The sequence below is a fragment of the Gobio gobio genome, assembly GCF_949357685.1.
Source record: "Gobio gobio genome assembly, chromosome: 1".
NCBI lineage: Eukaryota > Metazoa > Chordata > Actinopteri > Cypriniformes > Gobionidae > Gobio > Gobio gobio.
The window spans coordinates 74,788,220-74,860,308 of NC_137097.1; the positions used below are offsets into that span (position 1 = coordinate 74,788,220).

The following is a 72,089-nucleotide window of genomic DNA, read 5'->3' on the forward strand; positions in this document are numbered from 1 at the left end:
TCAAACAAAACTATCATTTTCAACAAAACATCAACAGAGCTTGACATTAACGCTTGTCCGCTTGTCCGGGACAGGTGGATTTTTTGAAGGGACAAGTGAAAGAGAATCTTACTTAAAACGCCAATAACAAAAAATAACTAGCGAATCACCAAAATGCAAGAATGATTCTGGATTCATTTAGTGTAAGTGGCGATCGATAGTGGATAATAATACATAATCTATAATGAACTGACGGTAACAAGGTTGCGCTGTTGAGGCTCGCGCAGCCTCTCGAGGAGAAATCATAACAAATGAGTGCCGCTCACACAGAGAAACATACTGTGGTCAAAAAATACAAATTGTGGAGTTTTTATATTTATAACATAAAATAAAGTAAAGCAACATCACTCAACCAAGAGTGCTGTTTTCCTGAATACCATCACGACTGAAAATGACACTGATTTCTTATGACAGCTCAATAAACAATTAATTAACTATGTCGCTTACATTTTAGATGCAATATCGACTGTTTTTGTTCTATTTCAGTAGCGAAAATAGTTCCAAACAAAGATCACAGCAGAACCATAACGCATCTCAGAGCAACAGAGCATTAGTGAATGATTCAGCGTTTTAATGAATTGGTCGAATCAAAGATTCAATGACCTGTTCGTGAACGACTGCCTCATTCTTGAATGACTGAACGTTTGAACGAATCGTTTGAATCAATGACTCAATGACTCACCGATTAAGACGGTCCCCTACCGCCACCTACTGGCGGTTTAGTTTCATGTTTAAACAGTCTTTCCAACATTTCTTATTTGTATATTCAAAAATATTTAAAACAATCTCAACATTATTTAATGTAGTTGTAGTTTTTCAGTGTAAATTATTTAATTTGATTGGTAACAGCCTTATAATGTCTTATTCTAATTGAATTTATACATCCAATTTAAGAATATAAAAGAAAGCTGAAACATGGTCTATATTTAATAAGATTATTGAAAAAACGCCTTTTATAAAAGGTAAAAATATCACAAATATGCAGATTTGAATATGTCAAAGCTGACTGAACACTGATGAGAATATTGCTTCAGAATAAGTTATATTTACAAAAAAAAAAAAAAATTCCAACAAGTGAATTACAGATTTACTTTAAGCACGTGAACAGGCTTAATGTTGAGCCCTGCATCAACATCTAAACCTCTGTTGATTCTCAATAAGAGCTTCTGTAGACGTCTGACAGAAATAAAGTCAGTCTGGTTAGTAATGTGTGAAGCTGGTAATGCTGTTTGTGGAGTTGTTTAATCCCCTGCTGAGATCTTTAGAGATTAAATATCTTTTTTCTTTCTTCAGTTGATTTGATCTAAGGCTCGAGTGGTCACAGTTAAGGGGTTAAAGGAAATGTATGAGAGGGAAAAGGCAAAAAAGAAAATATCCTGCTCTACCACTGGTTGGCATGAGAATGTGTTACTTAATCACTGTGTATAAATATGACCAAATGACTGACATCTGTTCAACAGTGAATCCTCATCTACAGCAGAAGTATCTCAGACACTTGAGATTTTTCCCACTATTGACCATGCACCTACACCGGCTAATATTCCTTCTTGTCTCATTGGGTAAGTAAATATTGTTTAATAATAACACTTAATTGTAAGGTTCAATTTGTTAACATTATTTAATGAATTAGGCTTTACAGTTTTACAACACTTGTTAATGTTAATTTATAGGTATTGTTAATTCATGTGTGTTAATAATATAACCAATTTTGTTTTTGTCAATTTAAAACGCAAAAAAAATATAATTAGTATATGTATAAATGAACAGTAGCCAAGTTAAATGCTGCAGAAGCACTGCCTAGATAGCAAGCAACCATTAAAACATTGTTAATGCATCAACGTTAACTGCATTGAACCAGAATCACTGTTGCACCCGCAATTAATGCTGAAATAATGTTGAATTTTCATAAAAAAAATCAATGGTAATGGTAAATGTGATGGTGGTTCAAGATCATGTTTGTACTTTAAGAAAATGAGACAACTACAACTGACTTAAAACCTCACCGCCTGAAATCAAAGACATGAAATATCTGAAGATCTAAGCATTACCAGCTTCACTTATTACAAAACAACTTGATTTTATTTCTGTCAAACATCTACAGAAGCTTAATTGAGAATGTACAGAGGTTTAACTCTTACAGGTCTGCACCTTTTTGGGGCCCTTTAGAAGTTTTGACATTTGTGCGTATTTCAGTTACATATAACATACTATTGACCAACATGTAATTTTGTTGTATTCAGCACAATAATAGTATTTAAGATGATTGCAGAACATAGTTAAAAGGAATTACTCAAGTAATCTTACTATTAAATCTTAAGTAAGATTAGTAAATATCTAGAGTATGTTAACTAGAATTGGCATTTAACCAACTTGATATTTATTACTTAATTTACTTCATTTTTTCCCTTTAAGTTTGCTTTGGAAAAATAAGGCAATCGGTTTCCAACCTTTTTTTAAGTAAACTGAATTTCAGTGTGTCAGTGTGAATAATTTTCTGAGAGTGAAAAGAGAAAGTAAAAGAGAACATCATGTCGCAAAGCATATACGTCACATGTCTTTGTGCCCTCAATGTCGATTGTGGGTGCAAGGGCACCTTGTTGTACGATGATACCTCAGGTTAAGGATCTCTCTCCTGGGAAGCTCATCTTTAAAAAAGTGTTTCAATCAGCAGGTCAGACTGGTGCTGTGCTGCACACCATGACGGTTATTACAGGCGTACCTGGCTGACCTGCTAAAAGATCTGAGTCCGTACGGTACACTCTAAAAAATGCTGAGTTAAAAATAACCCAAGTTGGGTTGAAAATGGACTAACCCAGCAATTGGGTTGTTTTAACCCAGCAAACATTTAACTCAACCGCTGGGTTAAAACAACCCAATCGCTGGGTTAGTCCATTTTCAACCCAACTTGGGTTATTTTTAACCCAGCATTTTTTAGAGTGTACAATTAATGAGCCTACTCAGAACTCTGTCGGGCCACAGATCTGCCTGTACAGATGATTAAGCCAACAGCCCGTGCAATCGGCCGTTCTATGTCAGCTTTGGTTGCCACAGAGAGGCATCTGTGACTGAACCACACGGACATCAAAGACAGGGAAAGAGTGTTCCTACTTGACGCTCCCCTCTCGCCTTCCAGACTGCTTGGCGATTTGATAAATACAGTCGCGAGTAGGTTCCAGGAGGCGAAGAGACATGAGGAGGCCTGAAATTTCTTCCCCGCCGTACTCAAGGGGAGGGGCTACAAGCGTGAAGCTGGTAATGCTGTTTGTGGAGTTGTTTAATCCTGCTCGTCTGGGATCTTCAGAGATGTAATGTCTTCTTTTTATCTTCGGTTGATTTCATCTAAGACTGTGGCTGAAGTTTCTCTGTCCTGCAGTTTGATGAAGAAGTTTGATTTGATTTATTCATTTATTTACAAAACAACATTTTAAAATATATATAAAATAACAAAGTTATATGTACTTTTGAGTTGAAAATATTATTAATTAAAAACAAATATTTAGTCAAATCGTTCAGTCGCACAAGCTACACACATGGTTAATGGGTGAGTCGAGGAGAATCATGGCATCGGGTTTCTCCCAATCTCAAATCTGGGAGTTTCAGAAGAGTAGAAAATAATAATTTATATATTTAACTGGTGAGTTGAAACTTGAAGTATGTTTTTTGTTGTAGAGTAACCTCTTAAATGTGTAAATATGTACAAAAAGAACATTTTGATGACCCCTTAAGGACCCACTTTACATTAGGTGGCCTTAACTACTATGTACTAACATTTTAATTAATAATTTGATACAATGCACTTATTGTGTACATGCATGTTTTTACATTGTACTTACATTTAAAAAAATACCTGCATGTAATTACGTCTGTAATTAATTTCTGTAGTTACATTTGTAATTACACAGTTGACACTTTCCTTACACCTAACCCTACCCTTAAACTTACCCATATCACCTGTCCCTAACCCTACCCTTAAACTTACCCACACCACCACACCTGTCCCTAACCCTACCCTTAAACTTACCCATATCACCACACCTGTCCCTAACCCTACCCTTAAACTTACCCATACCACCACACCTGTCCCTAACCCTACCCTTAAACTTACCCATATCACCACACCTGTCCCTAACCCTACCCTTAAACTTACCCATATAACCACACCTGTCCCTAACCCTACCCTTAAACTTACCCATATCACCACACCTGTCCCTAACCCTACCCTTAAACTTACCCATATCACCACACTTGTCCCTAACCCTACCCTTAAACTTACCCATATCACCACACCTGTCCCTAACCCTACCCTTAAACTTACCCATATCACCACACCTGTCCCTAACCCTACCCTTAAACTTACCCATATCACCACACCTGTCCCTAACCCTACCCTTAAACTTACCCATATCACCACACCTGTCCCTAACCCTACCCTTAAACTTACCCATATAACCACACCTGTCCCTAACCCTACCCTTAAACTTACCCATATCACCACACCTGTCCCTAACCCTACCCTTAAACTTACCCATATCACCACACTTGTCCCTAACCCTACCCTTAAACTTACCCATATCACCACACCTGTCCCTAACCCTACCCTTAAACTTACCCATACCACCACACCTGTCCCTAACCCTACCCTTAAACTTACCCATATCACCACACCTGTCCCTAACCCTACCCTTAAACTTACCCATATCACCACACCTGTCCCTAACCCTACCCTTAAACTTACCCACACCACCACACCTGTCCCTAACCCTACCCTTAAACTTACCCATATCACCACACCTGTCCCTAACCCTACCCTTATACTTACCCATATCACCACACCTGTCCCTAACCCTACCCTTAAACTTACCCATATCACCACACCTGTCCCTAACCCTACCCTTAAACTTACCCACACCACCACACCTGTCCCTAACCCTACCCTTAAACTTACCCATATCACCACACCTGTCCCTAACCCTACCCTTAAACTTACCCATACCACCACACCTGTCCCTAACCCTACCCTTAAACTTACCCATACCACCACACCTGTCCCTAAGCCTACCCTTAAACTTACCCACACCACCACACCTGTCCCTAACCCAACCCTTAAACTTACCCATACCACCACACCTGTCCCTAACCCTACCCTTAAACTTACCCATACCACCACACCTGTCCCTAACCCTACCCTTAAACTTACCCATACCACCACACCTGTCCCTAACCCTACCCTTAAACTTACCCATACCACCACACCTGTCCCTAACCCTACCCTTAAACTTACCCATACCACCACACCTGTCCCTAACCCTACCCTTAAACTTACCCATACCACCACACCTGTCCCTAACCCTACCCTTAAACTTACCCATATAACCACACCTGTCCCTAACCCTACCCTTAAACTTACCCATATCACCACACCTGTCCCTAACCCTACCCTTAAACTTACCCATATCACCACACTTGTCCCTAACCCTACCCTTAAACTTACCCATATCACCACACCTGTCCCTAACCCTACCCTTAAACTTACCCATACCACCACACCTGTCCCTAACCCTACCCTTAAACTTACCCATATCACCACACCTGTCCCTAACCCTACCCTTAAACTTACCCATATCACCACACCTGTCCCTAACCCTACCCTTAAACTTACCCATATCACCACACCTGTCCCTAACCCTACCCTTAAACTTACCCATATCACCACACCTGTCCCTAACCCTACCCTTAAACTTACCCATATCACCACACCTGTCCCTAACCCTACCCTTAAACTTACCCATATCACCACACCTGTCCCTAACCCTACCCTTAAACTTACCCACACCACCACACCTGTCCCTACCCTTAAACTTACCCATATCACCACACCTGTCCCTAACCCTACCCTTAAACTTACCCATACCACCACACCTGTCCCTAACCCTACCCTTAAACTTACCCATACCACCACACCTGTCCCTAACCCTACCCTTAAACTTACCCACACCACCACACCTGTCCCTAACCCAACCCTTAAACTTACCCATACCACCACACCTGTCCCTAACCCTACCCTTAAACTTACCCATACCACCACACCTGTCCCTAACCCTACCCTTAAACTTACCCATACCACCACACCTGTCCCTAACCCTACCCTTAAACTTACCCATACCACCACACCTGTCCCTAACCCTACCCTTAAACTTACCCATACCACCACACCTGTCCCTAACCCTACCCTTAAACTTACCCATATCACCACACCTGTCCCTAACTCTACCCTTAAACTTACCCATACCACCACACCTGTCCCTAACCCTACCCTTAAACTTACCCATACCACCACACCTGTCCCTAACCCTACCCTTAAACTTACCCACACCACCACACCTGTCCCTAACCCTACTCTTAAACTTACCCACACCACCACACCTGTCCCTAACCCTACTCTTAAACTTACCCACACCACCACACCTGTCCCTAACCCTACCCTTAAACTTACCCATATCACCACACCTGTCCCTAACCCTACCCGTATCCCACCTCAATATCAGTAAAGGTGTTTTGCAATACAATTTGAACACAGTATGTACTTTGTACTTATTTTTTGATGTAAGTACATAGTAGTTAAGGCCACCTAATATAAAGTGGGACCCCCGTTAAGAGCAATAGTCTACATCAGTGTTTCCCAACCACGATCCTGGAGGCACACCAACACTGCACATTTTGCATGTGTCCCTAATCAAACACACCTGATTCAAATGATCATCTTATTAGTGGAGACTCAAAGACCTGAAATGGGTGTGGCAGATAAAGGAGACATGCAAAATTTGCAGTGTTGGTGTGCCTCCAGGATCGTCGTTGGGAAACACTGGTCTACATTTATTTGTGTGTGTGTGTGACAAGAGTATGAAATGTAGAAGGGTGACTGTTTAAAAAAAAATGAAAATCTATTTCACTGTGTGCATGGAGAATATATTCTGCTGTGTTACCGAATGTCTTCTATGCACAGGGTGGGTGTCTGATGCTCAAAACTGCAGTGCTACAGAAAGAGCTAAAGCTAAAAAGAGAATTTTTGAACATCTCGGCTTGGGCAAGAATGACTCTCAGGATACCAGAATGTGGCCCTTGATATTCAACTATAATGACTCCTTGGCTGTCCAACCTGTCGAAGTTCAATTGAACCTGTATGTGACCTCCATCATAAATGTGGTATGAGTTCAGCATGATTTATCTTATTATTCTGGGGGCATATTACAGAAACATTTTAACTTTAAAATCCTATCTTAGATGTTTGGTAACCATGGCAATTCCAGTTAGAACCGCATTTAGGACAAAAGCTATTACAGAATGACATTTCTTAAGTGCATCATTTTATCTTAATTTATGGATAGAAAACGGGTATTACAGAAGCATCCTAACTCAACAAAAAATCTTAAAAGCTGTCTTAACTTTAGGACAACCCCACTGATGTCCTAACTTCAAACTTTTTTGAAATCCAGCAGTAAAAATCACAACACAAAAATCCTTTTTCGAGAATGCAGACACACACACATATGACAAACACGCGCACACACACACAATACATTCGTGGCATTATCCCTCCCTGGATAACATACTCAGTTACTTAACGTAACCTTGGTTCCCTTTCGTTCAGTCACTATGACGTAACGTTAGTGACTGACGAATGGGGGTTTCGATTAGAAGCCAATCATCAAGAATTTAACAACGCCCAACGGCAGTGCCAATGCCATGGGCATGCGGAATATGCATGCGTAACTCCGCCCCACAGTGTGGGTATATAAGGAATTCCATCCACTTGGCAGTACTCGCCAACTAATACATGGCCATCCTCAAAAAAAACTTCCAGACACTTCTTTGAATCCTAAATTAGCTAGTTAAAGATAATCAAGTTTCCACTACTAAACATTTGAGATTACATTTGAGATTTTTAAGTTAAATGTATGAATTAGTTTAATAAAATAGTTCAAGTTTAGAGCAATTAAAAAGTATGATTACAAAATAAAAATCTGCAAGATCTGCCTACTTAAACTTAACATTTCTTAAGTTAAAAAAAATGTGAGGCAACTGATTGTTTGAGTTTTGCCAACTTATTTGGGTTTACAGTGCATTTGTAGTGTCATCTCTCAACACTTTTTTATCAACAGAATGAAAAAGCCCAGAGTCTCACTATACAGGTCAAAATGCTAACTGTAAGTTTGTTTTGTTTCTTATTTCACAAATTTTTACTCAGTTTACAGAATTTTGTAACATGTTCAGATGTTTTATTTGATTTTCAAGAATACAGTATGCAGTATGTCTTATAATCACTTTCTATGTCAATTTTCCAGGCCTGGCAAAATTGGAATACGGGGTGGTATGAAAGGAATTTTTGTGGAATTAAAACATTTTCAGCCCCTAAAAATATGTTTTGGACTCCAGACATTGGTATAATGGAAAGGTATAAAAATTACTTTTGTCAGAACCTTTTATTTTTACTGTTTTTGCTTTTAGTGATACATCAGTATGGTTGTAAAATGATGTGTAGAATAAGGGTAATGGTATCAATCTAACTGGGGCCCAGTCAGTTTTGTTCTCAGTTTCCATGTAGGCCCTACATGGGTTAGCCCAGATGAAATGAACACTGCTCAGTGTGCACACTACAGGCTGTTAAATGTAACACTGAATCAGTGTTGGAGTTAATGAGATAATTAAGTGATTAATTGAGTGATGATTGAGCATTACTGAAGACAGCTGAAGATCATAAAGGCAAGGCAAGGCAAGGCAAGGCAAGGCAAGGCAAGGCAAGGCAAGGCAAGGCAAGTTTATTTGTATAGCACATTGCATACACAGTGGCAATTCAAAGTGCTTTACACAGAAATGAAGTTAAAATAGTCATAAGTGAAAAAAAATAAAAATATATATAGTATAACAGTTATAATAGGAATTAAAAGGAAATAAAAATAAAGATGAAATCAAAATAAAAAATAATAAAAAATAAAAAGTATAATTAAAAACTAGAAATAAAACAGGGTTAAATTGAAACACATAATTAAAGTGCAAGCAGTTCGGACAAAGCACAGAGCTCATTCAGTAAATGTATAAGATAAGGTGCAATCAGTCAGACGTACAGTGGCATTGCTCATTCAGTAAATGCACAGCTAAACAGATGTGTTTTGAGTCTGGATTTGAAAGTGGCTACTGTTGGAGCACATCTGATCTGTTCAGGAAGCTGGTTCCAGCTATGGCTGGCATAATAGCTAAAAGCAGACTCTCCTTGCTTTGAGTGAACCCTTGGTATTTCTAATTGACTTGATCCTGATGATCTGAGTGATCTGTTGGGTTTGTACTTAATCAGCATATCTGCAATGTATTGAGGTCCTAGGTCATTGAGTGATTTATATACAAGTAATAGTACTTTAAAATCGATCCTAAATGTAACTGGAAGCCAGTGTAAAGATCTGAGGACTGGTGTGATATGGTCATATTTTCTGGTTCTGGTCAGGATCCTGGCAGCAGCGTTCTGTATGAGCCGCAGCTGTCTAATGGTCTTTTTGGGAAGGCCAGTGAGAAGACCATTACAATAATCCACCCTGCTGGTGATAAAAGCATGAACAAGTTTCTCTAACGCCGCATTCACACGGGGCTTCGGCGTCAACGCTTGACGGAGGGCGTGGCTGAAGCTTGGTGCTGACGCGACCGTCATAGTGACAATAGCTAATCACATACTTGCCGCTTGGACCACAACACAACACAAAAAAAGCGCCTTTTTTGACAGCTAGTCTGTGAGACTATTTTGTGTATGAAAACTGATCACTTTAATATTTGATTCCTCATTTGGCTGGGGGATAGCGCCTATTTGAACCACACATGATATGATATGCTGCCTGTCATTCAATGATAAACAGAGTACACGGACGGAATACAAGCATGATACATTCCAGATTCTCCAACCGTCTCTGCCACCTCCTTCCAGGCCTGGTCTCTCCAGTTTGTGTCCCGGTATGTAAATAATGATTGGTAGTTAAGGACCGGGTGATTACCCTCCGCAATTATTAGCTTTTCCTCCATTTTAGATCGTTCTTCACTCTTCATTCACTCTTCATTCACCGGTGTTTTAAACGAACGCGATTGGCTAGCGTCTGCTCTAGGATATTTGCATAGGGTGATCTGATTGGATGACGCCTGCGTTGGCGCTTGAAAAGTTGAGAAATCTTCAACTTTTGCCTCTTGCAACGCGAGTGAAGCGCCGTGACGGAACCCACAATTCAGTTCGGCAACGCATGACGTCACCCATTCAAAGTAAATGAGAAGCGTTGATGCCGACGCCCCGTGTGAATGCGGCGTAAGTCTTGCCTGGAAATAAAGCCTGTTTTGTTGCAATATTTTTCAGATGATAGTAAGCTGATTTAGTTATTGCTTTGACATGGCTACTGAAACTCAGGTCTGACTCCAAAATCACACCAAGATTCCTGACTTGATTTTTTGGTTTTAGACCTTTAGCCTCAAGATATGCGTTCACCTTGAGAATTTCATCTTTATTTCCTAATGTAGTGATTTCAGTTTTGTCTTTGTTTAACTGAAGAAAGTTTTGGCACATCCAACTGTTAACTTCATCAATGCATGCTGTTTCACTAAACGAGGTTCGGGAGGAACATGTCAGATAATTGACACAGGTGGAGAGTACTCAGCTAATCAACAAAGAGGTATATATACGCAGCCGTCCTACCTCCATTTTGTTGACAGTTTTTCAGCATGGAGGGCATTTCCGGCAGGTCGCCCTGCCCGCCCACGCTGTCTGCACGGCTCGAAGCAACTCTACAATACTAAAATCTTTTCCTTACAAGTTTATAAGCTATCTAAAAACCCCTTTCGGCCGCTTCCATCAGCATTCACGAGCCAACCGCGAGAGCAGTGCTCGGACAGTGTAAAGGAGTGCACACAGCACAGACTTGCAACAGGGAGAACTACAACAGTTCCTGTCTTAAGATAATGTATTACAGCTCTTTTACTTTTCTTTTCTTGCGATCTTTCCGCCTCTATGTACTACAGTACAGGCAGATACTTTTCACACAGGAGAAATGCGTTCATCATGTACGCGCATGCAGTCGCCGTGGTGATGAACGATCAATTTACTCGCTGCTGGTAAAGCGAGCGAACGTATTGTGAGGCTAAATCACTAAAATGCTGTCAATGCAACAGTGCATATTACGCCAAACAATCAGCTACTAGTTGGAATCAGCTGATAATCACCGCCTTGATTCAATACTTCTCAACTTGACGCTCACATAAGCTCGGTCACACAGGGCTCAACACAGTGCGACCATACTCGCTTTGTGACTATAAATAGACGTGTGCGAACTGAACAATGTATTTGGGAGCACAAGCTTTCTTAAATGTAACATCAATACCTTATAGTAGGGCAGGCTATTGTATAACAAGCGTATCAATGATTGTTATACCATCTTATATATATATATATATATATATATATATATATATATATATATGTATTTTTTTTTATGAAACAGAAAAAATTCAAAAGCTATGATTTCATTGAATTAATGTGAGCGATCACGTTTCTGAATGTGGCACTGTTGTGCGTTCTACTGGCTTGAACAATGCTTCAGAATGCTTCAGTTCAGAGCATTTCACAATCAATGAATAGCATACATTTATGCAAAGCGAATTCGTATCAACAATGACAACATATTACGATATAAATCACAGTAAAGAAAACGGTGTATACAGTTGTAAGACTGTATTTTCTCTGTGGCTGCGCCACGCCTCCGGAATAGCCTCCCTCGGCATATCAGATCTTGTGAATCCTTAGGATGTTTTAAATCTGTGTCGAAAACACATCTCTTCTCTCTTGCTTACAACTGCCCATAAGGACTGGGAGTTTGAGATGTGTGTTTGTGTTTTGTGTGTTTATATCGGGGTGTTTTGTCAACGTTTTATTAGTACTGTTGAGAGAGTAAAGCACTTTGGTCAACTTATGTTGTTTTTTAACGTGCTATAGAAATAAAGGTTGTTGTTGTTGTTTTATCTTTCATATGAATTTGAATGAGCATCTGCAATAATAAGACATAAACATTTCAAAATAAGAGTCCATTCGGTTACACAATGTGTTTCTCCATTTGTCCGTCTAACTTTTTCTCCTTTTTCTCCCACAGGAGCTCAGTTTTCTCTGGCTAATTTTCTCCACTGCCACAGCAGTGCTGTTCCCTCTGCTCCCACATGAGCTTCGTTTCTCTGGCTAATTTTCTCCACTGCCAAAGCAGTGCTGTTCCCTTGGCTCCCACAGGAGCTTCGTTTAATCGGGCTAATTTCTCCTACTACAGCAATGCTGTTCCCTCTGCTCCCACAGGAGCTGAGTTTATCTGGCTAATTTTCTCCTACTACAGCAGTGCTGTTCCCTCGGCTCCCACATGAGCTTTGTTTCTCCGGCTAATTTTCTCCTACTACAGCAGTGCTGTTCCCTCGGCTCCCACAGGAGCTTCGTTTCTCCGGCTAATTTTCTCCTACTACAGCAGTGCTGTTCCCTCGGCTCCCACAGGAGCTTCGTTTCTCCGGCTAATTTTCTCCTACTACAGCAGTGCTGTTCCCTCGGCTCCCACAGGAGCTTCGTTTCTCCGTCTAATTTTCTCCTACTACAGCAGTGCTGTTCCCTCGGCTCCCACAGGAGCTTTGTTTCTCTGGCTAATTTCTCCTACTACAGCAGTGCTGTTCCCTCGGCTCCCACAGGAGCTTCGTTTCTCTAGCTAATTTTCTCCTACTACAGCAGTGCTGTTCCCTCTGCTCCCACATGAGCTTCGTTTCTCTGGCTAATTTTCTCCACTGCCAAAGCAGTGCTGTTCCCTCGGCTCCCACAGGAGCTTCGTTTAATCGGGCTAATTTCTCCTACTACAGCAGTGCTGTTCCCTCTGCTCCCACAGGAGCTCAGTTTCTCCGGCTAATTTTCTCCACTGCCAAAGCAGTGCTGTTCCCTCTGCTCCCACAGGAGCTCAGTTTCTCCGGCTAATTTTCTCCACTGCATCAGCAGTGCCATTTTCTCTGCTCCCTCAGGTTCTTCGGCTAATTTTCTCCACTGCTACAGCAGTGCTGACCCCTCTGCTCTCACAAGAGCTCAGTTTCTCCGGCTAATTTTCTCCACTGCTACAGCAGTGCTGTCCCCTCTGCTCTCACAAGAGCTCAGTTTCTCTGGCTAATTTTCTCCACTGCCAAAGCAGTGATGTTCTTTCCCAGAAACCTCAATCCTACATGACGGCCTGGAGATGTTTAAAGCATTTTACTTCTCTTATAAACATACCGTTCCCTGATTTTTCTCTCCTTTCAATCACCTCATTTATTTTCTACCTTAATACATCAAAGGTTACTTGAGCTGCATCCAGTTTTTTCCACAATTGATGTACGGCAATTCCTCCCCCGAGATAAACAATTCACCAACCTCTCTCTGATCAAAGGGATTCAAAGATCCCAGCCCACCCGTCCCGACACTAGACAACCTATAACGCTGGTATCCTCAAAGGTATTGACACCCTCCGCACAGACTACCAGCCCCTCAATACCGCCCGAACACTCAATGCCATGTCCTCCTAGCTTTTCTGGTTTCCTTAGATGCTTGGATTTCATCTACATTTTCAACCTTTCATCCCCGATCTAATCATATCTGTCAGAATCAAATTCTGCATTATTTTCTGTTTAACACTGTGAAGCTGCTTTGAACCAATCGGCATCGTAAAAAGCGTTTTAACTAAAGGCGAGATGACTGACCAGTCAGTTCTGGCTTAATTTTGAATGGAGAAGTTCTCCCCTGGAACCCCAGTTTCAGATGAATCTAACAAAACTGTGACACTCTTTTGGTTCCAGAAACACCTCAAATCCGTTCTCCAACCATCAGGGGTCCCAGCAAAGAACTTTTCAAGCCACTCCTTCCGTATTGGGGCAGCAACCTCAGCAGCTCAAAAAGTCCTCTTCCAACAGCAGATCCAAGCTCTCAGGAGATGGTCCTCCGACGCTTTCCAAAGCTATATCAGGACCAATCGGTTCCACATCAAAAAAGCCCACCAAACCCTTATTGACTAGTACACAGTAAGAATCTCCCGACCAAACACTCTTATCTTTCTCCTTTATGTTCTCAGGTTCCAGTAAGAAATGGAAAGTTTCCATGGACGCAGCTCAAGGGGAAGTTCCTTACAGCTTGAAAGAGTGGAACGTTTCCGTGCAGTATGAAAGAGTGGAAGTTCCACGCAGTACGAAAGAGTAGAAAGTTTCCACGCAGCACGAAAGGGCAGAAGTTCCACGTAGCGCGAAAAAGTGGAAAGTTTCCACGCAGCGCGAAAGAGTGGAAGTTCCATGCAGCGCGAAAGAGTGGAAGTTCCATGCAGCGCGAAAGAGTGGAAAGTACGAAAGAGTGTAAAGTTTCCACGCAGCGCGAAAGAGTGGAAAGAGTGTAAAGTTTCCAGGCAGCGCGAAAGAGTGTAAAGTTTCTACGCAGTACGAAAGAGTGTAAAGTTTCCACGCAGCGCGAAAGAGTGGAAGTTCCATGCAGCGTGAAAGAGTGGAAAGTACGAAAGAGTGTAAAGTTTCCACGCAGCACGAAAGAGTGTAACGTTTCCACACAGCACGAAAGAGTGTAAAGTTTCCACGCAGCGCGAAAGAGTGTAAAGTTTCCACGCAGCACGAAAGAGTGTAAAGTTTCCACGCAGCACGAAAGAGTGGAAAGTTTCCACGCAGCGCGAAAGAGTGGAAGTTCCACGCAGCGTGAAAGAGTGGAAAGTACGAAAGAGTGTAAAGTTTCCACGCAGCACGAAAGAGTGTAAAGTTTCCACGCAGCGCGAAAGAGTTTAAAGTTTCCACGCAGCGAGTCAGCGGAAAAGTCTCCACGCAGCGAGTCAGTGGAAAAGTCTCCACGCAGCGAGTCAGTGGAAAAGTCTCCATGCAGCGAGTCAGAGGAAAAGTCTCCACGCAGCGAGTCAGTGGAAAAGTCTCCACGCAGCGAGTCAGTGGAAAAGTCTCCACGCAGCGAGTCAGTGGAAAAAGTCTCCACGCAGCGAGTCAGTGGAAAAAGTCTCCACGCAGCGAGTCAGTGGAAAAGTCTCCACGCAGCGAGTCAGTGGAAAGTCTCCACGCAGCGAGTCAGTGGAAAAAGTCTCCACGCAGCGAGTCAGTGGAAAGTCTCCACGCAGCGAGTCAGTGGAAAAAGTCTCCACGCAGCGAGTCAGTGGAAAGTTTCCACGCGGCCAGAAAGTGGAAAGTTTCCACGCGGCCAGAAAGTGGAAAGTTTCCACGCTGCCAGAAAGTGGAAAGTTTCCACGCTGCCAGAAAGTGGAAAGTTTCCACTCAGCCAGAAAGTGGAAAGTTTCCACTCAGCCAGAAAGTGGAAAGTTTCCACGCAGCCAGAAAGTGGAAAGTTTCCACGCAGCCAGAAAGTGGAAAGTTTCCACGCTGCCAGAAAGTGGAAAGTTTCCACGAAGCCAGAAAGTGGAAAGCAGCCAGAAAGTGGAAAGTCTTCCACGCAGCCAGAAAGTGGAAAGGCCTCCACGCAGCCAGAAAGTGGAACGCCTTCCACGCAGCCAAAAAAGTGGCACGTTTCCAGGCAATAAATCAGCGCACGCAGGAAATCAGCAAAAAGTTCCCATGCAGTAAAAAGGGGCACATTTCCACGCAGTAAACCAACAGAACGTTTCCACAAAGCAGGAAAGTGGAAAGTTCCACGCAAGAAGTCAGTGGAAGTTTCCACAGAGCAAAGCAGCACGTTCCTCGCAGTGAATCAGTGAACGTTCCCACGCAGTAAGGCAGCGGAAATTTCCACACAGTGAAAAGTGGATCAGTTTCAACACAACAAGGAAGGATAAAATTCACACAGCGAGAAGTGGGCAGTTTTCTACACAGCAAAGAAAGGTCGGTCTCCCACGTACAAGACCACACCCTGCTCTCACCAAGAACCGTGCGATTCCTGAACCAACAGGGCCGCCCATCCGTGACACAAGCCGCTCACGGGTCCTCCCGGTCAAACAACCAGGCCCCTCTCTCATGCCAGCCGCCAAGCTCGGCACTTCTTGGGGGGTAATTAGCAGGCGGCTGTCCTATGCTTACTAGCTTTTTGGGGGGTACTCTGGGTTCGGGCCGAAGTCCGAGCTCGAAGCCCTCCCCCCCGGACAGCACGCCAAATACGCAATTCAATTAACTCTCTACAAATTATATGTAAGTGTGAACTCGTGAAATGCTGTTTCACTAAACGAGGTTCGGGAGGAACATGTCAGATAATTGACACAGGTGGAGAGTACTCAGCTAATCAACAAAGAGGTATATATACGCAGCCGTCCTACCTCCATTTTGTTGACAGTTTTTCAGCATCCCTCCACCACCCCTTCTCCACATCTTGCCCTATCTTTTAGTTCTAAACCACTTACATGCGGGGGGTACTCTGGGTTCGGGCCGAAGTCCGAGCTCGAAGCCCTCCCCCCCGGACAGCACTCCAAATACGCAATTCAATTAACTCTCTACAAATTATATGTAAGTGTGAACTCGTGAAATTTACATAGAGAGTCAATGGGGCTGTAGTCATTAGGTGATAGGGCTAAGTAGATCTGGGTGTCGTCAGCATAGCTGTGGTAAGCCATTTTGTTATTTTTCATTATTTGGCTCAGTGGCAGCATGTACAGGTTGAATAGGAGTGGTGCAAGAATTGACCCTTGTGGGACTCCGCATGTCATGGATGTCCACTCAGACTTATGGTCACCTATACTCACATAATAACCTCTCCCTTCTAAGTATGACCTGAACCATTTGAGGACCATTCCAGAAAACCCAACCCAATTTTCTAGCCTGTCAAGAAGTATGTTGTGGTCAACAGTGTCGAATGCGGCACTGAGGTCCAGTAGTACCAGAATTGATGTTTTGCCTGTATCTGTATTGAGGCGAATATCATTTATAATCTTTATGAGCGCTGTCTCTGTGCTGTGATGCGGTCGGAAACCAGATTGAAAATTGTCAAAGTATCCGTTTGAGTTCAAGAATTTGTTCAGCTGACTGAAAACAACTTTTTCAATGATCTTGCCTATGAAGGGGAGATTTGAGATTGGTCTGTAGTTGCTCAATATGGAGTTATCCAGATTTCTCTTTTTCAGGAGAGGCTTTACTACTGCAGTTTTAAGGGAGTTTGGAAAAGTCCCAGAAAGAAGTGAGGCGTTTACCACTTCTAGGAGATCTGCTTCTAAACAGTTAAACACACTTTTGAAAAAAGAAGTGGGGAGTGTGTCAAGAGCGCAGGTTGATGTTTTAAGGTGCTGTACCGTTTCTTCTAAAATTTTACCATCAATTGCTTCGAAATCAGTCATAATAACTTTATGAGGTTGTGGTCTGATCTGACTCACCTCAGAGCAACTCAAGGATGTGCTGATCGCATTTCTGATATTAATGATTTTCTCTGAGAAGAAGGAAGCAAACTCACTGCATTTGCTGTCTGAGAGCATTTCACTGGGAATGTGACTCGGGGGGTTTGTTAGTCTCTCAACAGTAGCAAAAAGAGTGCGTGTGTTGTTTATGTTTCTGTTTATAATATTTGAAAAGAAGGTCTGTCTAGCTTTGCCTAGTTCCACATTGAAAGCACGAAGACTGTTTTTATAGATGTTATAATGGACTACAAGTTTTGTCTTTCGCCACATGCGTTCAGATTTCCTGCATTGTCTTTTCATTAATTGCACTTCTGTTGAGTTTCTCCAGGGTGCTTTTTGTTTGCCACTCTTTTTTCTGACTTTCACAGGAGCAATATCATCAATTACACTCTTAACTTTTGAGTTAAAAGAGTCAAGGAGAAAATCAACAGAGTCTGCAGATATGCTTGGTGTTAGAGATATAGCCTTCATAAACAGCACACTAGTGTTCTCATTTAAGCATCTCTTTTTGACAGAGACAGATCTAGTTTCAATGGCAGGAGAGATTGATATATCAAAGAAAATACAGAAATGATCAGACAGTGCCACATCCTTAATAACTATTGATGAAATATTTAGACCCTTACTGATAAGTAAATCTAGAGTGTGTCCACGATCATGTGTGGGTCCGTGTACATGTTGTGTCAAATCAAAAGTGTTAAGAACAGTAATGAGATCTTTTGTTGTACTGGATTCATTATTGTCAATGTGAATGTTAAAATCCCCAGCAATAGCAAAACAGTCATACTCAGATGAGATTGCTGATAACAGCTCTGTAAAGTCATCAATAAAGGCCGGAGAATATTTCGGAGGCCTATAAATAATGATAAGCAGGATGCGTGGTGCACCTTTTAGCACAATGCCCAGATATTCTAGAGACAAATAATCACCAAATGATACTTGCTTACATTGATAAACATCTTTAAATAGAGCTGCGACCCCCCCACCCCTTCTGACTGGTATGCAGACACTCATAAAAGTAAGGTTAGGAGGGGCTGTTTCATTGAGGACTGTTGCACTGCAGCTGTCTTCTAGCCACGTTTCATTTAGAAGCAAAAAATCTAGGTTGTTTGTGGATATTAAGTCGTTGACTAGAAATGATTTGTTTTTAAGTGAACGGATGTTTAAAAGTGCTAACTTAACAGTATTAATTTAAATTTTTTACCCCATAGTAATCTTAGTTTGACAAGTAACAGGCAGCAGATTAGATGGGTTTGCCATACGGCCTGAGAAAGCCTTGGACTTTCTATCACGTAACAGAACAGAAATAGAGAAAGAAGCAGGCACACTGGATTCACGCATGTTTTGTAAACATTTGATAAGGTTGCTGTTGACGTTGCGAGGACCCAGAACACGTCACTGAGAGCTGGTATCAGTTGTTTTTGGTGCAGATGGAGGAGGGTGTGTGCCATGGCGTTGTGACCGAAGAAATCTCACAGGAGGAGGGGCAGAGCGAGCTGGGCCCACAGTCTTTGGTGGTTGTGGGGCTCGATGCTCTTTGGTTGATATCTGGGGGCTCGCAGCGATCGAGTGTGATTGTCTGTTTCCAGTATAAACAAAATCCATTTTCTCTGTGAAGCTCAGAGGCGGGGATGCTGTAGAGCGGAATAACATGTCTGGTGAGGGGGGCTGTTTCTCTGGTGTTACCGGAAGCTGCAATATGTTATTGTCCGGTTGAAGGAGTGACATTTCTTCCAGCTTATTGCTTATATCACATATAAGTTGTAAAAGTTCACCAGTCTCACCCCTGATGGTCCCCATTTTTACCAGTGCCTCCACAGACTCCACAGTATGGGCTGAGATGTTACTGTTTAGTGCCTCGATCTGTGTCATTTGGAGCAGTTCTAATTCGTCACAGTCTATCTGTGGTGAGCTCTGAGGGTGGGGCTCTGCTGGGAGTGTGTCCATGAGAAGTGGTTGTTGTGGCTGCGTGGTGTTATCATTGTCCTTGTGGGGTGTATCAACCGCATGTCCATTCAGATGCTGAAATGAAGTCCTGTGATCGTCCATACTCTGTACTGGTGTGTGTGTGCCATCCAGGTTGAGTGGGTTAGCATACACAGCTGAAGGATGATGAAGGGAAAAATAAATATTGTCCTTTAGCACTCTTGCACCGAGTTTGTTTGGGTGGAGGCCATTTGATGTAAACAGTTGACTCTGACTCCAGAAGAGATTAAAGTTGTCGATAAAGTTCACTCCCTTCATGTTGCAGGTTTTTTGCAGCCATGTATTAAGCCCAAGTAGCCGTGAAAACCTATTTGTTCCTCTTGCTGGAAGTGGTCCACTGATGAACGGCTGAACTTTCAGTTTTCTAAGTGTTTCAAAAAGTTCATTGAAATCCCTCTTTAGGAGTTCTGACTCCTCTCTCTGAATATCGTTCTTTCCCACATGAATGATGAGTCGATTTGCAGTCTTATGTTTCATCAGAATGTTCTTAAGTTCCCTGTTTACATCAGAGACTGTTGCTTGTGGAAGGCAGCATGTAGTTGTATCCCTGCTGCTAATGTTTCTGATTGTTGAGTCCCCCACTATGAGAGTCCTGGGCTCGGCTGCGCTCTGAGCTGAGGGCCGCTGTCTGCTTGACCTTGAGCGCCTGTTAGCATTAGTGTTAGCTGCGGGCTGATTCAATCTGTGTTCGGTCACATTTATCACGTTTGGGGTTTCCTCACCCACATTCATTAGCACTTCAAATTTGTTTTCAAGATGTATATTTGGTGGTAGAAAACTAGTGTTTGCAATCCTTGTGTCTGGGGTAGAGCATGCTACTGTGGCAATATGTGATGCTCGTGACAATCTGATGTCTCAAGTGCCTTTGGGTCTTGCTCCCTGTTTGTTCCATCGATTAGTGTGTTGATCAGTTACTTGTTTCCCTTCTCCGGAATGTAAGCTGGAGGCAGTGGGAGGCTGGTCGGTTGAAATATTCCGCTTTTTGTTTAGGAATTCAGTCACCAGAGTTTCTAATTTTATCATTAGAGTCAAGCTTTGTCGTTTGAGCACTGTGCTGATTTGCTGAAGTTGTAAAATATAGAAGCGATAGAGCAAAGCGCGGAGCAGTAAGCAAGAGCGTCCGAACAGTAGCTAAGCAGGAAGCAGAATCTTCCCGAATAAAGAGAATCACGAAGGAGAAACAACAAGACCAGAAACATCCTTACATAAAATCAACTGAAGATAAATAAATTTATAAAACCTCAAGACATTAAACAACTCCACAAACAGCATTACCATCTTCACTTATTACTAACCAGATTTACTTTATTTCTGTCAGACGTCTTCAGCAGTTCTTACTGAGATTAGCAGAGGTTTAGATGGTAATTTTTGTAATCAGCGTTTGCTTTAGTTGGGCTCTTGACCTTTGACAAGACCGCAAGTGTGTCTTAATTAAAACAAAAATAGTTTTAAACAATACACAAATCACTTCAGTTTTACAAATAATGTTTATCAAATCGGTTGACTTTATTACTTCATTCTCAGAAAATGCTTAAATTCCAAAATTAAGCAAAACAACTGAAGTGGTTTAAAGCAGTTGTTTAAACCACTTTAATGCAGTCATTTGACCAATAAAACAGCCATGTTGATCTACTTTATCAATGCAAAAATATTTAACCTCTGTTGATTCTCAATAAGAGCTTCTGTAGACGTCTGACAGAAATAAAGTCAGTCTGGTTAATAATGTGTGAAGCTAGTAATGCTGTTTGTGGAGTTGTTTAATCCTCCTCTGCTGAGTTATCTCCAGTTGATTTTATCTCAGGCTGTGGCTGAAGTCTATTGTAGTTTGTGTTCTTATTGATACCTGGTGTTTGAATGATACCTGGAACATCATACCTTTCATTCTGTTAACATTAAGGAAACTGGACATTTTTATGTTCTTGGAAATATACAAATCAACGTTCCTAGAGTGTTGAATTGTTAATCAAAATTAAGTTGAAGGACGTTATAGGAACAAGCCTTTTAAAAAACGTTCCTCTATCGTCAAGAAAACAGGACCTTTTTTACATTTCCAGATCCAACACTGAATATTTGGAGAACGTTCCTATAATTAAAATCGGTAACGCTTCAGATTACAGCCCGGAAAGTACTGCGTACATAAAGCGAATCTACAACGTAACTTTCGGTAATTAGTGTAACTATAAAGTAAGTACATTTAGGTATTAGGGAATGGTATGTAATATTTTGGGGAATAATGGGGTAACTATCAGGACAACTAACAAATTATTTATACTGTAAGTATCTTTTAATTAAGGGGTAATTATCCATGTAGTTACAGGGTAAGTATGACTTTGTGTGCTGTAAATTAAAGTGGTGTTTGTTACCCTCTTGTTTCATGTAGTTACAGGGTATTAATCTATAGCATTACCCAAAAATCTGTTAGCTGGGTAATCATTGTTAATTTATATTTTATCCATTTAGCATCAAGACAGATTTTGGAACAAAGGAGTCTCCATATGTGGTGTTGCTCCATACCGGCTATATGGCCTCAGCTGACTTTTTTGCTCTGACCACGGCCTGTAAGATGGATCTCCACAGGTTTCCCTTCGACACCCAAAACTGCTATATAACATTTCTGTCTACAACATATACAAGTAAATCTGAAACACATGAATCAGTTTTGACAAACACAAGATAGCATGTTTCTATCTTCTAAACTATTTGATTTTAATTTGAAATAATATAATTTTAATGTCTGTTCCCACAGAATGGGAGATGAAAATTAACCCAATGACTAATCAAAGTATCATCACTGAAATGTCAAAGGAGATCCAGGTCCAGGGAGAGTGGGAGCTCCTCAGTATAAATTACACTAAAGCTAATTTGACAATGTGGATTACAATGGATCAACTGATATATCAGGTACAGAGCACAAAGTCATGGAGTCAGATGTTGTTTCTGTTCTTGTTGGGCCCAGTTAGACAGCCCAGTGTCAGGACTGCTGAATGAGAGAGGACCCAGGCGCAGAATGAACAATAAAGACTTTATTAACAGGACTCTACACTCTTAGAAAAAAAGGTACAGTAGAGGTACAATTTTGTTACTTTGGGAACAAAACGTGTAACAATACCTTTAAAGGTACACAATTGGTCCTTAGGGGACAGTTATACCCTTGTTTTCCTCTACTTAGAGCAGGGCAAGTTCGGTCCTAGTGAGTCGCTGTCCTGCAGAGATTGGATTCAACCCTGAAAGACATCTATAGAAGCTCTTATTGAGAATTAACAGAGGTTTAGATGTTGATGTTTTATTGAAGATTATGGTGATCAGTGTTTCTTTAGTTAGGCAGTTAGACTCTTGACTTTTTATGTGAGTTTGTGGTTTTTGTTACAGTGTTAACAAAACACAATCTGCTCAAATCAAAAGAAGAAAAAAACAAAAATTATCATGACGAAAAATGTTTGATGAAACTGACTAAAATGTTAATAAATAATATTCACCAACAATACTTTCTTGCCACAAATCAGACATTCTGAATTTTGATTTTTAAATACATACTACAGATCTCAAGAATCAGCATATGAATCTCAATGGTGACATACTTAATGCTGCAATGCATGCTGGGAGTCATGCGTTTTATACTGTGGTGGCTTAGTAGGGTTGGAGCTAAACTCTGCAGGACATCAGCTCTCTAGGACTGAACTTGCCTACCCCTGACTTAGGGGGTACAGCCCCAGTGACAAGCCATTGTACCCCTAAAGGTACAATCATGTACTTTATTTTCTGAGAGTGTAGACAGGGCACGACAAGGAAGGGACAAGGAGTGACCACTGAGACCAGTCCAGGGGGACAGTGAACTTGAGGACAGCTTGGGAGGCAACACATGGTGGGATAGTGGGAAAATCCAGGCAGGGACACCAAGAACCTGAGACTTGATGTTCTCTCAGAATCAGCTCCAGTCTTGGCTGCCAGGCAGTTAGAGACAGTGGCCAGGGAAAACTCAGGGCACACAAGACAAGACTCTAGACAAGACAAAAGATTAACAGACAAGAGCAAAAAACAAAACTCTGAATAGGGAAAAAGCCAACTAAGTATCTGGATTCTGGAATATAAAAAAGGAAACAGAAGAAAAATGAAATTCTAAATAAACAAACAAATAACAGAAAATTAACAAAACTAAGCTCTATAAATGAATGAAACTAAAAAACAAAAAGGGAAAAAAACAAGACTGCACTCTTACAGGAAACTGGAGAAAAACGAAATAAAAGGTAAGCTATCAAAAACCAGACAGAGCTAAATAGGGCTAGTGCGAACTAGATAAAAAATAAAGAGGGAAAAATTCAGGTCCAAAGAAAAATTAGAATTTATCAAAAAGGATATAATCAGACAAGAAAAACTGGTAACACTTTATAATAAGGTTCATTAGTTAACTACATTAGTTAACATGAACTAATAATGACCTGTACTTATAAAGTATTTATTCATCTTTGTTAATGTTAATTTCAACATTTACTAATGCTGTGATCTAACATGAACAAATCGTGAACAGCTGTATTTTTATGAACTAACGTTAACAAAGATGAACTAATGCTGAACAGAGGTGTTGTTCATGGTTAGTTCATGTTAACTAATGTTAACTAATACAACCTTATTGTAAAGTGTTACCAAAACCAAATCTAGCACTGACTGACAAGTAGCTAGGGAACTGCACACAACGAACCAGCAAGGACATGAGGGAAAGTGGCACTATAAAGGGACTAGAGCACATGAGGATCAGGTGAGCATAATCAGTGAAACGAGGACTAGACCAGACAAAACAATGGGGCATGGTAACAGCAAACAAGGAGGCAAGACAAGAGGAACACATGGCAAACACAAAGAAAGACAGAGCCATGTGCTTAGACACAACACAAACATAGAAACATTAAACAAAGTCATCACAGACAAGGCTGCCAGGGCAGAACCGTGGCACCCATGTGAAACCCATGTGGGCCCCACATGCTGTGCTGGCTGGGACAGTGGTTGCATCCGAAATCACACTGTTAAAAATAGCTGAAAAAACAGTAATATACCATAGAAAACAATGAATTCTGGGTTATATTTGTAATTTTTGAGAAAATAGCCAACAGGAATATACTGTGAATTAATAGCGCTCAAAGTCAACACTCAGAGGCTGTGCTCTAAATCACACCCTATACCCTCATTCACTATTCCCTACATAGTTTACTGATATAGACCACTAGACAAAGTAAGCAAAAAGAAGTGAGTGAATTCAGACACTGATGAACACCTGCTGTTATCACTGAAGGAAAGAGAAACATGAACAGAAAAAAAGTTGATTTCGTCAACTGAAGATAAAAGAAGACATTAAATCTCTGAAGATCTTCAGCAGAGGAGGATTAAACAACTCCACAAACAGCATTACCAGCTGATCACTGATCACCATAATGGTAACATCAAACTAAACAATAAAATATCTCAATTCTCAATAAGAGCTTCTGTAGACGTCTGACAGAAACAAAGTCAGTCTGGTTAGTAATGTGTGAAGCTGGTAATGCTGTTTGTGGAGTTGTTTAATCCTCTGTTGAGATCTTCAGAGGTTTAATGTCTTCTTTTATCTTCAGTTGATTTCATCTAAGGCTGTGGCTGAAGTCAGTTGTAGTTTTTGTGTTTCTCTTTCCTTCGGTGATTCTGCTTGTTAACAGCAGGTGCTCATAACTAATTCTCAATTATCACTTAATCTCTTAATTATCTAATTAACTTGCTTCAATTAATCTAACACTCTGTAGTGTGGACACATATAAGTGTTCATTTAAAATTGAAGATTTTGCTGTGGGGTAAAAAATGGATTAGAAAAAAGAAAGAAAAAAACAGTAAGCAACTGTACAAGAATAAAGTTCAACATAAGCTTAAACTATCAATTAAGTGGGGTCTACGTTTATTTATCAGTTTTAATGAATAAACATGACAATATAACATTGTGACTACATGAAAAGAGGTTTTACCGTCATTAAAAAAACTGATTTGTGAGCATTAGTGGAACTAAAGGTTTTAGAATAAACATAAAACACGGATGGTTTTAGAATCAAGTTGAACAAGCCTAAAGACTTTATACATAGGAAGACGGTGCACTCTGATTACGTATGAATGAGAGAAATTGCAACGCCCAATATGGACTGCAGCTGCCGTCAGAAGCTCTGGTTGGCATAGAAACAGTCAGTGTTTTGAGATGAGCGTTTAGGACTACACATGCGCATTAGCTTTGTCAAGGCTGAAACATTTTCCCCTCATGATCCAAGCGTTTAGAAATGAAATTTGAGACAGTTGTTGTCAGATTTCATTGGTGATTTTAAATATGAAAATTCTCTCTCTCTCTACATGGCAGATAGCCATAAAAAGGAGACCTCTACTGTATGTCATCAACATTATAGTACCGGTATTTCTCTTCCTTGTGCTGGATGTGACCTCCTTCTTCATTGACACAAGTGGATCAGACAAGCTGAGCTTTAAAGTGACTTTGCTCCTGTCTATTTCTGTGCTGCTGCTGCTTGTTAATGACACACTGCCCTCTACAGCTGATAACATCCCTCTGATTGGTGAGTCTAACATTGATATTATTATTTCATATTACTTAATATTAAAGTATTACTTAATTATTATTATCATCTATATATAATCATAATAAAAAAATATGTATTAAACCTAGAGTATTCTCTGAAAATGATTTATAGTTGAAAATGTAAGGATTTAAGGCAGATCAGTTGCCAGTCCTTTTCAAATCAAATCAAAGTTGATACTTTTATAGAGGATTAAACAACTCCACAAACAGCATTACTAGCTTCACACATTACTAACCAGACTGACTTTATTTCTGTCAGACGTCTACAGAAGCTCTTATTGAGAATCAACAGAGGTTTAACTCTAATGTGTTTCATTTGAAGTCACCATAATGGTGATCAGTGTTTCCATTAGTTAGGCTCTTAACTTCCATTAGTTAGGCTCTTAACTTCCATTAGTTAGGCTCTTATTATACATTTGTCTGTTTTTGGCTGCTGTGAAAGTGTGTTTGTAAAACATGTTTGCCGTAGCAAAGGAAGCTTAAACTACCTGACATGAAATTGCCTGATGTCCTTTGATTCTAAAGGCTGTGTTGTGCAATTAATGCCTTTTCATTACAACCCCTGAGTTTCTGCAACATTAGATCCTGCAGTATTATATCAATCAGTTGGAAGTTTTTAAAATTAAAATTGTGTCTAAAATTAAACATTTATATATTTGAAATGCAGTAACAGCAGACAGAGAAAAGCTCATGTTAAAAAGTCAAGGGTCAAGAGCCCAACTTAAGCAAACACTGATTTGAGTTGTAGTTGAACCCATGTACAGCTTTATTTACATCCAGGGTGAACAAAATAAACAAAAGATCAGGGGTCCGTTCTTCATACCTCGCTTAAGTCATCTGAGATGATTGGACAGATCCCAGATCTTCTAATCGTGATAACTGATCTCTGGATAATTTGGTTCTTCAAACGAATTTGCGGATTGGATTAAAATATCTGGATTAAGTTATCTAAGATAACTGCGCGTTCTTGTGTTCCCTGAAAAGGGCAGATGCATCGATACTCAAAACCACGATCAGCAATGCAGCGATTGGCTGGCGGCAAGACAGCAACATAATGACATCATAAAATTAAAAATTTGACGAAAAAAAGACACATTTCTGTACCTTATAAAGGACACAATCAAACCAGCTATAATAGATAAATGAAATGTGCAGTGTTTTGTAAAAACATGATTCCCAAATATTTATATTAAATTATTTTATAGTATTTGTACTTTACGTTTTTATTTCAACGTTGTAATTAGCGATTAATTTTTCAGCAGATTTGTTACATGACAGCATTAATTAAAGTTTCTTAAGGGTCAAGGTCAAGTTCTCTGCATCTCCTGCGCTGCATCAAGCCATCCCATAATATCCGTCACCACTGAAATGAATGCACGGCTCAGAGTAACTGTACAGCATGTGTGTAAGACTCCAATAACATCAAAGTAATTATTCCATCACAAATACATCTCTCAATCAAGTGTCTGTGTGTCTATAGTATTATACACAACATTATAATATTATTTTCAAATACATTTTTAATATTATTATTTAAAATTATTATTGCCCTGGTTCAGTAATGAATTCTTGTAATAAAGTAACAGTGGCTGGGGCAGATCTTAAGTATCAAAAAGATGCAATCTAATCCTGTTTACATTAAATAAACCTGCCACCAACAATCGGCCGTCACGTTGTTTGCCGTGATCCATGCCGTGCCATCATTGCCACACATGACAGGAGGCCAGCAGTGCCAGCTTGAGGCCACATTTGGGCCAAGAACGAAACAAACAAAAAACACAGGAAACCATACACTATTTAGATTTCACAGAGGTGTTATTTTAAAGGCATTATTGCACAGGAAAGCTGTTATAGTCATAGTTTTCTGTATTAACAGGGATTTACTGCGGTGCGGTTTTCTGTCTAATGAGCATCAGCATTGTGGAGACCATCTTTGTGAATTATCTGATGGCTAAAGGAGCTGAGAAGAGATCAGCAGAGGAAACAACAGCTACTGTTAGTGGCCAAGATGGTAAGAGTTGACACAGCATCTGATCATGAGGAACATTTTCCTGTGTATTAAGGTTTATTAGATTATTAGTAAGATTTGTTTGCTTTGTCACTTTGGTACATATGCAAAGAAAAGTAACTTTGAGTAAATTACACTTCATGAAAATTAATTGAAAAATGTGAACATGTTCCAGCATCCTTGTGCCCCTAAAATAGCATTTGAAGTCTGACATTAGCACATGTGAAACCATGTAACTGCGTTTGAAACAAACCACTCTAAAGCCATAATCTGAAATTCATTTATTTTTATACAATGGAGTATCAACAAAAATTCCCCATCAGAAAAATATACATATATATGAGATTATGCAGACAAAACAGTGTTTATCCAGAGCCGTGCTTTGCTTTCTTCCCCTCCAGACTCAGTTAGAGATCAGAAAGAAGAGCAGTCTTTTACCGTTTACCGTCTGAAGCAGATCCTCACCGAGTGTCGGGCTACAACTCAACGAAACCAACGAGAGAAGACATCTCTGAGCTGGACCACAGTGGCAAGAATCATAGATAACACCTTCTTGGTTCTTTACATAATCACTATTATTGTGTTTCTGTCTGTGCTTGGGAAGCTTTGGATTCCATAGTGATGTCTTATATACAAGAGATAGCACACAATGCTAACTTTTATTCAGAGTTTATGTTTAGTTTATAGAGTTTAACACACAAGAATACATGGGCAAAACACAAAGTTGGAGACAGAGGTTAAAAAACTACACTATAAAAACACAGGTTCCACAAGTATTTTTCCAATAATTATTTCCTTTAAAGGGGTGGTTGATTATGATTTCACTTTTTTAACTTTAGTTAGTGTTTAATGTTGCTGTATGATCTTAAACAACACCTGCAAAGTTACGACGCTCAAAGTTCAAAGCAAAGGGAGCATTTTAAGGACTACAACAAACGTCTGGTCAACAAGATTATCGTGACAGAAAATGCTAATCAATGACTTGAAGTTAGTTAACTCATAAATTCATCAGAAAATCCTGTCTCATTCTACATGTTGTCACTTCTCCTTGAGTTTCTCCATCATTATCCGACTCCGGTTTGAACATAAAAGGCTGGACAGTTTCTGACCTTTTCAGTGCGTCTGCGTGAGGTAATCCTGTTTATAAAAAATTAATCCTAAACCTACCAATACTTGGGGGGTAATAATTTGGCGGTGGTCGGAATTCGACAACACCAGAGCTGAACAACACACAAGCTCTTGAAGGTCCGCCCTCTTCTAGAAATGGGACAGAGAGCAGCAGCTCATTTGCATTTAAAGGGACACACAAAAAAACTGTGCGTTTTTGCTCACTCTCAAATAGTGACAATTTTAACATGCTATAAAAAATGATCTTTGGGGTTTTTTGAGCTAAAACTTCACATACACACCCTGGGGAAATCAGAGACTTATTTTAACATCTTGTAAAAAAGGGGTATTATAGGACCCCTTTAAGGATTAAAAAAAAGAAAACAATTGTTAAGCCAAGAACCAAAACTATCCAGCTACGAGGTGAATCACAACACATTACAAACTTTGATTTGAAGACAAAAAGACAAAGTTTACTTGAAGGGTTAGTTCACCCAAAAATGTAAATTCTGTCATTAATGACGTCCCCTCATGTCGTTGGACACCTGTAAGACCTCCGTTCATCTTCGGAACACAAATGAAGATATTTTAGTTAAAATCCGATGGCTCAGAAAGGCCTCGATTGGCACAATGTACTTTACACTCTCAAGACCCATAAAAGGTAATAAAGACGTCGTTACAAAGTCCATCTCACTACAGTGGTTCTACAATAACTTTATGAAGCGACGAGAATAGTTCTTGTGCGCAAAAAAAATAACAAAATAACGATTTTTATAGTGATGACCGATTTCAAAACACTGCATCGTGAAGCTTCGAAGCGTTATGAATCAGTGAGTTGATTCAGCGGTTTGGATCGACAAAGTCTCGTGATTTCAGCAGTTTGGTGGTTTGACACGCGATCCGAATCATGATTCGACTCACTGATTCATAACGCTTCGAAGCTTCATGATGCAGTGTTTTGAAATCGGTCATCACTATATAAGTCGTTATTTAGGTTTTTTTACGCACAAAAACTATTCTCATCGATTCATAAAGTTGTTGTAGAACCACTGTAGTGAGATGATAACTGCAGTTAGTATGATTTTTACATCAAAAAATGTCATTATTTAGAACTAAAAGGCATTTTTTCTATACTGATGTTTGCCCTCTGGCTCAATGCCCTGCTTCAAGGGGCGTGTCTGCTGTGAGATAGTAAAAACGCCCACTGTTGTGATTGGCTGACATCTTTGCATTTGAAATGAGTATCAGATCTTGTAGCGGAGGGGGCGTGGTTTAGCGAGGTCTACGAGGTACGAGCATAGGGCACGAGACTGCCAGAGAGATGGACGGACCTGAGTTCACTTCTCATCAGTTCTCTCAGCACGTCTCAGTTCAGTGAACTGTCGTAGTTACTAGCATATACTTCAGGATATTAGTTTATTTCTAGTCGGAGGGACTGTCACTCATGTCAGAAAGTTAGGAACTTTAGTAAATTATGGATCAGCGCTGACTTGAGATGCAAACCGCTTAGAACGAAACAGTCCGATTTGGTGAACTGGTTCGACCGGTTCAAAAGAACGATTAGTTTGCGAACCGAACATCACGGACAGGAGACAGAGCGATTGCTAACAAAGTGATATTTTACTGAGTTGTAAGAGCGCTGTCAGCGCTGTGAGTTTGTGTTTGTATCTGAGAGTTCTGAATAAACACGATTCCCAGTAACGCAGAGCCCGTATTCCTCCTCATTACCAACTTTGTAACACATGTAATGTACCATTACAGCTGTCGAGATGAATGAGTTACCAGTAAGTGTTGATTATAGCATTATTTTTAGATATTTTCCTATCATATGAAAAGCATCAGTGACGCGCATTGAGTACACAGCGCAAACAAAGACACAACAGCGCAGTAATGTTGTGTAAAAAATGTAATCCAGTTTATTGTGGGGATAGCTGGCTAGCCTAGCCCAGATACCCTCATGCTTACCCCCCTTCTGCTTCATCTCACGCCGCGTTTGGTGCCTCCGCTGTGGGCTCAGATGCAGAACTGGGGGTTGGTGATGTTGAAGGCCGACCGGCCAGTGCAGCCTGAGCTTCGGCGTGCGTGAAGTTTATCTCTAAAGATGTGGCTCTGCCGATGTTGAGCAGAAACTCACGACTGTATGCACATTTTAGAACAAATAGACGCGACGAGGACGTACATAAACACTGATTCACAAGATAGAAAACACCGTTCTGTCGAGAGAGAGAGAAGCCGCAGTGTGTGCACGAATAATAAAGTTCTGTGTGAATTTGAATAATTAGCTGATCCCAGATCAGAAGGAACTGAAAAAAGACTTCTGTTTTCATTTGTTCATCCAAACACTGAGAAACTGCCAGCGTTCACTCGTTCACAAGCCATGATCTCTCGAGGTCAAACAAATATGGCGCTCGCATGGGCGTGCCAAATTCTCTGGGTGGAGGAAAGGGAGGTAACCGTTCCTGTTATGACATCATAACAGGAAAATTCAAGATCAGCTCGTCTGAGCTCTCATTTTCTGAAAGGCAGAGAAAGACAGCCAGAACTCGTTTTACACCGATCAAAATTTCTAGCCACTTGGGGACAATATTCAGGCTAGGGGAACTCATATTAATGTTGAAAAACCTCATAAAATGAAAGTTTCATGCCATGGGACCTTTAAACGAAATCCATCTTACCATTTATCAAAATCCCTTTACAATTATTATTGCTTAAATAATGTAATGAGAATAAATAAATATAATATTTTGTATATAAAAATTATGAAATTTTGTCAAAAATGAATCCGCCAGAATGTGGCTGCAAATAAGTGAATCATAGATTCATTCATTCAATCGATTCATTCAAACCGACTGATTCATTCATGAAAGAAGCAAGTACCCACTGACTTTATGAATGGGTCATTGAATCATTGACTCATCTGATTCTTTCAAAAACAGTGAATCATTCAAGAACGTCTTTTCTGCTTAGTTTGGAGCTATTTTCATTGGCAAAATAGAGCATAAACTGTCTAAAAATGGTCAATTCATATAATCTACTTATTTTTTTTAACACATTTTTAAATTGTGCTGATATTCGAGAAAATAATATTGCTTATCTGTTATCTTATAAACACAAAATACAAGAAAATACAAAAAAAAAATATATTTTTCCCAACTTTTCTGAAGAAAATGTGAAATTCTTGAAAAAAATTCTGAAATTAGAAAATTTGAAATTCTGTAAATAAATGTACTGTTTCCTTATGCTTGTTTCTATTGAGTTTAAGTTTCTCTTAAATACCTGTCTGTTGTCTGTTAGTGGTCAGATATTGTTTGTTCAGTTTTCCTTAGTTTTGGTTGAAGTTAATTTTGTTGACTTCAGTTATTGAAGTCTAACTAGTATTTGTTGGATTAAGTTGATTCAGTTTTGTTTTGTTTACTAGTGACTATTTTTTGATTGGTTAGTCACAATAAAACCCATTTTTTGTGGAAATCATGTGTCCTCATGCCTTAATACCTGGCTTTATCACACACACACACACACACACACACACACACACACACACACACACACACACACACACACACACACACACACACACACACACACACACACACACACACACACACACACACACACACACACACACACACACACACACACACACACACAAAGAAATTAAATGAGCCAATAACTGGGCAATTAAAAAAAAAAAAAAAAAAAAAAAAAATTGGTAAAACATTGCTTTACAGAGTTCAGCCCATGCAGCCATTAAGTGATATTGCCCTCTAGTGGTTATTGATATTTTAGCTTTAAAAAGAAATGAATACCATCATAAGTCACCACATTTTTAGGTTTTGGGTCTCTGGACTTGTTGAAGTTACAGAAAAACTAAATATAACATAAAAATAAGCATATTGTACATAAAAAATATGGTTCTTTTAGAGGCAAATAAATTCATTAATATCCCAAAAATCACAAAAAAGGCATCAATTGATGGAATAAATTTTATCAAAGATGGTGATATACGATTTCTATAAAAATAATGTTGGAATCACACCTGAGCCCAAATGTGTCCACGAAGGCGGGATTAAGGGCTGTAAATGCGAGGCTGGCTTGAGGATTAAAGTGATTGACAACAGTAAATATTCTTATCAGGTAAAAAGCTCGTTTTTGAGCTGTGCAGAGCTGTAGTTGAACAGTTAGCTCTACCACGCTACTGTATTTCAATGTTGCTCATTATAGTGGCACTTGGAGAGCCAAATATTTTCTGAGGTGGTACTTGGTATAAAACGTTTGAGAACCAGTGGCCTAAAACAATCGGCACAAAAAACACTGTTGTGTAATGTCATTGATTCTTATAATCGTTCTTCTCACATGTATTTTCTACAATCTATACAGGAATAGGAACCAAATTTTTGCTCTATATTAAAAACGAGAACAGACACCACCTCCTCAGACACCTGCCTCCAACGCTCCTTCGTATCATACCATCCACAGAAATCCAAGAAATCTCAGGGGTCGTAGGATAACAGACTTGTACATGTTGATTGGGACAATGATGACAATGCAAGTTACAGAGACAAAGTAACAACACTGCTGAAAGCTCTGGAAGCAAAAAGACGGGCAGGACGTGGATGAGCATTACTGCGAGCTGAAAGAATCTTTTGATCGTTGCAGTGAGTTAAGACCACGTGCACCACAGCAAGGAAATGACCCCCCAGGAATGGTTACTGACTGACTTGGCAAAAATGACAATGTGCGTGGGAATGGCAACTGCGCCACTCTCAGAAGTCAGACGACATGCAGTGCACAGCCAACGCATAATGAGAGGAGTTGGAGCGCGAGGACCAGGAAGAGGAAGAGGCCGAGGGTTTAACAGCAAAGAAACTGGAGGGGGACTGAGGAGAGGGGTCGTCCGACGGGATCACGGCTTCTGATGGGGTGAGTGTATAATTTTTCTTTCCTCTGATTATGCTACTTGCAATGAAGATCTGCTCGCTGACATAGACATAGATCATTTCTATAAAGCTCATACTCTATGATAGAAGTGACTGGAGAAGGGAAAATGATTAGAATGTTAGTAGACTCAGGGGCCACAAACTAGATTAGATGATTAGATGTAAAGATTTACCACAGGATGTCTCTCTGTCAGGAAAATGGACATAAATTTAAGTGCAACAGGTCACATAGTTCGTGAACCAAATTTGTACATAATTTCTTGAAAACTGAAACATGTCCGGTTTAACCTTTTAGGAAGGGATTTAATGTGTAAGCTGAAAATGAATTTGTATTGTGATGAAGGAGGGGTCATGGCTGACATGCGCATGTGGATGGAGGATTGTGCCAAACCACAAAGGACTTGCAGATATTTCATTCTAAGAGAAATACCCTTTTCAGTGAAAGCACAGGATGTTACAGACAGCCTTGTGTGAAAACTCTGACAGCCACACGCTTTGTTGACATTGTGGACGCTAGAAACTGTGACAGGATGTTGGTGACAGATGTGACAAAACTGGAGGAGGTACCAGAGTGCTTATGGGCAAAAGATAAATATGATGTGGGACTTATGAAAGGTTGTGAGCCAGTTCACATCACCCCTAAAAGTGACTACAGGCCTAAAAGAATGTAATATGCACTCAAACCAGAGGCAGTCGAGGGCATTACGCCTGTTTTTGCATCTCTATTGTCCAGAGGTGTAATTGTAGAATGCCCTGACTCACCTGTGCGCACTCCAATTTTTCCAATGAAAAAGAGCCAGGGAAAAAGGCAAGCCTACTGAATGGTGTTTTGTGCAGGACCTGCAAGCAGTGAATAGTGCGGTGCAGGCCAGAGCTCCAAACGTACCAAATCCGTATACAATATTATCACAAAAACCAGCCAATATGACACATTATACGTTGGTGGACATCTCAAACGTGTTTTTAGTGTACCTGTGCACAAAGATTCACAGTTCTGGTTTGCCTTAAATTTCAATGGTAATGGTACACTTTCACGAGACTGTGGAAAGGGTACTGTGAGTGTCCAACGATATATAATGAGGCGTTGAAAAATAGCTTTGATTATTTGGTGCTGCCAGAGGGAGTGGCTCTCTTGCAGTACGTAGATGACCTCCTGCTGTGTGCACCGAACAAGAACCTATGTGACAGGGCCAGAACTTCATCACTATGTCACTTAGCAGAAAAGGTCACGTTTTTAGGGCATGTTCTTGAAGGTTCAGGGAAATCGATTTCCAAAGCTAGGGTAGAAGCCATACAGAACATCCCAAAACCCATTACAAAAAAGCTAATGATGTCTTTTTTGGGTATGACGTCCTCCTGCAGAACCTTCATACTGGCTTACTCTGAAAAGGAGGGACCCCTAGCTGAACTTATATATGGCTCCAATATGGCAGCTAATGGTAAAATAGTATGAACAGAACGTGCCAAAGAGGTGCCATGAAGGGGGCACTGCAATCCTCCCCAACCTTAGGGATACCAGATCCTAACAAAGACTTACTCAAAGCTTTATTGCTCTCCAAAAGCTATTGCTGTCTGCAAATGTCAAGCTCACACAACAGGACGAGATGCGGTTTCAACAGGACATATAGCAGCAGAGAACACCTCTTTGCTGCCAGTGAATAGAGGAGACAATATTTCCTGCTCTGGTGACATCGAACTAATGCAGAAACATGCTTCTTTTTCAGACAAGCAGAGATGGAGACAAGCTGACTGACAAAAGATTTTTCCTCCACAGCGGCAGATTTTAGCAGCAGATGTCTCATATGCAGCACTCACAATATAGGGAGGGGACAGGCAGTGAAACGGGGGGCATCCCAGTCCAGATAGACCCTTTGCTTTCAAAATGGGTAGAAGCACTACCAACATCCAAACCAGATTTACAAGGGGTGGCAAAGCTTTGTGCCAATTGTGCCAAGATGGGGCATACCAGAGACAATTTCAAGTGACAATAGCTCACACTTTGTCAATATAGATGGAGTTGAGAAATACCTGGGTACAACCTGGATGTATCACTGCACATACCGGCCAGAATCAGGGGCTGCTATTGAGAGAGAAAACGGCACCCTAAAAAAACAAATTGGTAAAAATATGCGAAGAAACAGGGTTGCCATGACCAAAAACGCTGCCAATAGCACTAATGTATATGAGAATGAGGCAAATCTATCCCCTTTTGAAATCCTTTTTGGACGGCCTCCTCATATGGGCTGGGAACCCCTGCAACCTAGGACACTGCCTGACACGTCACTATGTGAGAATGATATGTTTAAATATTGTGTTGAAATGAGCAAGGTAATGTCCAGTATAACTGTAAAAGCAGCAGTACCAGTGGTAGCTGAAGGACCCCTCCATAAAATTCAGCCCGGTGACTTTGTGGTGGTGAAAGACCTCAGGAGGAGACACTGGAAGCAAAAGAGGTGGCAAGGGCCATACCAGGTGCTACTGGTAACCAACACAGCAGTGAAAGTCGCAGAAAAGGGACCCTGGACACACGCTTCACATTGCAAGACTTAACCAAAACCGTTACTGGGAGATCAATCCCCAGGACCAACTGTGAACGACAGCACCACCTAGGAGAGAACTGGGCGTGTCAAATTGTTGCGATAGAGGAACTTGACTGGCAGAACCGAGAAAGACTGTGCTCACTAGATCCTGCTATTCTTGGGGTGTTAACTACAAATGCTAAGACTCTGTTTTGTTTCAACCAAGGACAACTAGCAAAAGGGGTTACAGTTGTTACTATAGCCACAAAACCAGCACTTAAACCTAGAGTAAATAGAAAAGCAGAGATAATAAGTTTTAGCCAACAACACTTCTTAGCTTGGAGAGGTAACACAAGGTGGCAATATGTGTGAACACCTAACACGGCCCTACAACTGTTCATAACAGAAGGAAACGAGGCATGTATATTGTCTATGCTACAACAAAGGGCCATGAATATTACGAAACAATGTTGGTGGTGTTTAGAAATTAACAGAATGTGGAGAGTAGTCCCAATACAGAGTAAAGACGCAGGGGAATTGAAAGGATTAATCCCATGTGCAATGATCAGTATATTAGATGTAGGAAACGGAAATTATTCAGAGAACAAATGTGCAGAACCAAAGGACACAACAGAGCATGCTAGAGCGAAAGGGAGTTGGGCAGTGAAGCCAGTCCACGCACCTTATGTAGGAAGGGGGGTCAGAAACAGAATATGGTGGGTTGGTCGAAGTGTAATAGGACCATAGAAGTTATAGGAAATCAATGTAAGTTAGACAACAACAGCACAATTTTCTCCATGTAGGCACGTCAGTTTACGTGATGGAAAGCGAAGAGAAACATAAGGATGAGGGTAATAGATTAAAACGTAGGTCATTTGAAGAAGATGAAGACGAAATGCCAGATATATACCAGGGAACTAAATTATGGGACCCATGGACTAGCCGTGGGGCAATGACAGGGCGGTCACTCTTTACTTATGGAGGAGTAGCAGCCTCACTGCTGAAAATAAATGGGTTCGCATGGCAAGGGTTAAAATTAGCCAACGAAACTGAAGATGCTCTAGATAGCATCAACAGGGAATTGAAGGAAGTTAGGGAAGCTGTAATACAAAACAGACTGGTATTGGACATGTTATCCGCTGAAAAAGGAGGGGTATGCAGAATGTTGGGAACATCGTGCCTGATGTCAGCAGAAACGTCAGCAATATTATGAATCACATGAAGAGCAATTCAGACCCCACCTGATTTGACCAGTCCCTTTGATAGTTGGTTCACTGGATTACATACATGGGTCAAGAACCTGTTGATGGCATTGTTACCAACACTCTGCATTATCCTCGGTTTAATCACTTTTATCCCTTGCCTGATAAAATGTTGTGGAAAGTTGCTAGAGAGGTTTGTGACACAAACTATGTTGAGAATTGAACCTGGAAGATACAACAGTATGGGGAACGAGACAGCTTTAGACGAAATAGAGTCTGATGATGATGAACATGCTTATGATTGAAGTGCTTAAGATTTAACATGAACACTAGGTGGTAAAGACCCTACATGTAGAGAAACCTTTGTGACCTTTGTGAACCCTCCGGGTGCAAGCTGATAAAGGAGTAAAGAGGAAGTTGAGTGTGGCAGCTTGTGCGTGCGAGGGTGGGGGGAATATAAAGTTTTCAGACACAGAGGGGAAGTTCGCCTTCACTCTCTGAATGCTCAGATTGATGAACGCCTTTCTTGCAAGAAATAAACAATTGTTAAAACTTTCAATACTTCTCTGAATCCTAATTACTTTGAAAATAAATAATTTCCACGACACCATCTGGATGATCCAGAGGAGGAATGGGAAAAGGTCATGTGGTCAGATGAGACAAAAATAGAGCTGTTTGGTCTAAATTCCTCTCGCCGTGTACAACTCCAAGAACATCATCCCAACCGTGAAGCATGGAGGTGGAAACATCATTCTTTGGGGATGCTTTTCTGCAAAGGGGACAGGACGACTGCACCGTATAGCGGGGAGGATGGATGGGGCCATGTATAACCTCCTTCCCTCAGTAAGAGCATTGAAGATGGGTCGTGGCTGGGTCTTCCAGCATGACAACGACCCCAAACACACAGCCAGGGCAACTAAGGTGTAACCGATGTTAGGGCCGAGGGACGATTACCACACTCCGGAGGAGCAGACACCTGAGGATACCAAGAGGCGGACAACAGAATGACTTTCAAAGGTAAGTTTTGTTTATTAATTTAAAACAATAAAAACAGTGCTGAGAATGTTCGTGGCTGGAACCCGATTTGGGAAGAGGAACTGGGGGATATTCCTCTTCTCTACTGACTCGTGGGTGGGACAGTAATTTCTTTGACCCGTCAGAAGGTGCTTGTAGGACGGACAGAGGCTTCTTCTCGCCTTCAACTTTCCCCACGGACAGAGCAGGTAAGTATTTGGCCCGTGAAAGTGTTCTTAGGACAGCCGATCGAATGACAGCAGCTTCCTCACCTCTTCTGAGGGACAGACAGTGGCGGTGCTCAGACTCGGCTTGTGGACGTGTTCATAGAACAGCCGATCGAATGACAGCGGCTTCCTCACCTCTTCTGAGGGACAGACAGTGACGGTGCTCAGACTCGGCTTGTGGATGTGTTCATAGAACAGCCGATCGAATGACAGCAGCTTCCTCACCTCTTCTGAGGGACAGACAGTGACGGTGCTCAGACTCGGCTTGTGGATGTGTTCATAGAACAGCCGATCGAACGACAGCAGCTTCCTCACCTCTTCTGAGGGACAGACAGTGACGGTGCTCAGACTCGGCTTGTGGATGTGTTCATAGAACAGCCGATCGAATGACAGCAGCTTCCTCACCTCTTCTGAGGGACAGACAATGGCGGTGGATCAGGCAATAACAAGTGAGACAGGACCGTGGTAATTTACCCGCCTTTACTCTCGTTCCGTGCGTAGCAGAGCGGCGCCGTTGGGAGAGTTCGTGAGACTGGACTTTCGTGGACGTGAGAGACAGTGCTCGTGGAGTGTGGTCCTCGGGGTGCGTTGAGCTCTTTCCCTCCACACCGTACACTCAAGTGGGAACCTGGACACAGCTTGAGACAGATCAATTTGAAGGGATCTTCACAGTCATAAGTCAATATTCATCCATCAAAGTTTCAGAGAGAAACGCAGTCGTTTGATCTCACCACACTTGTGCATAAATCACTCTTATAAATCTTCACACGTGTGCACTTCACTCTTTCAGACACTGCAAACTCACTTCATCTCCACAGTGATTAATCGACTCGTTTCTCTTCTCTCTGTAGGGTGGATGACTCAAGGAATAACGTTTTCAGAAGATCAGCGTGAACACAGCAACGATCCTCCCAGCTGTTCCAGTTACTACGCTTCGTTCTGTCAACAAGATCACACACACTGCCCACAAACAAAGGTTAGTTGCACTCTGGTGATGGTCAATCTTCAACTGCGGTTTTCTCAACGGGTAATCAAATGAAGGGTGCACTTAACTTTTCCTCGGTGAGTCACTCAATATCCTGCAGTGGTTTCCTCTCTCACTTACTTCATTACGTTGCTGTTCGTGGTTTCTTCAGAAAACTCACTAAATGAGCATGCCTCGGGGAATCTCACAGTAGAACTCCGATCCAGCATTAAACCTTCAGCCTTCCTCTTTCACCGCCGCTGTCAGAACACACACTGCTGCCTACCCGTCCTCCCACACTGCGCAAACACTGCCTTTTTATGCTCCTTTTCCTGAGCACATGCTTCAATGAAGCACAGCTGATTTGCTTCAGCTGGCGCTCGTTATGGCCAACACTCAACAGAGCCAGATTTAGAACCAATGAGGAATCTTTTTGGATTTACCAGGTTTTCACCCGGTGACAAAGGCGTGGCTCCGTAAGCTAACCATGTGCTGATTAGCATCTTTGAGCTAAGAGCGAAGTATCTGGAATTGTCCCTACTGAAACTTCACCACGTTTCCATCATTCCATCAAAATGTAACACATAATTTATTTGGGGGAAATAAACTAAATGTAGTTTGCAAGTGAAGTGTAGAATGTCCCATATACATTAGAAGAACACAACTGAGCATTAATAAGTATTATTTCTGTTATAAGAGCTAGAGGTATCTATCCCCCTGCTTCTCACAACCATGGAATCATTTTGTAAACGTACTTTTACATAAACCTAATGTGCTTTTATTTGACAACTTTGCATCTGCATCGGTACAGTGACATTGAACGATTACACAAAAGATTGTGAGGATAACAGATCAAAACTACAGCAAGAACGACAGAGCAAGATGACAGAACAAATCGACATCAGCTAGAACCAAATGAACTCTTTTACACATGTCAATAGTAACTGGAAGAAGAGAAAGGAAACAAGAGTGTCTTTCCTCGCACCGTGTGTTGAACTCCCACACTCCCCAAAGGCATAGAGCACAACACCACTTCAACAAAACACCTTAATCGATAGTTCCAACCCACAATAACATTTCATGACCTGTATAGGTATTTAATACATAATGAAATCAAATGTCTTTAACTTCATTTGAAAATAGTTTGGAAAAGTTCACAACACAAAGTACGAATACAATTCTCATGCATAGCTGCCCAACGGGCTTCATCTTCAGAAGGAGCTGTGTAGCACTGTGAGATGCGTCTGCTGAGGACGACACCGCACACCAGCGCCAGGATCTGAGGATGAGCAGGAACACACACACACACACACACACACACACACACAGACAGACGATCAGCACTGGACACGCTTTACAGTGTGAACGGATATAAACTCCAGTGTATGTGTTCGGATGGACTCACCCTGATCCCTGCCAGCCCTAGAAACCCTCCCAACACCAGAGGAGCGTATGAGTGGAACTTGTTCTGGATCACAGTGGGACAGCTCTAACACACACACACACACACACACACACACACACACACACACACACACACACACACACACACACACACACACACACACACACACACACACACACACACACACACACACACACACACACACAGAGAGAGAGAGAGAGAGAGAGAGAGAGAAGTGTCTGCTTCATTCCTTAAACATCACACATTCAGAAATAAAAACCCTTCACACTCAGTCGTTTTAAAAATCTTTCTAAAAGTAAAAGAATTAGCAGCACTACAACTATAATGATAACAGAGCAAAGGAACGATATCGTTGGAACCACTTTCAGAACAATTTCTTTCTTTAACTAGGTCAGCCAGAACTGGGAACACTTCCCATAACACCTGATGTACTCGTGACATCATCAGAAGAATGGCATCTACGCTAATGCTAGTCTCTCTGTTTTATCCCGAGGTTTACTGCAGTCAGCCAGATCCCGGCCGTATCCAGATCAGATGCTGGACCTGCGCCCAGAGAAGACCAACACAGGACCCTGAAGTGTCTGAGAGACCGTGATTAGCTTCCCCCTGCAACTGCCTCATCGACACGGCATCCTCAATAAACCCGTCTCCAGCGGGATGACTCAGATTGTTCGAATATTCCGATCTATTATGACCTCTGACCTGTAAAGCTGCCAGAATAATAATAATACGCTGTTTGTTAATTGGCCAGAGGAGAACTGCCCCCCCCACCCCCCACCCCCCCCCGACTGAGCCTGGTTTCTCCTAAATATCCAAATAAATCTAATTATTAAACTAAATTAACCATATAAACAAAATTACTGATCTAATTACTGATCTAAAGCCCACACTGTCACTGTATGATAATTGAAAAGAACTGATGACATCACCATTTTCTCCAGAATGGCTATACGGCTGAATAAAATTATGCTGCATTATTTTCCTGTTTAACACTGAAGCTGCTTTGAAACAATCTGCGTTGTTAAAAGCGCTATATAAATAAAGTTGACTTGACTTGACTTTCCAGCTGATGAACGATGAAAACATTGGCAGCGAATCAGAATCCATCCTGCTTTAAAGAGCTGAAGCATTCAGACTACATAAAACTGCAGTGCACTTAGAATAAATACCAGGAGTTAAGACAAACAGGAAGTGACTCACCGGAAAGGAGAGGTGCTTCAGGTTATCTGGACAGGTGAATTCCACCGACTGTTTAATCGGTTCACCGATGCCACAGCAGTCAAACTGGCACACAGACACACAGATGTCCTTTTTTATTATTATTATTAAAAATGTACAAAATGCAGAAAGTTTCCTGTGAGGGGTATGATTAGGGTTAGAGATTAAAAAAAATTATTAGATCAGAATCAAATCCATTATACCTTTGGAATGTGTGTGTGTGTGTGTGTGTGTGTGTGTGTGTGTGTGTGTGTTTGTGAGAGAGAGGGGCTTACAATCTTGTGGATTAGTTTGAGGATAGGGGTTCTGTCAATGTCGGTGTCTGGATACTGAGTGTAGACTGTGTTGTAGAACTCCACCAACTCGTCTGACACCTACAGCACAACAAACACACAACTGCCTTCAGATCTGCACTATTACAGATATGTGCTCATGATGATCTGTGTGTGTGTGTGTGTGTGTGTGTGTGTGTGGTTACCGGTTCAGCCCTCACGAAGGCCATCACACCTGCTACAATGTCAAAGATGATCAGCAAGGACAGCAGGCCAGAGAACTGAACATCAGAAAAACAGAAATGTTTGTTCACCCATGTCATCAGTTTAAGGCCTGAATTGTTTTTAGTTTTAAAATCGAATGAGTTTAGTTCAGTTGTAATGCATTAATGGAGCATGTAAGCGTCACATCACCGACTGTTACTGAACACATGACAAAACTATGACATTATTGTGTTTTTGACCGTTCAAGCGCAAAAATACACAAAAGAGAGCTCAATTCACTTTTTATGTTTGTTTTTTAAAAACATCTATAGAGTTTTAATAATGTTGTTTTCGCTAGTATAGCAGGTTAAGCTAAAGCTTCAAATAAGTTTTTTTTAATTTCAAGAAATTAATATGTTTTATTAGCTATTATAACCTGATACTTTATTGAATAATGTGTCAAATACTGTTCTTAGTCTTTCCTCCGGACTGTGAATGAAATGGGAATGAAATTAAACAGTTTATTGTGTAACCAAAGACGTATAAATAATGCGTGACTTTTAATTATAAACAAGCTGGAAATACACCAGGACTCTTATTTTGAAATGCCCGCGCCGGCTCATTCAAGTTCAGATGAGGGAGATAAAATATGCATTGTACAACCGTCTAAAGCATATTACTATACAAACGTTGTAATGTTTCTTATTCACCAGCATTAGTTCATAAATGTGTGTTATTGATTGATTGTGAGCCGCTGTGAGCCTGTAGAAGCGCCACATTTCCCAGCGGTTAACATTTGTGTAACATCCATTACACTGGATATCAGTTCTGATGGGATCTCTTCCCTCCCTAACATTTTCATCTCGTTTTTATTTGTTGACAAAAATGACAATAGATTTTAATTTGTCATCCAAAACGTTTTATTCCGTTTTTATTTCGTTTTATTCTGTATCTGCTTAGGAAACTGAAAAACGAGCACCATTTTATTAAGTCCGAATAACAATGCGCTTCACTGCTGTTCATACTGGTGAAATGTTACAGTGCACTAACAAAAGAAACTGGGTATGACGTGTAATGGTGTAGTAGTGGTGTCCCATTTCTTTATTTTCACCCCTACACCTTGCCACTTTGTGTGCATTGCAAAGCAGTGTGTGGTAAAAGGCCATTAACTCCACAGAAATGCTATATCTGCTGTATGAATAGGTGTGATGCATCTGGAATGAGTGTTTGAGTGTCCTCACCCCATAAAGAATAGCTTTACTGTGTTTAAATGCACCATAATTGCCAATAACAGCGACCAGCATCGTCAGAATACCAGTTATGACCAACACCGTCACACCTGACAGACAGAACACATCAAGTCACGGATACGCTTACAGACTGAAAGAGTATCATGTGATTCAACAGATGTAAAATGAGAAACAAGAGAAGGACAAACCGATAGTCAAGGGTTTCATGTGCAGTCCTGTGACTGCAGCAACGATCCCGAGCAATGTTCCCAGAGCGGCTAGCCCGAAACCCACCAGCTGAAAGACACACACATCCCTGCATCATCATCATCATCATCATCACTGATCATCATCATCATCATCATCATCATCACTGATCACCATCATCATCATCATCATCACTGATCACCATCATCATCATCATCATCACTGATCATCATCACCATCATCACTGATCATCATCATCATCATCACTGATCACCATCATCATCATCACTGATCATCATCACCATCATCATCACTGATCATCATCACCATCATCATCACTGATCATCATCATCATCATCATCACTGATCATCATCCTGATCATCATCACCATCACTGATCATCATCACCATCATCATCACTGATCATCATCACCACCATCATCATCACTGATCATCATCCTGATCATCATCATCATCATCACTGATCATCATCACCATCATCATCACTGATCATCATCACCACCATCATCACTGATCATCATCATCATCATCACTGATCACCATCATCATCATCACTGATCATCATCACCATCATCATCACTGATCATCATCACCATCATCATCACTGATCATCATCATCATCATCATCACTGATCATCATCATCATCATCATCATCACTGATCATCATCATCATCATCATCACTGATCATCATCACCATCATCATCACTGATCATCATCATCATCATCACTGATCATCATCATCATCATCATCATCACTGATCATCATCATCATCATCATCACTGATCACCATCATCATCATCATCATCATCATCATCACTGATCATCATCATCATCATCATCATCATCATCATCATCATCACTGATCATCATCATCACTGATCACAATCATCATCACTAATCACAATCATCATTTGTGAATAAAAGTTTTATTGCTGTGACACTAGGCTCTTTTACAATAAACACGTTATAATCTGTCCAAAACAAGCCAAATAAATCTTGTCTAAACAGTCTTGCGTGTATGACATGCAGCAGGATTCATATTTAAATAGTCTTTGTGCGTTTAATATTCACAGATGCTAACAGAACAAACTGACTTTACAATCAGCCCTGAATCCTTTGCTCAGTCTGAACAGAACATGAACAGCTTTTCATGAGCTGAATAATTTCTCAACGCGTCTCAAAACGATGTAGCTGAAGTAACGTTACAGTGCTTCACTAGATGTGTTTGTATGAGTTGATGTGGGCGTCGACTCTGGATCGTCAGTATTTGAATCTGAAAGAGCGCGTGCTCTGTGGGCGTGGCCGCATTAGCGGATAATGAAGTGGCTCGCAGGTGACTGACATCTATCACTTTTCGAACAGATTACATAAACACAGAATATTGTTTTTGATTTGGTTTACAGTGTTTAAAACCTGACATTTCAGCGTTTCTTTAGACATATGTCTCATGTTTGTGAGACAAGTATTCCCTAAGCTAGAGGTCATTTTCTGAAGACTATCTGAATGAACGTCTTTGAGAGAGAGGCTGCAGATCGCACATCATGTGTGTTTTCTTTATTTTGCAAAAAGCTAAATATTTTGTTTTTATTGTGACTGAACACAAACAAATAGAAACTTAACAGATTATAATGATGTATAAGACTTGCCTGAATGAAAAACGACAGAGTTATTTGAGTCTCTTGGGCACTGATAAGAAAAAAAGAGAGCCGATCGCGACGGTGCAACCGCCGACTCAAGGGGGTTAAGCAAGTTATGTTACCTTTGATGGGGGTGCTTCTTGTGTGCAATTCTTAAAACGTGGCGTTTATCGGTTAAACCGATATTACAAAACCGATACCCTTAAATATCGGGAAAATTATATATCATTCGATCTCTAGATTGAGTTCAGTAAAGTGCATTTTTCCTTATCGTCATTTTTTAAATTAGTTTTTTAACAATATTGTTGGAACCAGAAAATGTCTTACCATTCCCAACCCTGTGAGAATAAAAGCTGAACATGACTAATTACCTGTGGACACAATATAACTGTATCAATACAACTGTCGTTTTTTTATCTTTCAGGCAAGTGTTATACATCATTATAATCTGTTAAGTTTCTATTTTTTTGTGTACAGTCACAATAAAAACAAATTGTTGTGCTTTTTGCAAATGAAAGAAAACAAACATGGTGCGTGATCTTCAGCCTCTCTCTCTCAATGATGTCTAATCTGATTCTCTTCAGAAAATGACCTGTAGCTTAGTGAATACTTGTCTCACAAACATGAGACATATGTCTAAAGAAACGCTGAAATGTCAGGTTTTAAACACTGTAAACCAAATCAAAAACAAATATTCTGTGTTTATGTAATCTGTGTGAAAAGTGGGAGATGTCAGTCGACTCCTTACTGACTCATTATCCGCTAATGCGGCCACGCCCACGGAGCACAAGCCCTTTGAGATTAAAATACAGGCGATCAGCGTCAACGCCCCCACATCAACTCATACAAACAGATCAAGTGAAGCACTATAGTTCAGATACATCGTCGGATACATCGTTTCCCTCATGGAAAGCTGTTCATGTTCTGTCCGGAGGATTCAGGGCTGATTGTGGTAGGCTAAGTTTATTCTGTTAGCATCTGTGAATATTAAACACAAATGCATGCATGTCTCATAAATGAGCTGAAGCTCGAAATGATAATTGAGTATTGTGTATTGAGTATTATCGCTTACGAAATCAAATGACAAATCAAATACCAGTCAAACGTATTTTGCTTCATATTGATGTTTAAATATTATTATTTTAAAATGTAATATCAAAGTTTGTCCGAAATGATTCTGGAGTTTTGTTTTGTAAAAAGTGATTTTTTTTTGTTTTAGAAAGTTAATTGCTTTCTTTTAAAGTGAATTTCGTTTTGTATAAATTGTGTCTAAATTTTAATCAATGTTTTAATATATTTGATATAATATAACAGACTGGTATAAAAAATATTGGTATATTTGATACCAATATAGCAGACAATAGCCTCAGCACTGGTGATCATGCATTGCACGCGTCTCATAAATGAACTCAACATAGTTTACAAAATCAAATGATTTAGAAAATGTTTGCCATTGAAAGGACTGGGAAAAGTGTCCCAATCAACCTGAATTCACCCAATGCTATTCAGAATCATAATTGCATTGCATCATGTTGTTTTAAATCCCAAATATTTTACTTATAACATTCATCATTACCAATTATTCACTTATTTGTATTTGTTGAATACTGAATTGGGTTCAGTGTCGCAATATTACTGTTTTTTCTTTAGCATGAGACTTCTTTCAAACACATTTCTGATTTAAATCTTGTTTCTTGTTTTGGCAGATAATTTAGCTTGCTTTAAGTAAAAACTCACTTCATTTGGATTTTTCCCCCCAAAAAACTTTTTTGTTGTTTGTTTTACTGTTTCTGTACTTATCTAATAAACCTTAAATCTAGTACCTGTAGCTCATTCATTATGCAGCTCATTATTATGCAGGTCTTTGTCTCTCAGCTGTGACTCACAGCATTATTCATAAGTCGTTCACGCCTCCTTGCATACTGGGTTAGTAAAGAAAAACTGTTTTACAAATGTTAAATCAGTGTATTGCTTCATGTGAATGAGTAGGCTCAATGATTCCCACATCAGTTTAAAGCAAAAACTCTTGGCAAATACATCCATTAGTCAAAAGTCTTGTGAACACATATCTATTGTGTGTTTTGAGGCCTTAATTTTACATTTACAATTTTTTTTTAGTTTTTTCAAACATTATTGTGCATAAACATTATTCTCTCAAAAATACAAGCATGTACATACATGTTGCTCTCATATTATGGTAGCCCAGTTTGTGCTGAATACAGTGTAATGACACTTTTGCCATTAATGTGTTTATAAGCAACTGAAAAAAACACAAATGTCAGAGCATGTCAAAACTTCTAAAGGGCCCCAAAACAGCTCAGACTCCTAGGGGTTAACCAATAGACAAGTAAATATGAATAAAAACTGAGACATACTCACAACGAGCAGAATATTAGACAAGATGAGGAAACATTTACAAATCTGCGTGCACCCGTCCATCACGAGCCAAATTATTCCACTGCAAGAGAAAGATTTGATCAAATGACCATCCAAATAATAAAAAAAACCACACATTTGAATTTTAATCACATTTAAAGTGAATTTCAAATTATGGCACAAAGAATCGCATGCGCAGGGTAAGATTTGTGGAAGCATACATTCAAATGTAAATTGAATTGGCATGCGCAAGAGAAACTTTGTAAAGGTGTGCAAAGAAATTATTTGCAACATTTTTACTGTTATTCGTAAGTGTATTTCACGTATTGTGAAACTGCAATTTTCGTGCTAACACAAAATACATATAATCTGTATTCTTCTGACTTCCATTTTTCCATGTGTACACTTTTCTTAATCACCATAATACGGCCAAAAGCACTGAAAGCCTGTGAACATTTTGCAAATCAATCATCTCCATGTCAACTCCACTTGACAAAGAAAATACTTGCTGGAATTTGTCTGCAACCTGTTCTATATCAATGAGCATGAATGGGTTTGAGACAAATGCAGCAAAACATTCCATTTCGTTCAACTCACCAAAACACATATTGAACACATATTGAACTGTTGCAACATATATATATATATATTTATTCCCATTTAGGACAACACATTGTTTCCTGTTGTGCAGATATGAATTAAACTGTCATGTGTCAGGTTCTTTCTCTTTGCTTCTCACTATCCTTTCTAAACTCACTCTCCTTCCTGATTGGTTCAGACACACACACACACACACACACACACACACTCACTCACTCACTCACTCACTCACTCACTCACTCACTCACTCACTCACTCACTCACTCACTCACTCACTCACTCACTCACACACACACACACACACACACACACACACACACATGTTTGTTTTTGTGAAATGTGAGGACATTCCATAGGCGTAATGGTTTTTATACCGTACAAACTGTATTTTCTATCCCCTTACACTGCCCCTGTCCCTAAACCTAACCCTCACAGGAGACTGTGCAGTTCACTTTCTGTGAAAAAAACCTAATTCTGTGTGATTTATAAGCATTTTGAAAAGTGAGGACATGGGGAACGTCCTCATATTTCACCCTCTTTTTGTAATACCTATGTCATACCCATGTCATTATACACATTTGTGTCCTGATATTTCACGAAAACATGCCACACACACACACACACACACACACACACACACACACACACACACACACACACACACACACACACACACACACACACACACACACACACACACACACACACACACACACACACACACACACACTCACTCACTCACTCACTCACTCACTCACTCACTCACTCACACACACACACACACACACACACACACACACACACACACACACACATTCTCACTCGCTCGTTAGGCTCATCTTCTCTCTGTCTACCTGCACCTGTTAGTCATCGCAATCAGTGCCTCGCTGCCTTGCGATGACACCTGTTCCCACTTTTGTTTGAGTGCTTACCCTTTATCTAGTGTTTGTTCTTACAGCCTTTTGTTGGATCATTGTTTCATGTCATGCGTTACGACTGCTGCTTTCTACATGTCTGATTTGCTTTGAAAGTGCTCACCTGGTCTTGTTTGTCTGATACAGCCTTGCGCCTAAGTTTAGTCTGAGTTCTGCATTTGCTGCAAGAGTACCTTCGCGGTCCTCTGTTCCTGACTGTGATTTATTCTCAAGAACTGCCTCCACCTCTACTGGTGTCCCGATCTCTCTCCTCTTCGAGACAGGATCATCTCTGCTGCCTTCTCAGCTTGTTTTACCAGTTCTGTGTGCCTTAACGACAGACTGCCTTGTTTATATTCTCATTTAAGACTGTTGTTATCCTGTCAACCTCTGCTTTTGGATCCATTCTTTATTGACTCTGACATAAACCACAAAATTGTACTTTTTGTACTAAGTTTATCTAAAAGCAAGTAACGATCAACCAAATCAAAAGCTTTAGTCAAATCAAGAAAAATAGCACCTGTGAGCTTTCCATTATCTGAGGCTGAAAACACATCATTTGTAAACTAAAGTAATGCAGTAGTTGGACTACTAATTTAAGATACCTATTTTCAATTCCATCTAATCCTTCATCACTAGTCACTTTTAATTCATCAATAGCACTCTGAACATCAGTTGGAGCAATCTTCTCAAATGAATATGAACTATTACATGATGCAGTCTCATTACAAATATCAGTATTCAAGTGAGAAGCAGATACTAAAGTAGACCAAACTGAACAAAAATGCTGATTAAATTCTTGCGCAATAGATAAGGAGTCATGAAGTATTATATTATTATTAACTCTAATTTGATTAACTGAATGTTTATTTGATGTATTAATAATGTTTTTGATTTTATTCCAGAATTGTTTAGGATTTTTATAATGAAAAGAAAGACATTCTTTATAATAATTAGACTTTGCATTTCGAGTTTTTGTTTTGCTCAAATTTCTTAAATGCCTATAGACTTCCCAATCAGCATTACTTCTTGTCTGACGAAATGTTGTCCATGCTTTGTCCCTTTGCCTAAAGAGACTAATAAGTTCCGAATTAATCCAAGAAAGATGATTGCCCTTAACCCTGACAATTTTCCAAGGTGCATGCTTGTCTACAACATTTATAATCTCAGTATAAAAAAAATCCCACGCGTCTTGTACATTAGGAATTAAACACGCTTACTGACATTAATTTAATACTTAGTACAAAAGCCTATATATACACATAATATTCCTTGGGGAACAGAATGTATAACTGTACCTTTAAAGGTACACAACTGGTCCTTAGGGTACAATTCAAATTATACCATTGTTTCCTCTACCTACAGGTACAAAAATTTACCCTTAAGGGTACTACTACCCCTGTGACGGCCATTTGTACATTAAGAGGTACAATTTTGTGTGGTTACAAAGTTTCTCTTGTGCATGCAAATCTAATTTACGCTTCAATGTACACTTCCACAAATCTTACCCTGAGCATGCAAAATAATTTCCATCCAGTAGCCATTGTGTAGCCTATGAAGTGATCTATATAATATACTTGCCTTGTCCAGTAATGAAGTTGAAAGCTGTGGTTGTGTCTGACTCCTGATGTGTTCACTCACTGTCTGCGGTCGAAATGTGTTTTGTCTCAACTCGCATAAGCCTGCTTTAGATGTGAAGCTCGCGTCTCATTGGCACATTGCATACTTCCTACCTATAGTTGGAAAAACCACACATGTCTATACAAGTGCAAAAAGTTGATTTATTTCACTAATTCCATTCAAAAAGTGAAACTTATATATTATATTCATTAAACACACTGATATATTTCACATGTTTATTTCTTTTAATTTTGATGATTATAACTGACAACTAAGGAAAATCCCAAATCCAGTATCTCAGAAAATTAGAATATTGTGAAAGGTTATATTGGAATATTGAAGACACCTGGTGCCACATTCTCATCAGCTGATGAACTCAAAACACCTGCAAAGGCCTTTAATGGTCTCTCAGTCGAGTTCTGTAGGCCACACAATCATGGGGAAGACTGCTGACCTGACAGCTGTCCAAAAGACGACCATTGACACCTTACACAAGGAGGGCAAGACACAAAAGGTCATTGCAAAAGAGGCTGGCTGTTCAGAGCTCTGTGTCCAAGCACATTAATATAGAGGCGAAGGGAAGGAAAAGATGTGCTAGAAAAAAAGTGTACAAGCAATAGGGATAACCGCACCCTGGAGAGGATTGTGAAACAAAACCCATTCAAAAATGTGGGGGAGATTCACAAAGAGTGGACTGGAGCTGGAGTCAGTGCTTCAAGAACCACTACACACAGACGTATGCAAGACATGGGTTTCAGCTGTCGCACTCTTGAACAACAGAAGCGTCTCGCCTGGGCTAAAGACAAAAAGGACTGGACTGCTGCTGAGTGCTCCAAAGTTATGTTCCCTGATGAAAGTAAATGTTGCATTTCCTTTGTAAATCAGGGTCCCAGAGTCTGGAGGAAGAGAGGAGAGGTACACAATCCACCTTGCTTGAGGTCCAGTGTAAATTTTCCACAGTCAGTGATGGTTTGGGGTGCCATGTCATCTGCTGATGTTGGTCCACTGTGTTTTCTGAGGTCCAAGGTCAACGCAGCCGTATACCAGGAAGTTTTAGAGCACTTCATGCTTCCTGCTGCTGACCAACTTTATGGAGATGCAGATTTCATTTTCCAACAGGACTGGGCACCTGCAAACAGTGCCAAAGCAACCAGTGCCTGGTATAAGGACCATGGTATCCCTGTTCTTAATCGGCCAGCAAACCCGCCTGACCTTAACCCCATAGAAAATCTCTGGGGTATTGTGAAGAGGAAGATGCAATATGCAGAAGAGCTGAAGGCCACTATCAGAGCTGGGCTCTCAGAACACCTGAGCAGAGCCACAGACTGATGGACTCATGCCACGCCGCATCGCTGCAGTTATTCAGGCAAAACCAGCCCCAGCTAAAGCATTGAGTGCTGGACATGCTCATACTCTTCAGTTGGCCAAGATCTCAGAAAATCCTTTGTTTGTATTGGTCTTAAGTAATATTCTAATTTTCTGAGATACTGAATTTGGGATTTTCCTAAGTTGTCAGTTATAATCATCAAAATGAAAAGAAATAAACATTTGAAATATATCAGTCTGTGTGTAATGAATGAATATAATATACAAGTTTCACTTTTTGAATGGAATTAGTGAAATAAATCAACTTTTTGATGATGTTCTAATTATATGACCAGCACCTGAATATGAAAACACATTGAGATAAGATAGAAGAAAGTAAAGAAGCATTACATGCAATTTATTTATATATTCAATGCATTTGCCCCAAATCTTTTTCAACGGGAACAACTGAGCCGTAAAAACATGACTGGGTTCTTCTGATTTCCACTGTGTGGCTGTATTTCTTTAACGGAAGTCTCGGGTCAGATGAAAGCGTAACATTGTATTATATTTCTCCAATAATCCCAAACGTATGCAATCAGGGACAACATTCTGAATAAGAATCACATGGTTTGTGTAATATTTCAGGTGTGTAATACACCCTGTGTATAATAGTATACTGTATACACTCTAAACTATGCTGGGATAAAAACAACCCAAGTTGGGTTGAAAATGGACAAACCCAGCGGTTGGGTTAAATGTTTGCCCAACGTGCCGGGTAGTTTTATTGAGCCCAACTATTATTTAATACAGCTGTCCCACAAGTCCTTCCATGTTGTTATAAAACACATTTTTAACCGATTCTACTTTTCTCACAGTGGCGTTTAACGTGTGGATCTGCACACAAAGAGAGAAACCGACATTCATGAGATTTGTTTTCAATGAAAGATGAAAAGAGCGTTCATGAAAGAACTTAAATAGCTTCTACACTCACTCATTGCTATCATTCATCAATGTCAGATATGGCTTATCGTTTGAAATGTGTCAGTAGTACCAACTTTACAAGCCCCCTTGTTCTAACCGAGACTTGTTTTATTTGGCACATGTCCAAGTGTGTGTGAGGAGAGTGTGCTCACTGCATGACATGGAGGTGCTGGAGATCACTTGCATTTAACTTACTGTAATACTGATAATAATAACAACAAAGTGTTGTGCGAAGCATGTTTTCCCAAGATAATTTTGCCATTCAAATACAGCCGCTTTGGAAATTACACTAATCAGTGGTTGGATGCAAGCAAACTCTTGGTGTTCCAGTACAAACCTTTCTCCACAACTGGCTTGAATCTCAACAGAACCAGGAGGGAACGTAACGTGGCATATTTTACTTGTGGCAGATTGGTCATCTTTATTGGTGGGATCACTTTTACTAGCTATTTCAGGGGAAGCTAAAATAAAAACAGACACACAAACTGGTCAACTCAACAAAAGAGAACAACTAAAACATAAAAAAACATATTTAAAGTATAACTACTTATTGTACAAGTTGGTGTTAATCTAAGTGAATGCAACTGTTAAGACTTCAAAGCAATCCCTTGATTCTTCTTCTGCCTCCTAAACAGAGAATACGAAAAACCTGTCCGTTTTTTAAATAAATGGACTGGGTTCGAATCCGCCTTTTGCAGAGTTTGTCCTTATCTCTTTTTTCATCACAAATCACACCAGAAATGCATTTACTTTCAATAAAAATTAAGCAAATGTTCTGTAAGTGGAAATAAAGTGCCTAAGGAAATGTTTAATAATAATAAAAGCCTTTATTGGGTAGGGTTAGTGATAGGTGTAGGGAGGAGGACACTCAATGTTATTATTGCATCTTGTTAATCTACAGCAATACTGAGGTGCAAATGGTCAAAATAAAGTATAAATTACATGTAATTACTATTTACACATATTGCAAAGAACTGATACTTTTTTATGGTGTTGAATATAACTTCTATCGAATTTATATAGACTTAGTATGCTATTAAACTTAAATATCATCTACAGCTATTTGCACTTGGTGTAAACAAAATATAATAACCACCAAAATAATTTCTTTGCACTTTTCATAATCAGATGAAATCTAAAAATGTGAGCGTCATTTTACTGGTGAGCGGATCACGCGTGGATCGCTGGCATAGAGTGGATTATTGAGCTGAGCGTCACACAGGTCCGGTCCGCTTCGCTCATTACATGCTCGTTCTCCTCAGAACGCCCACGTATTAAAAAATGGTCGGGTTTAAATCGGGCTCGGGCTCATGAACCTAGTGAACGTGCACGGGCTCGGATAGGGTCGGGCTTGATTTTTTGAGCCCCATCTAAGCTCTAATCCTGAAGTGGAACAATGCAAAGCGTATGCCTTTCATTATTATATGAGCTCTTAAGTAGCTTCGCTGTGCATCCCTCAGATTCTGGTAGGAAAAAAGCTGCTTATCATAGAATGAGTCTTATCAGAGTCCAGAGAGGACTCCGCCTGCCCATCCAGTCGAGTCGTTTGTTCAAGTCCCCATGAATGCAGAAACAGCTCATCTCTCGAGTCTCGTTCTTTTGTCACGTGACAGCCGTGTTGGATACAGAAATGAGTTAATTCCTTTACAGTCTATGGTTAATTCACCATTCCTTACAAACAAGTGAGTATTTTATGTTTGTTTAGTTCAGTTTTTTTAGCTAGTTTAATTGATTTTCCTATGAAGCCTGGACACATTGGGTTGTTCAGAACGGATAGGCATAACAAATGTTTATTGCACATATCTAATAATAAATATATTACAGCATGCAGTCAATAATATGTTGCGAGACACTGAACAGGAAAGCGGTCACGTGAAAAAAGAATGAACGAGAAGACTCGGGAGATGATCTAATCATTTGTGTTTCTGCATTCAGCCTACGGAGACTTGAACGAACGACTCGGGAGATGAACTAATCTTTTCTGTTTCCGGGGTCTGTGACTTGATGAACGAACGACTCAAACCCGAAGACTCGAGACTGGTGAACTAATCAATTCTGTTTCCGGACGCATGTATTACATGAGGCTGTCAAGGCCCAGATCCGACATGATGACTGAACTAACGGCTCACACCCGAGAGCTGAACTAAACCTTCCAGGGAACAGACGTGATTAAATGTGAAGTGAGGAAAGCAGGATTTGGATCGGGAGGTGAAATAACAGACTGCATACATAGACTGAAGCAATTTAAGCAATTCATTAATCATTTATTTCTCAAAGTTTGGCCATGGCTGCATCAGCTTATAGTTTATTTTTTATTCCAAAAGTACTAAATGTGTTGAAAAATGTAGCATGTAACGTTTTAATTAGATTCTGCTGAAATGAACAAAATGACTTGAAAAAAGATTCGTTCATTTTGCTGAACGAGATTCAAAGATCCGAGTCAGTAAAATGATCCGAATCACTACAAAACTGTTTAGACTAGCACAAGCCGTTCCTATGGCGACGCTGGGGAAAAAATGTGAAACCCATTTGAATTATATTCAGAATAAACATTACAGAGAAAGTCGAACATAATCTAAAACAGCCACTGAAATGACTTATGAAAACATAATCCTGCAAGCTTTTTAAATTCATGAAGACCACATTTATCAGAATTTATCACATGCTATTGTATTTACTGTTGACATTTTTTATAGAATTTATAATAGATAATCTGTTAAGGGAATAGATTTTTCACTAAAGTTTTACATTACAACTGTGGCATGTTGTAGCTATAGTTTCTGTGTAGCTACTTTTCATAACAAATGGTATAGATAAAAAAAAAGAACGAAAAAAGTTAACATTGGCCTAAGAATGGTAATGAGAGCCATCAATGGTCTTGTAATGAAATCCTTATTGTAACAAATGCTATAAGTTAGTTCATTAGTTCATGTTTGGACCCTTTTGCATTTTGCATAAACCCATTATAATGACAATGTCAATGGAGACGGTATGACACCCCCCGGGCAATTCAGCTAATTCCAGTTGTGATGATGGTGACAGGCCATTAATGCAGATGTCTGCTGCTAACCATAGTGTGGAATGTTTTGATTACCAATGCCTTAAGGAGAATGATGACACTGATGAGGACCAAAACGGTGATCCGGATGATACGGAACATTTAGCTGCAGAGCTTAGAACTGACTCACAGTTTGAAGAAATGGTTGATGAAGATCAACACACGGGAGTTTCTCCACGTCAAGATTTAGGTGTTGGTTTAGTGACCAGCTTTGTTTTAGACTACATGCACCTTGTGTGTTTGGGTGTTGTCAGAAAGCTTATGTACCTGTGGATTAAGGGACCCTTAAAATGCAGAGTTTCCGCTAGTGTTCTTTCTCTAGTTTCACAACAAATGGCCTCATTAAGGTTGAACATACCAAAGACCTTCTCCAGGAAACCCAGATCCCTGTTTGAAGTGGCAAGCCACAGAATTCAGATGATTTTTGTTGTATACTGGACCTATTGTGTTGCATAAAAACTTACCGCTAAATTTACATTTAGTCATTTAGCAGACGCTTTTATCCAAAGAGAGCAATAGAAGCAGCTAGAACAGTCGAACAGTACATTTATACAAACACTTCATGCTGCTATCTGTAGCGATGAGAATGCTTCTCAGCCCGGATTTATGTATAGAATTTTGTGAATATGCAAATCAATTGCTAAAAGTTTTTGTTGAAAACTTTTCAAAAATATATGGTCCCGAGTTTATTGTCTATAATGATAGCTTAATTCACCTGGCACAGGATGCTAGGAAATATGGACCTCTTGATCAAATTTCATGTTTTCCATTCGAAACTTTTTAGGTAAAATAAAAAAGATGGTACGAAGACCACATCATCCGGTTCAGCAAGTAGTGAAACGTGTACACGAGAAACTGAAAGTGAAGGCAAATAGACAGGAGGAAAGTATACTGAATCATCATAAAAAACTCTGGACCTTTACCTGATGGATTTGAAGGATGTAAACATTACAAACGGTACTGTGGAAAAAATGTGTTTATTTCATGTGGAACAGGGGACAATTGTTTTGACTTTAATGGACAAGTTGGCCTTGTAAATAATATCTTGTTCAGTTCATCTGGGGACACATATTTGGTGTGTGATTTTTTTACACACATAGAAGCATTTTATGATTATCCAATTGACTCTTTAGCGTTGGGAATCACACTTGTACATGGATTACATGGACAACTGAAAGTTATACCTGTGACTGAATTCATGAAGAAAATAGTCTTGTTACCATATAATGGAGCCTTTGTTGCTCTGCCTCTGCTGACATTATGGAATTAATTTGTCTAGCAAAATGCTGCCCTTTGCTGTTGTGCATTTTCTGGATTCCCGTACTGTCGCCATTATACCAAGACACTGGTTTACTGGACCAGAGGAAGAGGAGTGCTACTGGCCACCACCTTCTACTGCCAATGTTGACCGATTCGTTGGAGAGAGAAGAGACCCACAAGAGGACAAGGGAAAAGCTAGTAAGTGCAAAATTGAATAATGGGATTGTTTATGCTTGTTGTGATTTCAAGTTTTGATGTCATTGTGCTTAATTATAAGTGTTTTATTTAGTGTTACCTATGCTAATTGTTGTACCTTCAAATGTGTAAATGAGGAAAAATGTTTTCAATGAATGGAAAATCTTAATGTATACCTCTATCCCATTTCTCTAGCTGACTATCCCTCTGCCAGAACAAAGCTACCTAAAGCTGAAGTGACCTCGGACCTACAGACGGATCCAGAACCAGAGGGGGCCAAGCGCAAAAGAAAGTACGAGTAATAATATTATATGGGTAACACTTTACAATACGGCTTCATTAGTTAAACTTTAGTTAACTACATCAGTTAACATGTGCTAATAATGAACTGCACTTATAAAGCATTTGTTAATCCTTGTTAAAAATATTCAAATCTTGTTAACATTAGTTAATGCAATGTGAACTAACATGAACAAACCATGAACAGCTGGATTTTTATCAAGTAACGTTAACAAAGATTAACAAAAACAATAACAAATGTATTACTCATGGTTAGATCATGTTAGATAAAGGGTTAGCTCACCCAAAAATGAAAATAATGTAATGTATTTCTCACCCTCATGCCGTTCCACACAGAAAAATCTTTATTCATCTTTGAAAGACAAATGAAGATTTTCCTGAATCTTAATTTTAAAGAGGACATGACACAGTTTTTATCAGTTAACCTTGAGTACCTATAGAGTACTTTAAAGTCTTAGTTGCAACTTCCAGTTCACTGAGTTTTCTTCAGTTCTGTGACGTATTCCAAGTGAAAGGGACTATTGAATAGAGGGCAGGGTTTGACTTCAGTGCGTCTCTCGCTCATTGCAGACTAACGGCCGTCTTCTAATCTGAGGCATTGTGCACCAAAATGTTTTAAAGATACACACAGACATTAAAGAATCAGTTAATTAATCTAACTAACGGTAACAGGCTTCATGCTGCAATGCACTCTGAGTACTTCATACAAAACTAGTTGATGGCTCCCAGAATGCATTGTGGCATTAAATACGTCACCATTGTTGAGATTCATATGTTGATTATTGATGTCTGAGTGAGTCTGATAAATGCTGGAGATCAAAATGTTTAGTGGACAATGTAGAATTAGAATTGTAGAATAATACAAATGTATACAAATATTAGATTCTGGGTGACATCAATGAAATAGACATGTTCATCACATCTTTATCGTCAAGTAAGACATTATCATCTGATCATAATTTCTCTTGCTTTTCTTGCCATAACAATCACCTTTACAGCAGCCAGAGGAAAACTAATGTTGAAAAGTCAAGTCAAACTGCCCAACTAAAGCAAACACTGATCGCCATAATGGTGCTAAACGATTATTTTCAATACAACTACAACATCTAAACCTCTGTTCATTCCCAATAAGAGCTTCTGTAGTCATCTGACAGAAATAAAGTAAGTCTGGTTAGTAAAGCGTGAAGCTGGTAATTCTGTTTGTGGAGTTGTTTAATCCTCCTCTGCTGAGATCTTCAGAGATTTAATGTGCTGCCATACAGTTCAACATTTTGTGCAAATTTTTATTTTATTCAGTGCGGTGCCTATTGCAACCAAAATTCAATGTCTGTCTGACGTTGGAGCTTAACGTCAAACAAACATCGGGTTTAGACTTTAAGCTGATTTTCATTGTCATTAGTTGGAGTCCAACGTCTTTCTGACGTCACATTGACGTACTGTGCCTGCTGGGACGCCATTCCAGACCGGAAGTTACTTTTCAGATTTTAATTAAAGATTACCACGGCAAACAAAAAAAATTCTAACTTGCACGGTTTAATTGTTCACCCTAAGACCTGCAATGTGTGCTAACAAACTAAATAAGGTCTTAAAATAAAGTTGGCAAGACCAAGCATTCAATATACATCAGTGTCCACAAATCATGCAGAAGTATGTGTACAGGATGGGGTTAAGTAGTAAAAGCTGAACTACTATATATATATATATATATATATATATATATATATATATATATATATATATTTATTGAGATTATCAATAAAAACCCACCCTGTACAGCTATGATCGTCCATCTTGGCTGAGCTGTTGTTACGGAAAGGCCAACCGTGGTTCTTGTCAAGCGACTTACGGCGCTTGCGGCATTCTGAAAAGTTTAAATGTTTTCATCTCGCCGCGGCGCAAGAGTGCCTGGAAAAAAAACGAGTGTGCCGCACTGCATGCAACCAAGTCGTTTCCATATTGAGCGTAACATTTGAACTAACGAACGAGAGAGAGCGCACCCACAACACAACAGCTCGTTTATATCAGAGATGGGAAGTGTAACCCAACAGAATGGTAGGGATTGTCATTTTTTTGTTTTTATGATGGCACATTATTTATTAGCTAGCTTGACTGCACATGGCTAGACTTGCTGGCAAATTACTGCGTTATTTAATTATAAGCATACACTCACCTAAAGCATTATTAGGAACACCATACTAATACTGTGTTATGCCTGGTTCAGACTACACGATTTTCTTTGTCTGTTACGATAGTCACTGTGTCAGATTACGCGATTTTGACTCCTAAAATCTTGTCGTATCCTGGATAAGAAACATGTCAGACTACACGTTGCTTCGCGACCAATGATCGCTTGTTGTCTTTGAGAGAAGGTAATTGAGACGTGTCAAGCCTTGTATGACGTCTTAAAGGATGATCATTTAAAGGTAAGGTATTTGATTTAACCAACAGGCTGATGTACATTTCACAAAAGTAGTTGGACAGAGAAGCCTTTACAAGTGCTATCCCAAAACCAAGTGTTTTAACCAGAGAGTCAAAACCAGAGTAGATCATGGATTTTTAATTTTTATCATTTTAAAAAATGCATTTCATGACTTCTGTAAAAATGTGAGAACGTTACATGTATTAATTATATATGTTGTTTATCTTTTCAGACTCCTACAACAGAGACCGAGTGGAGAGAGGTGGCAATGGGGTTTCAAAACAAGTGGCAATTTCCTAATTGCTTAGGTGCCATAGATGGAAAGCACATCTATATCCAGCCACCTGCAAACTCTGGAAGTACTTACCACAACTACAAATCAAGATTTTCAGTTGTACTCATGGCAGTAGTCGACGCTGACTACAAATTTATTTATGCAAATGTTGGCGTACAAGGAAGAGTGTCAGATGGAGGAATATTTGGCCAGTCAGACCTCCGAGCTGCCATGGACAGAGATCTACTGAATGTCCCCGCTCCAGAGCCTCTCCCAGGGAGTAACATAACTTTGCCCTATGCATTTGTTGGCGATGAAGCATTCCCTCTCCGAAACGACCTGATGAAGCCAAACCCCTTCCGAAATCTGGACCATGGGCAGCGAATATTTAACTACAGGCTTTCAAGGGCAAGGCATACAGTTGAAAAATGCATTTGGAATTTTGGCCAATAGACTCTGTGTTTTTCTTTCCAACATTGCACTGGAGCCTGACAAAGTGACAATAGTGACACTAGCTGCACTCTCTGTGCACAACTTCTTCAGGAAGAAGGCATCAGATGTGTACCTGCCTTCAGCCTTTGCAGATGTAGAAGACGACAATCACAACATTGTTCCTGGAGCTTGGAGAAGGGAGGGAGAACTTCCCTCTGTGGGAGCAAGCGGTGCACGGAATGCCACAACTGCCGCCAAAAATCACAGCGACAATTTGAAGAGATTCTTTCTTTCACCTGCTGGATCTGTTTCCTGGAGGAAACGGGTTTTTTTTATAAATTAAATTACTCTTTTCGTGACTATTCACAAAATTCGTACTTTTTAAATATGCAAATATTGCAGAACAGCATCAACATCAACCACTGATAACAGATTAAGCCTTGACCTTACATCCTGTCTCTTTCCTGGTCATATGCCTCTTCTGCTGCCCTGAGATAGCTCACTGGAGGTGTTACAGGGGGTACATGATTGGAAGGGTTTTGGTAGGGTTGATTAAAATGTGTGTTCCTGCCAAGTTGTTTGGGGGCGTAAAGCTCGTGGGGGGTCTAATGCTAATCTGGCCTCATTTTCATGTGCATCATATAACATCATAAGGATGTTGCGACGCAATCTCATCTTGGTCAGTGGGTCTTTTATTGGCTTCATCTCAGTCACTACCTGTTTGCCAAATGTTTGATCGACATCCTTACTGGCATCTACTAGTGATTCAGACACATTTTTTTAAATATTTACTTTCTCCATTTCAAGTTCATCTGATGATTTGTCTCTTGATTTTTGTTTGGCCTTGTAATGTGCCCTTTCAGGATTGTTGATTGTGACCTTGTTGTGATGCTGGTGAGATGATGAGGTTTCAAGTGGGGTTTGTGGAGTTGAAGGTGCAGATGTGTGGTGGGAGGTGGAGGTGGATGACTCTGACACATCCTCCTCTGTCTCCTGGTCTTCTCCACCCTCATCTGTGATGCTGTGTTCCAAGTCATCCAACTACGATAAAACAAGTTGCATAAAATGTCAGGCACAATAAGTAAAATACAATGCATGTTTGAAAGCAGATACTATAGAAAGCTCACAAATGTATTTAAAAGTTGAAAAGAACTGTAACAACCAACTTACATTCAGTGTCGACTGAGACACCCGGTGAACAACAAATGGTTGTAGAAACTGCAGGTTATTTAAAATCCATTTCTGTCTGGTAGTTAATTCTTTGTCGCCGCTGCCACTCGGCTTTGAACGGAGCACTTTCCCATATTGTGTTCGGAGGGAAGCAGCTTTTGTTTGGACCTCACCGACTGTAGGTAAGAAATTAGATTACAAATATAGCACATTATTTCTTTGTAATTCTCTCACACTCACACACATATACACAGTCACGCACAAACACACCCTCACAGTCAGACTCACACACACACGCGCACCCAGACTCACTTACACACTAACTCACTAAAATCTCTCTAACACAATTTTCTCTATAGCGAAGAAGAATATAATGAATGATTTGCTAGCTTAAAAGTTACAGCTAATTCCAGTACTCTTTTTTGTTGAAGGGCTTCCGCTATCGTACGCCAGCATTTTTCTTTTTGTAATCTGTCGTGGTAGTCCCTCGATGAAACATCGTACATGCAAGAGTACTGTTGCCACATCTCCACGAAGGATTGCATTGATCATCTGAAGTGCAAGCGCTAACGGAATGACACTCCTCAAAGTGAAAGCGCAAACATAATTTAAATCACCAGATCACATTTGGTTTTAGTAGTGTGATTATTCAAAGCATTTTCAATGGTTTATTTTATATGTATAGTGCATTAATAGCGGGAGAGGCAGGATATATATAATTGTCTGCTGGTAATCGCTTTACTTTTATCATGGTTGACTCTCAGATTTTAAATGGCTGTGCTATTAAAATATTTATATAATACACATTGGGCGGTACTGGTTCCATGATTACATGCCAGCATGGATCATTTAAAAGCTGACATCGATGTCTGCAGTACAAAATTTGACTCAAGGTATATATGTTGGAAAATAATTTTCCTGTAGCAACAATATAAATACACTCTAAAAAAAAAAAGGTTCTATATTGCACCAAAAATGGTTCTTGGCTCGTAATCATAGGGGAACCTTTTTTAGTGCTATATAGCACCAATTTTGGTGCTTCAGTGGTTCTTCAGTGGTTCTTCAGCGGTTCTTCAGAGGTTCTTCAGCGGTTCTTCAGAGGTTCTTCACCGGTTCTTTGACTAAGGTGCTATATAGCACCTCTGAAGAACCGCTGAAGAACCACTGAAGCACCAAAATTGGTGCTATATAGCACTAAAAAAGGTTCCCCTATGATTACGAGCCTTTTTTTTTTAGAGTGTATGATTCACCACATAATTACTTATAATTACACTATTTGTTAACTGAATAGTGTCACCTTTAACTTGTTCTAATTCGTTTTAGTAGTAGATATCCCTTTAAGTGTCAGTTTAGTCATTTGGACAGAAATATTAAGAACTGGCATGGCTTTATCATAATCATGTATGCTTTTTAAGAGAGTGTTCTTGTTAATGTTTTAATAGTATTTTAAACTAATTGCCTTTTCTTTCATTACTGTTCTTTAGATATGAAGCTGATGGGTCTGCCCAATCCCAGGAGTGATGGACTGAAGAATGTTCAATGCTCATGTCCTGCGTGATTTAACTTTTTTTTATTTTCTTGTTTTTTCTTATGATCAATAAAAAGGTGATTTGCAAATTCTGAGTTGAAAGTCATTTTTTTCACAGTAGAAATATTTTTTCATGTAATTTAAATTATTAAGGTCAGGTACAGGTTTAGTAAAACATAGATTAACTTAAAGTTGGCAGGGTTTGATAGTTTATTTTGCAAATCAGCACATTAATTTCACTTACAGGAATAAAAAGAAATATAAATGGGGCTCAGTTCTCACCCACTGGGGTTCCACAAAAAAACCCATAGAGGGGCCATTTGTGGGCCCAGTGGTATCATCCATTTGGGCCCCATAAGGGTTCTGTATGTGGCCCACTTTGGCCCCATTTATTAGAACCCATATGGGACCCATGTTGGCCCCTATAATGAATACACAAATGGGCCCCACTTAGAGCCCACTATGGACCCATTATGTGCCCCTATGGGCTAACACACATGGGGCCCATGTGGAGCCGATGGACAAAATTCTATGGGCCCCACTTGGGTTGCCCATGTAGGGCCCAAGTGACAGCCCATCAAAAACCCACATGGGCCCACATGGCAATGTTGGCTGGGGTCTCGCCTGGGCTAAAGACAAAAAGGACTGGACTGCTGCTGAGTGCTCCAAAGTTATGTTCCCTGATGAAAGTAAATGTTGCATTTCCTTTGGAAATTAGGGTCCCAGAGTCTGGAGGAAGAGAGGAGAGGCACACAATCCACTCTGCTTGAGGTCCAGTTTAAAGTTTCCACAGTCAGTGATGGTTTGGGGTGCCATGTCATCTGCTGGTGTGTTTTCTGAGGTCCAAGGTCAACGCAGCCGTATACCAGGAAGTTTTAGAGCACTTCATGCTTCCTGCTGCTGACCAACTTTATGGAGTTGCAGATTTCATTTTCCAACAGGACTGGGCTCCTGCACACAGAGCCAAAGCAACCAGTGCCTGGTTTAAGGACCATGGTATCCCTGTTCTTAATTGGCCAGCAAACTCACCTGACCTTAACCCCATAGAGAATCTCTGGGGTATTGTGAAGAGGAAGATGCAATATGCAGAAGAGCTGAAGGCCACTATCAGAGCTGGGCTCTCAGAACACCTGAGCAGAGCCACAGACTGATGGACTCATGCCACGCCGCATCGCTGCAGTTATTCAGGCAAAACCAGCCCCAGCTAAAGCATTGAGTGCTGGACATGCTCATACTCTTCAGTTGGCCAAGATCTCAGAAAATCCTTTGTTTGTATTGGTCTTAAGTAATATTCTAATTTTCTGAGATACTGAATTTGGGATTTTCCTAAGTTGTCAGTTATAATCATCAAAATGAAAAGAAATAAACATTTGAAATATATCAGTCTGTGTGTAATGAATGAATATAATATACAAGTTTCACTTTTTGAATGGAATTAGTGAAATAAATCAACTTTTTGATGATGTTCTAATTATATGACCAGCACCTGAATATGAAAACACATTGAGATAAGATAGAAGAAAGTAAAGAAGCATTACACGCAATTTATTTATATATTCAATGCATTTGCCCCAAATCTTTTTCAACGGGAACAACTGAGCCGTAAAAACATGACTGGGTTCTTCTGATTTCCACTGTGTGGCTGTATTTCTTTAACGGAAGTCTCGGGTCAGATGAAAGCGTAACATTGTATTATATTTCTCCAATAATCCCAAACGTATGCAATCAGGGACAACATTCTGAATAAGAATCACATGGTTTGTGTAATATTTCAGGTGTGTAATACACCCTGTGTATAATAGTATACTGTATACACTCTAAACTATGCTGGGATAAAAACAACCAAAGTTGGGTTGAAAATGGACAAACCCAGCGGTTGGGTTAAATGTTTGCCCAACGTGCCGGGTAGTTTTATTGAGCCCAACTATTGTTTAATACGGCTGTCCCACAAGGCAATTTGAACCCCCCCCCCCCCCCCCAATTGATTATCCAGCAGTTCATTGCCTCTCCTTCCATGTTGTTATAAAACACATTTTTAACCGATTCTACTTTTCTCACAGTGGCGTTTAACGTGTGGATCTGCACACAAAGAGAGAAACCGACATTCATGAGATTTGTATTCAATGAAAGATGAAAAGAGCGTTCATGAAATAACTTAAATAGCTTCTACACTCACTCATTGCTATCATTCATCAATGTCAGATATGGCTTATCGTTTGAAATGTGTCAGTAGTACCAACTTTACAAGCCCCCTTGTTCTAACCGAGACTTGTTTTATTTGGCACATGTCCAAGTGTGTGTGAGGAGAGTGTGCTCACTGCATGACATGGAGGTGCTGGAGATCACTTGCATTTAACTGACTGTAATACTGATAATAATAACAACAAAGCGTTGTGCGAAGCCAACGGCATGTCATCAGGGTTCGCACTGAAACCAGTTCTGTGTCCTCAGCATTTGTTACTTTCCTAGACAGGAGATGAAGAGACCACAGAACAGGGAGGGTTAGGGCCAAGTGAGACACAGCTCATGGGAATATGACAGAAAGCTCTTCAGAATACAGTGGTACTGTGTCCAGCTAATTGAACTAGTTGTTCTTATGATTATATATATTTGAATGGTTAGGGTTAGGGTTAGTTTATCGCTGAAGCTTTATAATGATAAGCTACATAGGGCCCTTTGACAGATTCTGCGATATTCAACATTTAATATTCCACACTCTGGTCCTCTTCGGTCAAAAATTACGTTCTGAAATTTTTTATTTTTTTTTTGCTTCATCGGAATGGGATGAAACTTTGTGACTTTTGTTGTATTACCTATGTGAACACACAAAAAGAATCAAGGAGATGATTCGGATATGTTAAAGGGTCGTAAAAAAATAGTCACACTTGGCTCCTTCACGGTCAAAAATGACTGCCATAGGAAATGAATGGGAAATGCGAAAAAATAGGACATCTCAGAGAAACTTTTGGTGGTACAAACTACAAATCAGCCACTGTGCAGAAAAAAAGTGTACAGCAATGAAGGAGTGACACTCTAAAATATCAAGAGTGCAAATAAGACACACACACACACACACACACACAGAAATTAACTGGTAAGACTGGAACAGCAAATTTTGAGAATATGCTAAATAAAATCAATAAATACAATTTAAAAAATACATAAGAGACTCTCTCGCTCAAATGCAACACACACACACACACACACACACACACACACACACACACACACACACACACACACACACACACACACACACACACACACACACACACACACACACACACACACACACACACACACACACACACACACACACACACACACACACACACACACACACACACACACGTTTCCTGTTTGGTTATTTTTTGAACTGGTTGAGTTTGATGGGAAAGAGAATATCACAAAACAGATTGAGACCTTTTAATATAAGTTATTAGTGGATTTAGTATTTTCTGTGTTTGTTAAGGAGGATTATAGCCTGACGTGGTCATACTCAATTCTAGTCAGAATATGAGTCTGATCTGCTCCATTGAGCTGTGATTATTGGGGTGTGTTTCAACCGAGCCAGGAAAGACCTCAATTGGATAGACCTACAACCAATCAGAGCAACGGAGTAAGTGACGTATGTTGAGCGACGCATAGTAGTGGGAAGTTCGGATCATTTTACGTACTCGGATCTTTGAATCTCGTTCAGCAATATGAACAAATCTTTTTTCAAGTAATTTCGTTCATTGCATCAGAAAATAATTAAAATGTCACATGTTAAATTCCCCAACACATCTAGTACTTCTATGCAAACATCTATGCAAACGTTGATTACATTTGGAATAAAAAATAAAGTATAAGCAAATGCAGCCAAGGTCAAACCATTTAATCACGTCGGTTCCCTGGAAATATTAGTAACATTACACCTCTCCAGTCTTCGGCTTCGAGTTGTTAGTTCCGTCATCAGTGTCTGCATGCAGTCCCGAAAACAGAATTTATTAGTTCACCTCTCAAGTTTTCGGTTTCGAGTCATTTGTTCACCGACTCACAGCCCCATAGGCTGAATGCAGAAGATCCTGTACAGAACCGATGGCCTGTAGCGCATGCACGGTCAACACAAAATGAACAAATCGCTCTCTGAGACAACTCGAGTCATATTTAAGATTAGTTCATAAAGAACTTAGTTGACAACAGATCTCAACTGCACACACGCTGAAAGAAGTAGAAGAAAAATATGAGTGTAAACGATCTTTGCTGGTGTTGTAAAAAATAATTTAAGGATACACTGAGTATTTACTAACACAATCATCATTTTTGAGATAAATAATTCTCAGTTTAGGATTATAACGAATTCAACCCAAGCGCTCTTTGGTGACGTCAATGCTTACGTTACTGTTTATTATCTGTCAATCATTGTATAAAGCCCGCCCTGACAATTTGATTGGTCCGAACAGATCTGTTCATAATTACTCCTCAATGGATCGAGTCCAGACCGAATTGCCCGACCTCAAATGTTGTGGGCGGGGCTAAATACGGCTGGCATCCAGGCTAGGAGGATTAGTGAAAATAATGACAAACTAATCCTGTGCTTTTCAGAAATGTTTAATACGAAGATATGCTAAAAATAGTTTAAATTATGACTAATCAATTGTTAATTAAAAATGTTAAATATCAAAATATTTCTTATTCCTTCTTACTAAGCCTGATTTATTTATTTTACCCCTAAATGTTAATAAATTCAATGTTAATTAATGGAATAATTATCAAACATGTACTAACATTTAGCCAAGGCTGCTGTTATTCATGCATGAATCCTTATTGAATACACGGAAGAAAACCACTGGAACCACACTCTAACATAACGGTGACCGGACAAAGACTGAGTGAACAAGAGGAACTTAAATGGCAAACAGAAACGGGATAATTAAATAAACAGCTGAACTAAACTAGACTAACGAGGGTAACCAAGGAAACAGACAAGTGGCGGGAAACCAGGACAAAGGAACATGTGACAAATGCAAAAACAGGAAGTACATAGAGCAAAACATAACCAACATAGACCAAACATGTGACACTTATGACTCCTGTCATAGTTAAGATAGCTCTTCATTGGTTCATATCTTCAATAATCAGGAGTTCATGTTGAAGTAACTATTAATTCAGGTATTAGTACATGATTATTCATGTCCTGTAATTGTAAAGTGTTACCCCATTGTCTAACCCCTTATCAAACGTGTCACATTACTACCACTGCGAAATGACAACAAGAGATCCAGCAACAATCAGTAATTATGAAGGATTTTTTTAAACACATCATAGACCAAAAAAAAAAAGAAAAAGAAAAGATAAGCTCTGACCATCACAAAACACACTACAAAAACGTCACAATAATGGCACCAGCGGAAAAACAAGCACATAAAGAAAATAGTAAGACCATTCAGCTGCATAATTTATTCCTGCTGCAGTGCATGCTGGGAGTTTTGTACTATGCTGGCACCCAGCATGCATTGAACATGAAACTTTTGATTGTCATCATTGTTGGGATGGTGGATTCTTGATGTCTAAATTTCGCCAGTGTCCAAATTTGTTCTTATGCACTATATGTTCTTAATATTTTTCAGGATGATTGATTTTTTAAACTCTCTGGATGTTATGCTGTAGAATAATTTACCAGAGTAACCATAGTCAAAAACACCTAATCCATTTATTCTTGCCATAATATAGCTTTATAAACACACAGTTACAGCAGTCAGAGAAAAAACTAATGTCAAAGAGTGAAGGGTCAAGAGCCCAACTAAAACTTAACACTGATCACCATATTATTTTCAATAAAACATCTAAATCTTTGTTAATGTATACATGTATGGAAGAAATAATGTGAAACTGGTTTGTAAACTGGTTTCACACAAGTGTGGCTGAAGTCAGTTGTAGTTCTTGTGTTTCTTGTGTTTCTGCTCTTCTCTTTTTTCTATTTTTGACTCTCTGTCCTTCAGTGATTCTGCTTGTCAGGTGTTCATCAGTGTCTGAATTCACTCACTTCTTTTCATTCACTCTGTCAAAAGTGGACTATATTAGTGAACTAATGTTAATAGGGAATGAGGGTATAGGGTGTGATTTGAAACAGCCTCTGAGTGTCGACTTTGAGCACTGCTAATTCACACCCTGCGTCCCAGTGTCCATACTATCCATCCTAAACAGTGTTGGGCACGTTACTTTAAAAAAGTAATTAGTTATAGTTACTAGTTACTTCTTACAAATAGTAACTGAGTTAGTAACTGAGTTACATCATTATAAAAGTAACTAATTACCAGGGAAAGTAATTACTGCGTTACTTTTTTTTCCCCAAATGTTCAAATATGTCAAATAACTTGGATGCCCCCAATATTAGATATGTTAAATGAATGAATTGGACACTAAATAGAATAAATTATTATTATAAAACATTGTACATTAATGTACACTATTGTAATGTTGCTGTGGGACAATGTGAGAGACACCTATCAAATTCAATGCATTATTGTAAATATTATCAGTAGGCCTACTATGGTGTAAATATTGTGTAAATATTATCAGTACTATACTTTCCCTGTAACTACACGGATAATTACCCCTTAATTAAAAAAATACTTCCAGTATAAATAATTTGTTAATGTTCCTGATAGTTACCCCTTTATTCCTCCAATATAACATATTGTTCCCTTATACCTACACATACTTACTTTATAGTTACACTGTAATTACCATAACTTATGCTGTAAATTTGCTTTACTAACGCAGTACTTTACGGGCCGTAATCTAAAGCGTTACCAAATCTTTAATAGTTCCTTCATCAGCAACCAATCTGCAAACGATCTGCTTGAGACAAAGGATCGTAAAACGTTCCCTCCGAAAGGCTGAATACGATTGGCCACTGACCCTACGAGGCTGGACTTCTACCAAAAGATTAAAGAGAGACCCAAAGATCCACCCTTGCTCTCTTCTCCCTTATGCCTACCACGGAGACGCTGCGTCTGTGGATTTTTCGCCCGGCAGGCCCTCTGGGAATGGTCTATACGCACATCAAGCCAAGTGCAGATTCCTCGACCATGACTGAGCCGAACTAACCGTGCAAATTCTTAATCTCTTCTTCGGGCAACACAGAAGAAATCGATTGCAACCTCAACAGCATCAGACCGAACTATCAGGACTTTCTTCTGCAACTGTATATCTGGACGCTCTTTTCCCCTGGGAAGGCACAATGTAAGTAATGTACGATATACTAAATCACAGTGTAGTTAGTAAAGCTTCAAACTCCTTTGGGAACAAAGGAGTTTGCAGTAAACAACACTTATGTTTTTTCCTAGGTGCTGGACTCTTTTCATAACCTCCTTCTTAACTTCCATTTTCCTGTTTCATTCACTTCCACTTTCCATTCTACCCCATGTTTGTATGATTTTGTGTTGGGCATTTGTGTTA

The 72,089-nt window shown here is 39.9% G+C and overlaps 1 protein-coding gene across 3 annotated transcripts; it reads right to left on the reverse strand.

Annotated features, from left to right (window-relative positions):
* Window positions 1–38,798: 38,798 nt before the first annotated feature.
* Window positions 38,799–51,793, reverse strand: LOC307125314 (CD9 antigen-like). 3 transcript variants are annotated; one of them, XM_079815110.1, is made up of 9 exons: window positions 51,680–51,793; window positions 48,588–48,666; window positions 44,550–44,637; window positions 44,353–44,450; window positions 43,114–43,188; window positions 42,911–43,009; window positions 42,618–42,701; window positions 41,397–41,480; window positions 38,799–41,270 (listed from the first exon to the last, which is right to left on the reverse strand). In XM_079815110.1, exons 2-9 carry the CDS (start codon window positions 48,645–48,647, stop codon window positions 41,121–41,123), a joined length of 738 nt encoding a protein of 245 aa, XP_079671236.1. In that variant the 5' UTR covers window positions 48,648–48,666; window positions 51,680–51,793; the 3' UTR covers window positions 38,799–41,120. The 3 variants fall into 3 exon arrangements, with proteins under 3 accessions (XP_079671236.1, XP_079671237.1, XP_079671238.1); XM_079815111.1 differs by lacking the exon at window positions 51,680–51,793 and adding an exon at window positions 50,223–50,426; XM_079815112.1 differs by lacking the exons at window positions 38,799–41,270; window positions 41,397–41,480 and having other exon boundaries at window positions 41,558–42,701; window positions 51,680–51,757.
* Between the last annotated feature and the right edge of the window lie 20,296 nt (window positions 51,794–72,089).

Coding starts and splice junctions, on each gene's coding strand:
- LOC307125314 (XM_079815110.1), bottom strand. CDS start 48,647: ATGGACGGGTGCACGCAGATTTGTAAATGTTTCCTCATCTTGTCTAAT. Junction 44,638..48,587: donor TGTCTAATATTCTGCTCGTT/GTGAGTATGTCT, acceptor TGTGTCTTTCAG/CTGGTGGGTTTCGGGCTAGC. Junction 43,189..44,352: donor GTAAAGCTATTCTTTATGGG/GTGAGGACACTC, acceptor TCTGATGTTCAG/TTCTCTGGCCTGCTGTCCTT.